The sequence below is a fragment of the Meles meles genome, chromosome 7 (genome assembly GCF_922984935.1).
Source record: "Meles meles chromosome 7, mMelMel3.1 paternal haplotype, whole genome shotgun sequence".
Classification (NCBI taxonomy): domain Eukaryota; kingdom Metazoa; phylum Chordata; class Mammalia; order Carnivora; family Mustelidae; genus Meles; species Meles meles.
In genome coordinates, this window is record NC_060072.1 from 107,021,764 (window position 1) to 107,093,852 (window position 72,089).

The window sequence follows — 72,089 nt, forward strand, 5'->3', positions numbered from 1 at the left end:
CTCCCTCAGGCACTTTGGCAGCTTCCTTAAGAATCTCCCCTCCTTGCCTATTGGATGGAACTGGTCCTGACTGCTTTTATTTTTCCAAACCCCTCTGTGCATAAACAGGATGTTTGGAAAGGCTCAAGATGGCCAGGGGTCTGCCGAGTTGGCCCTTGATTCTCACTTGGAGAGCAGTGTTGGGCAAGATCGGTGGAATTGCTTCTGCCTGGATGCTGCCCAGAATAGCTAAATCCTCTCCTCCACCCTCTCTCTCCCTCTCTGTCTCTTTTTCTTTCACTGAGAGAACTTGGCGACAAGGAGTTCACACTGGTAGGGATGAGGTAGAAAAGATGCCTTCATTTTTTAAGGGTGTTTCTCGTGGGAGGACTTAAGAAGTCTCCCTACTCCCAAAGGGTTCAAGGAAGAAAAGTGGGTTCAGTAGGTGGGAACCCTAGTCCCTTTACAGAGCTCTTCTCAAGATCCTAAGGGCTAGGAAGATCCTAAAGAAAAATCTTCCATGGAAAACAGCTTGCCCATGATTAAAGTTCTGTTGGGCAAAATGTTTATGCATAAAGCCCCGCTACTGTCCTCTCCTGACTGAACAAAGAGATGCACAAGATCAGATTATCCCACTGATCAGTAGCAGCCAGTGTCTGCTTTCGTGGTGCTGAGTTAACCCTAAGTGCCAAAGTCTTAACATCCAAGAAAACCTCAGGCTCAGAGAGAAAGCCAAAGCCTTCCTGCAGGGAGGGAAATAAGACCAGCAACAACCACAAATAGAGGCCTTTTCTCAGGGCCCTTTCACTGCTTCCCTGCCTGGCCAATCCCCAGACTTAGCTATCAACATTTGTATACTAAGCCATTACTTGCCATTGCCAGAATTCCCTGAGAGCTACCCAGCACCATGTGGCCCCCTGTAGAAGCTACTGGAAGCAAATATAGTCCTTTGCCAACCCCCACTCCTTTCACCACCCTGCAGGATCTAGTGCCCTGCTGACTCTGTCCTAAAGCATGCAGATACCACTGCTGGTACCCACACAGTCTACACCCGCAGTTACACCTATCCTGAAGCATCCTCCGTCACCCAAACTGTTACCCTGGAGCCATGCTTCTCTGTCCCCTTCGTCCCTGTCCCCTGTTTCCTAAGCCATGCTGAGCAATTCAGGAGTGAAGTGTTCCAGCCCAGAAAAGCAAATCAGGGCTTGGCAGACAGCCCATCCCCAGGGTAACAGCCCTGCCTGGGATCCAGTGTCTGGTCAGGGTAGCAGGATTCAAGGCTTAGAAAGCAGAGCATGGGTGCCTAGAGCTTCTGCACTGCAAAATCTGTGTCCCCTGTCCCGCCCCCGGACCAATCTGTGGGGATGGATTTCAGCAGAGAGGGGAGTCCATGAAGGGGCTAGAAGGACAGAATTTGGAGGAAAGGAGTGTCATGGATTATGAAGCTAGAGCTTTGAGTTTGTCTTGGATTCTTTTTATTGTACCTGTAGTCCTAGATTTTTCCCTTCCCTCACAAGCAGAGGAAATGGAAAGTACATGTTACTCCACTCCATGTCAGGGAACTCCATCTTCAGCAGAACTGCCCTGGAGAAAAGCTCTTGAAAATCAAAAGGTCACTAGGAACTAATTGTTGAAGATTTTTGCAATCATGTGAACCACTGTGCTCCAGTAGGAGCCCATCAGACACTGTGGCTGGGCTGCTGTCCACCCAGCCATAGCTGGGATCTCATCGCCAAGCACAGCGCATGTGCACACACACATGAGGAGAAAAAAAAAAAAAAAAGAATCCCAGGAAACTGATTTTGTGGAAGACATTTAAAAACATTTGGCAAATTTTCAACAACATGGATGGACCTGGAGGACATTATTCTAAGGGAAATAAGCCAGACATAAAAAAGACAAATGTGGTCTCATTTATATGTGGAACTAAAAATAGACTCATAGAAAGAGAAAGTAGAATGGTGTTTGCCAGGGGTCAGGGAGTGGGAAATGGGGAGGTGGTGGTCAAAGTGTACAAAGTTTAAGTTTTTCAAGACAAATAAGTTCTGGGGCAATACAGCATAGTGCCTATAGCTAACAATACTATGTTATATACTTAAAATTTTTTAAGAGGGTAAATCTTTTTTTTAAATTAACATATAATGTATTATTTGCTTCAGGGGTACAGGTCTGTGAATCATCAGTCTTACATATTTCACAGCACTCACCACAGCACATACCCTCCTCAATGTCCATAACCCAGCTACCCCACTCCTCCCCATCCAGCAACCACAAAAGGATAAATCTTATGGTAAGTATGTATACCACAAATAGTAGTAGTAGTTATAATAATAATAACAATAGTAAAAGGGGCAAGAGGAAACTTTGGGAAGTGATGAATATGTCTATAGCCATGATAGTGGTGATGGTTTCATGGGGGTATACTTATCCCCAAACTCACTGAGTTTCTTTTTTTTTGATGAACATTTCATTATGCAATATCATGAATTTTTAGAAATGTAACATTGCCACCACTCACTGAGTTTCATATATGAAATATGTACATCTTTTTACATGTCAATCATACCTCAATGAAGTGGTTTAAAAAGAAACTGGCAGAAACAATACATAGACAAAATTTTTATTTATAAAACATGAAAGTTGGGGCACCTGTGTGCTCAGCTGTTAAACATCTGCCTTGGGCTCAGGTCATAATCCCAGGGTCCTGGGATCAAGTCCTGCATCCGGCTCCCTGCTCAGCGGGAGCCTGCTTCTCCCTCTCCCACTCGCCCTGCTTGTGTTCCATTTCATTCTGTCTCTCTCTCTCTGTCAAATAAATAAATAAAAGCATTAAAAAATAAATGAAAAATAAAAAACATGAAAGAAATCCCTTTGATTGATTGTTTAATGGAGAACCCAGAGCAATAAATTGACAGAGACCACCCACAGTAGGTTTCAATAATGTTAGGGTAGTATTCCCAACAATTTCCCAACAGATATCATCTTGGGGATTCAGGAAAAAAATCAGAATTGTCAGGAATTTTCATAAATTCCTCAAATTGTAAGTTATTCTTTAGTATTTTTTAAATTTATTATACTCTTTACTTGTTATTGTGGATTTCTCAAAGTTGTTCAGTACATGAGAGATATTAAGCTTAGTAATATTTACAATTCTATAGGCTATAGCAAATATTCAAACCCTATGAAGTGCCAGCCAACATCACATGACATTTGTAATACTCAAGTAATGTAACATTTGGGACTCCTGGTGAGAGGTTAACTAGGTTAACAGCACTTGTCAGAATTATATGTTGAAATTGCCAATTTAAGAACATATTTTCCTCCCCAAACTTCTTATTCTTCAGAATGCCATAATATTTGTATGAAGTACACTATGCATAAAATTTAACATGTATTTTTATTTGTAAGAATTCCTTACCAGTAGAAGCAAATAGGTCACACACACACTTAATCATGGCTATTGCTATATGCGTGACCAACTGATTAGACTGTGGCGCTTTTTATTCTGCTCACTCCTGTCCTGATTTCCGAAAATATACCCTTAACCTTGGACTCTGTCAGTGTTTCCTGTTCCTGCATTACACTGGATGTCAGTGGCTTCTTTCAAACCAGTAACATCTCTATGTTACTTGCAAAGCTTTAATTCTTGGAGGAGAATTATAGACCTCTTTCTTGTCTTTCCAATTTTTCAACCGATTTTTCTTGAAACTTAAAATTTGCAAAAATGCAAAAATGCAGAACTTTCCCAAACACTTCTGCGAAGGAATTCTTATATAGAACACTAACCAAAACGTGAAGTGGGCCCAATGGGAAAGCCTACCAGCAAGCTGTCTGGAAGCGGACATAGAGGGCTTGGTGAGGGGAGATTAACTAGGACTTGGGGGCTGCTACCAGCCCCAGGACAAAGCACCTGTAAAAATAGGAAAGCACAACCCACCTTCTTCAATTTTGTCTCAGTTATGAAATGTATTAGAAGCAAAAGCCACCAGTCTCATTTAGTAGCTAATGATGAGCCTTTAAAGAATGGAAGGAGATTGACAAGGTGCTTGGAAAAGATAAACCATCATAACTTGTTAGAGAAAGAAGGAAAATAATCTATAATAATATATACCCAATAATATATACCCATAACTATACCCATTTCTTAACTTGTCATAAAGTTGACTTTTTGCCTAGGTCTCTTTGCTAAGGAGGTTATATATAGTACAGTACATTTAATCTCAAAGATAATGCCCCTCCCCCCAATCCATCCATAGAGTACTTTGTAAAATCAAGGACAGCCTCTTATATACTTATATAAACAGAGAACAGTGATCAAAATCAGGAAAATAACATTGATACCTTACTGTTGTCTAATCAATAACATGAAATATATTTATTTAAATTTCATCAGTTATCTACTGCTGTTCTTTATAACCAAAGGAAAACTAATTTCCCCTCAGGCCCAGATTCCTGTCCAGGACCACATGTTACATATAGCTGTCGAGACTCTTTGTCTCCTTTAGTCTGGGGAAGTTTCTCCGTCTTTCTTTATCTTTCATAACTTTGACACTTTGAAGCACACAGACCATTTATTTTGGAGGAGATTTATTTGGGCTTAATTGTTTCCTCAAAATTGTAGATTCAGGTTCTGTACTGGGGGCAAGAACCCCATTGGAAATGATGCTATCTTCTGTGTGCATCTTATCAGAAGGCATGTGACACTCATTTGTCCTGTAACTGGTGATATTAGCATTGATTACTCAGCTAAGATGGTGTCTGTCAGATTTCTCCACCATGAAATCACAGTTTTCTCTTTGTAGTTAACAAATATCTTCTGGAGTGTTACTTTGATACTATATATGTATTCTGTTTCTCATCACCCATTAATTTTTACACCCATTTAAGATTATTACTTGAAACAATTTTAACTATAGGTTGTCAAATAATTTTCTTTTTTTTTTCCATTTTATTTATTTTTTCAGTGTAACAGTATTCCTTCTTTTTGCACAACACCCAGTGCTCCATACAAAACGTGCCCTCCCCATTACCCACCACCTGTTCCCCCAACCTCCCACCCCTGACCCTTCAAAACCCTCAGGTTGCCCCAACCTCCCACCCCTGACCCTTCAAAATCCTCAGGTTGTTTTTCAGAGTACATAGTCTCTTATGGTTCGCCTCCCCTCCCCAATGTTCATAGCCCGCTCCCCCTCTCCCAATCCCACCTCCCCCCAGCAACCCCCAGTTTGTTTTGTGAGATTAAGAGTCATTTATGGTTTGTCTCCCTCCCAATCCCATCTTGTTTCATTTACTCTTCTCCTATCCCCCTACCCCCCCATGTTGCTTCTCCATGTCCTCATATCAGGGAGATCATATGATAGTTGTCTTTCTCCGATTGACTTATTTCACTAAGCATGATACGCTCTAGTTCCATCCACGTCGTCGCAAATGGCATGATTTCATTTCTTTTGACGGCTGCATAGTATTCCATTGTTTATATATACCACATCTTCTTTATCCATTCATCTATTGATGGACATCTAGGTTCTTTCCATAATCTGGCTATTGTAGACATTGCTGCTATAAACATTCGGGTACACGTGCCCCTTCGGATCACTATGTTTGTATCTTTAGGGTAAATACCCAGTAGTGCAATTGCTGGGTCATAGGGTAGTTCTATTTTCAACATTTTGAGGAACCTCCATGCTGTTTTCCAGAGTGGTTGCACCAGCTTGCATTCCCACCAACAGTGGAGGAGGGTTCCCCTTTCTCCACATCCTCGCCAGCATCTGTCATTTCCTGACTTGTTAATTTTAGCCATTCTGACTGCTGTGAGGTGGTATCTCATTGTGGTTTTGATTTGTATTTCCCTGATGCCGAGTGATGTGGAGCACTTTTTCATGTGTCTGTTGGCCATCTGGATGTCTTCTTTGCAGAAATGTCTGTTCATGTCCTCTGCCCATTTCTTGATTGGATTGTTTGTTCTTTGGGTGTTGAGTTTGCTAAGTTCCTTATAGATTTTGGATACTAGCCCTTTATCTGATATGTCGTTTGCAAATATCTTCTCCCATTCTGTCAGTTGTCTTTTGGTTTTGTTAACTGTTTCCTTTGCTGTGCAAAAGCTTTTGATCTTGATGAAATCCCAATAGTTCATTTTTGCCCTTGTTTCCCTTGCCTTTGCCGTTGTTCCTAGGAAGATGTTGCTACGGCTGAGGTCGAAGAGGTTGCTGCCTGCATTCTCCTCAAGGATTTTGATGGATTCCTTTCTCACATTGAGGTCCTTCATCCATTTGGAGTCTATTTTCGTGTGTGGTGTAAGGAAGTGGTCCAATTTCATTTTTCTGCATGTGGCTGTCCAATTTTTCCAGCACCATTTATTGAAGAGGCTGTCTTTTTTCCATTGGACATTCTTTCCTGCTTTGTCGAAGATTAGTTGACCATAGAGTTGAGGGTCGATTTCTGGGCTCTCTATTCTGTTCCACTGATCTATGTGTCTGTTTTTGTGCCAGTACCATGCTGTCTTGATGATGACAGCTTTGTAATAGAGCTTGAAGTCCAGAATTGTGATGCCACCAACTTTGGCTTTGTTCTTCAATATTCCTTTGGCTATTCGAGGTCTTTTCTGGTTCCATATAAATTTTAGGATTATTTGTTCCATTTCTTTGAAAAAAATGGATGGTATTTTGATAGGGATTGCATTAAATGTGTAGATTGCTTTAGGTAGCATAGACATTTTCACAATATTTATTCTTCCAATCCAGGAGCATGGAACATTTTTCCATTTTTTTGTGTCTTCCTCAATTTCTTTCATGAGTACTTTATAATTTTCTGTGTATAGATTCTTAGTCTCTTTGGTTAGGTTTATTCCTAGGTATCTTATAGTTTTGGGTACAATTGTAAATGGGATTGACTCCTTAATTTCTCTTTCTTCAGTCTTGTTGTTGGTGTACAGAAATGCAACTGATTTCTGTGCATTGATTTTATATCCTGACACTTTACTGAATTCCTGTACAAGTTCTAGCAGTTTTGGAGTGGAGTCTTTTGGGTTTTCCACATATAGTATCATATCATCTGCGAAGAGTGATAGTTTGACTTCTTCTTTGCCAATTTGGATGCCTTTAATTTCTTTTTGTTGTCTGATTGCTGAGGCTAGGACTTCTAGTACTATGTTGAATAGCAGTGGTGATAATGGACATCCCTGCCGTGTTCCTGACCTTAACGGAAAAGCTTTCAGTTTTTCTCCATTGAGAATGATATTTGCGGTGGGTTTTTCATAGATGGCTTTGATAATATTGAGGTATGTGCCCTCTATCCCTACACTTTGAAGAGTTTTGATCAGGAAGGGATGCTGTACTTTGTCAAATGCTTTTTCAGCATCTATTGAGAGTATCATATGGTTCTTGTTCTTTCTTTTATTAATGTGTTCTATCACATTGATTGATTTGCGGATGTTGAACCAATCCTGCAGCCCTGGAATAAATCCCATTTGATCGTGGTGAATAATCCTTTTAATGTACTGTTGAATTCTATTGGCTAGTATTTTGGTGAGAATTTTTGCATCTGTGTTCATCAAGGATATTGGTCTGTAGTTCTCTTTTTTGGTGGGATCCTTGTCTGGTTTTGGGATCAAGGTGATGCTGGCCTCATAAAATGAGTTTGGAAGTTTTCCTTCCATTTCTATTTTTTGGAACAGTTTCAGGAGAATAGGAATTAGTTCTTCTTGAAATGTTTGGTAGAATTCCCCTGGGAAACCGTCTGGCCCTGGGCTTTTGTTTGTTTGGAGATTTTTGATGACTGTTTCAATCTCCTTACTGGTTATGGGCCTGTTCAGGTTTTCTATTTCTTCCTGGTTCAGTTGTGGTAGTTTATATGTCTCTAGGAATGCATCCATTTCTTCCAGATTGGCCAATTTGTTGGCGTAGAGTTGCTCATAGTATGTTCTTATAATTGTCTGTATTTCTTTGGTGTTAGTTGTGATCTCTCCTCTTTCATTCATGATTTTATTGATTTGGGTCCTTTCTCTTTTCTTTTTGATGAGTCTGGCCAGGGGTTTATCAATCTTATTGATTCTTTCAAAGAACCAGCTCCTAGTTTCATTGATTTGTTCTATTGTTTTTTTGGTTTCTATTTCATTGATTTCTGCTCTGATCTTTATGATTTCTCTTCTCCTGCTGGGTTTAGGGTTTCTTTCTTGTTCTTTCTCCAGCTCCTTTACGTGTAGGGTTAGGTTGTGTACTTGAGACCTTTCTTGTTTCTTGAGAAAGGCTTGTACTGCTATATATTTTCCTCTCAGGACTGCCTTTGCTGTGTCCCACAGGTTTTGAACTGTTGTGTTTTCATTATCATTTGTTTCCATGAATTTTTTCAATTCTTCTTTAATTTCCTGGTTAACCCCTTCATTCTTTAGAAGGATGCTGTTTAGTCTCCATGTATTTGGGTTCTTTCCAGCTTTCCTCTTGTGATTGAGTTCTAGCTTCAGAGCATTGTGGTCTGAAAATATGCAGGGAATAATCCTAATCTTTTGATACCGGTTGAGACCTGATTTGTGACCCAGGATGTGATCTATTCTGGAGAAGGTTCCATGTGCACTAGAGAAGAATGTGTATTCTGTTGCTTTGGGATGAAATGTTCTGAATATATCTGTGATGTCCATCTGGTCCAGTGTGTCATTTAAGGCCTTTATTTCCTTGTTGATCTTTTGCTTGGATGATCTGTCCATTTCAGTGAGGGGAGTGTTAAAGTCCCCTACTATTATTGTATTATTATTGATGTGTTTCTTTGATTTTGTTATTAATTGGTTGATATAGTTGGCTGCTCCCACGTTAGGGGCATAGATATTTAAAATTGTTAGATCTTCTTGTTGGACAGACCCTTTGAGTAGGATATAGTGTCCTTCGTCATCTCTTATTATAGTCTTTGGCTTAAAATCTAATTGATCTAAGGATTGCCACCCCAGCTTTCTTCTGATGCCCATTAGCATGGTAAATTGTTTTCCACCCCTTCTCGTTAAATCTGGAGGTGTCTTCGCGTCTAAAATGAGTTTCTTGTAGGCAACATACTGATGGGTTTTGTTTTTTTATCCATTCTGATACCCTGTGTCTTTTGATTGGGGCATTTAGCCCATTAACATTCAGGGTAACTATTGAGAGATATGAATTTAGTGCCATTATTAGCCTGTAAGGTGACTGTTACTGTATATTGTCTCTGTACCTTTCTGATCTACTACTTTTAGGCTCTCTCTTTGCTTAGAGGACCCCTTTCAATATTTCCTGTAGAGCTGGTTTGGTGTTTGCAAATTCTTTCAGTTTTTGTTTGTCCTGGAAGCTTTTGATCTCTCCTTCTATTTTCAATGATAGCCTAGCTGGATAGAGTATTCTTGGCTGCATGTTTTTCTCGTTGAGTGCTCTGAATATATCATGCCAGCTCTTTCTGGCCTGCCAGGTCTCTGTGGATAAGTCTGCCGCCAATCTAATATTTTTACCATTGTATGTTACAGACTTCTTTTCTCGGGCTGCTTTCAGGATTTTCTCTTTGTCACTAAGACTTGTAAATTTTACTATTAGGTGACGGGGTGTGGACCTATTCTTGTTGACTTTGAGGGGGGTTCTCTGCATCTCCTGGATTTTGATGCTTGTTCCCTTTGCCATATTAGGGAAATTCTCTCCAATGATTCTCTCCAATAGACCTTCTGCTCCCCTCTCTGTTTCTTCTTCTTCTGGAATCCCAATTATTCTAATGTTGTTTCGTCTTATGGTGTCACTTATCTCTCGAATTCTCCCCTCATGGTCCAGTAGCTGTTTGTCCCTCTTTTGCTCAGCTTCCTTATTCTCTGTCATTTGGTCTTCTATATCACTAATTCTTTCTTCTGCCTCATTTATCCTAGCAGTGAGAGCCTCCATTTTTGATTGCACCTCATTAATAGCTTTTTTGATTTCAACTTGGTTAGATTTTAGTTCTTTAATTTCTCCAGAACGGGCTTTTATATCTCCAGAGAGGGTTTCTCTAATATCTTCCATGCCTTTTTCGAGCCCGGCTAGAATGTTCAGAATCATCATTCTGAACTCTTGATCTGACATATTACCCATGTCTGTGTTGATTAGGTCCCTAGCCTTCGGTACTGTCTCTTGTTCTTTTGTTTGTGGTGATTTTTTCCGCCTTGTCATTTTGTCCAGATAAGAGGATATGAAGGAGCAAATAAACTACTAAAAGGGTGGCAAAGACCCCGGAAAAATGTGCTGTAACCAAATCAGAAGAGACCCCAAATTGTGGGGGGGAGAAAGGGGATAAAAACAGCTTCTGAAAAAAAAAGAAAAAAAAAAAAAGAAAGAGAAAAATTTAAAAAATAAAACAAATAAAAAATATATAAAAAAGAAAGAAAAAATATATATATTTAGATGAACTAGTCAAAAAATGTTAAAAAAGAAAAGGGTAAAAGTTTTAAAAAATTTAGCAGAAGAAGAAAAAAGAAAAAAGAAAAAAAAATTGAAAAAAGAAAAAAAAATTGAAGTAGCCGCAAGACTAAAGAATCATGGGGAGAAAGCCATGAGTTCCGTGCTTTGCTTTCTCCTCCTCTGGAATTGCTCTGCTGTCTTAGGAATTGAATCTGCTTTCTCCTTGATAGATGAACTTCGTCCTGGCTGGATATTTTGTTGATCTTCTGGGGGAGGGGCCTGTTGTAGTGACTCTCAAGTGTCTTTGCCCGAGGCGGGATTGCACCGCCCTTACCGGCGGCCGGACTAAGTAATCGGCTCGGGTTCGCTTTTGGGAGCTTCTGTTCCCTGAACGCTTTCCGTAGAGTTCCGGAGGACGGGAATGAAAATGGCGGCCTCCCAGTCTCGGGCCCGGAGGAGCCGAGAGCCTGGGGCCCCACTCCTCAGTGCGCCCCCAGAGGACAGCACCCAATCACTCCCGTATCCCCAGCCTCTAGCCGCGCTCCGAGCTCACCCAGCCCGCGACCAGTTCAAGGTAACCCCGAGCTGAGAGTTCAGTCCTCGGCTCTGTCTCTCCAGCCAGCTTCTCCGTTCTAATACCTGCGAGCTCTCCGACACTCCGACACCCCCGATCCTTCTGTGACCCTGCGGGGCCTGGGGCCACGCTGGCCCCGCGTGGGCTTCACCCCGGTTTAGCCCCTGGAGCAATGTCCCTCAGTGGAACAGACTTTTAAAAGTCCTGATTTTGTGCTCCGTTCCTCCGCCGCTTGCCGGGAGCCGGCCCCTCCCCCCGCGGTCTATCTTCCCGTCGTTTTAGATTCACTTCTCCGCCAGTCCTACCTTTCAGAAAGTGGTTGATTTTCTGTTTCTAGAGTTGCTGTTCTTCTTCTCTTCGCTCTCCCGTTGGATTTGTAGGTGTTTGCAATGTTTAGATAAGCTATCGAGCTGATCTCCTGCTACCTGATGTAGTCTCAGGCTGCTACTTCTCCGCCATCTTGACTCCTCCCGTCAAATAATTTTCTAATTCAAGATTTTTCCTACATTTTTTAACTGGCAGTTTACTTTAAGGAAGAGCTTTTCCTTCTCCCTATGCAATCATTCATCTATCTGTCCATCCATTCCTTCATGGGTATGAACTCATGGATTCTTATTTTATTCTATGACTTTTAATCTATATAATAAAAGCATTATTTATTTTAATGCTCAAATTTCCCTAGATTTGGCCAGTGAGAACCCCTTGGATCTGGCTGCTATAGATTGTGACATCACTCTTGGAGCATTTCCTTATTTTCTAGCACAGGAAAATGTTTAAGACCCAAACCCCAAAATCAGCCATTTCTCTAAGGAGCCCTAATTCTTTTACTGGAAAATATTCAGAAACCAAGATCTGCATGCTGGATTCTGAGTATGCTCAGAATGAATGAAAATATAGAATAAAAGTACAGAAATGTAAGTAGGTTCACTTGTTTATGTTTGCACTCCATTTTGGGTTTCCCTTTATCCTTTTGGGTTTGTGTATTTATGTTTTGAATATAACATGAAACATAACATGATTTTAAAAGTCTAAATTACAGAAAAATGTGTATTTTGAGAAATGTCACTCTCCCCACATCCGCTCTATCCTGTTTTATTCCTCAATCATTTCCATCCTATTTCCAATCAATACCACCCATAAGTAAATGCTCTCACTACTTTCTGGTTTATTCTTATGCTTCATTTTGTATAAACGAACAGATATATGTATATTTTCCCTTTATCTCTTACCTTAAAAGTAAAAACTATAAATATGATTTTCCTTTTTGTCCACACTGGAAATCATTCCATATCAGTTCAAAGAAATGTTCCTTGTTCATTTCCAGAGCTGCATAGTACTCCATTGTATGGGTGTATTCAACCACTCGCCAATGTTTGAACATTATAGTTCATTTCCAACATTGTACAATTAAATTCAATACTGCAAATAATTCATTTACACATAAGCATTTTCTTATTCTTTGGAGGTTGAATTTCTCAAGGTAGAATTGCACCAGAAAGAAAATGTGTGTATAGTTTTTTTAAGATTTATGTATTTATTTGGGAGAGAGAGAGAACACACACATGTGCATGAGTGGGGTGCAGGGGCAAAAAGAGAGAAAGAGAATCTCAAGCAGATCCCCTACTAAGAGTGGAGTCTGACCTGAGGTTTGATCTCAGCAAACTGAGATCATGACCTGAGCAGAAATCAAGTCAGACACTTAACTGACTGAGCCACCCAGGTACCCTTATAGTATTTTTAAATACTGCCAAATATCCCTCCAAAATGACTGTACCAGTTTGCATCCCTATCATCAAAATATGAGATTACCTGTTTCCCACAACCTTGCTAACAGAATGTGCTGTCATACTCTTTAATTTTCACATATTTAAGTGAAAAATTATCTCAGTATCATTTTAATTTGCATTTCTCTGAGTGAAATTAAATATCTTTTCATATGTTTAAGGATATTGCCCATTTTTTACCCATCTTTCTATTGGGTACAAGCTTTTAAAAAAAGAAAGCTTTGCTATGAATTGCATTTTCCCTTCAATTTGCTATGAAGAAACTAGAAGTTATACATTTGCTTACCATTTATCCCATTCCTTAATTTTTTCATCATAAGACCTTACCTATGATAATGTTTTAGTTCTTGATATGGATTTGGTCACTGTGAAGGTTTTATCAAGCCCTACACTTATGAATTATGCACTTTTTAAAAATTAGCTGATTTAATTCTGTACTAAATTATCAGTGTCTTGTCTACCTAATGCCTAAAGGAAGCCTAATCATTCCCAGAATCATACCCCAGTAGAACTGACATAAAACTAAAAGGAAAATGTGACCCTCTTAAGGAAGGGACCAGTTTGTACATCCTTGAAAGGTGAGCCCACAAAACAACATACACATATAACATCCTACCTCCTCTTCTATCATGGTGCCCAGCCACTGGGACCTTACCAAAATATGCATCCCAAGACATATTTACCAACTAGGGGAAAAGGACTTATCCAGCAGACAGCAGTAAGGACTCCTGGTTTTAAGTTTGTGCCTAAAATTCCTTCTTGGTGTCCCAGTAAGTGATGCCCCTCTGTTTCAAGCCTCAATTTCTCCATAATAGGCAGGGAGAATAGAAGGAATAGGTAGTAAAGTCTATTAAGTGTTTTAAGCTCCTTAAAGACTCAGATGGACTTGGACTTTTCTACCATTCTCTATGCACTGTGCAGAGCTGGGATTAGTGGAGACATGTTCTCTCCTACCCTCAGCCTTCAGAATCTCTTTGGTATGGGAGAGATTGAGTAATCCAAATAAAACTGCTGTGGGGGGATGCTGGAGGAATTTTTAAAGATTGTTTGTCTATTTGCTGCATCTTTCAGGACACTTCAGGAAAGGGGAACAGCAGGGGCCACACACCTTCAGAGAGCTGGTGCCACCCGAATCATTGTCATGCTGCCAGCCTGAGGATGACCCAGCATCTCCCATTGAGCAGCCCCCAGGATGTCTGGGGAGTCTCTGAGCAGATGGGTTGGGGGAGGATGTGTGGGGCAGATGGCAATAGTAGTTGTCAGGCATGAAGACTAAATAGTGTTGGCAGAAGTCAACGATAGACTTCCACCCTCCTAATTCCATCCCCACATAGCAGCCAGATGATGGTGCTTATTTCGAGGAGTTTCCAATAATGGCATTTGATATATATCATGACTTTCCAAGGGAAGTTGGGGGGAGAGTTTCCTCACCCATCTCCAGCCTGGACATTTTGACACATGCATGGACCTTACCTCCCCACAGCCTGTGTGTTGCAGGCCTAAGACACAGTAAACATATACACCTACTTTCCTGTTCTCACCCTCTCCCACTTTGAGCAGCATTAGGAGTAGAAGCCATTCCAGGGGCAAGAACTGGTATCCCAAATCAAGGCTCTCTGAGGATCACTGGATGTTAGTTTGACCCCCAGTTTCACATGGTATACTGTATTGTCCACGCTTGTGTGGTGCAGTTCTGAAGTACAAGCACATAGATGCCCGAAGTGTCTTTCTTCATCTCCAGACATCGCTTGGTGGCTTTGTTCATGACAGCTCTTCCCTGGATGGGAGAAGAGACAAAGTCAAGGTATTGAAATGCCCTCATCTCCCCTGCTCCTGCTCTGCCTGCTGTGGTCAGTGACACTCTTGAAGGGTCCCTCAATCTTCTGCCAGTCATCCAGAGGAGAAATGAAGCAAAGGGTAGAGTTAGACCACCTGGTGTTTTCTTTGTTAGTACCATAGCAGACTAACCACAGACCTAGGAGTAAGCAAGGCAGTGCTGGGTTTCTGTTATCATCCACCTCTCATGAGGTTGAAACATCAGGGAAGTGTGACTGTCTAGGCATGACACATCGTAGAGAGTCATGGTCCTTCTCTACTTGGCCTTCCTTTCCACATCTTCACCCCTGAGCCCATGAAAGATATCAGGATTCTTCCTCCCTCTTCAGTAAGGCTCAGTGGCCAGAGGAGCAGAAGATACATTCAGGCATCTCAGCCTGTTTTTTCTACCACTGTTGATTGGGGAGGGGGCGTGGAGAGAAGGGCAGTTCCTACCTATTCTGTCCTGGGGATTTCACCACGGTTACTACCGGAAACACTATGGGCTTAAGAGCCAAAAAGTTTGGGCTAAATCTCTACTCCGCCACATACAACAGAGGGCCCTAGGCAAATTATCTAGCCTAAAATGGGTTTATAGTTAATATTGGGGTTAAAATTAATATTAACTGAATAAAATTAATTGGCTGATATTTTTTGAGCCTCTTGTGCCTGACATGAAAGATGTGCAGTAGATTAGTATATCTCTGCCTCCTCCCATTCTAATGGGGGAAGGAAAGGAAGGGTCATCCTTTCTCTTTGTTCTTATGTTTCACCTAGACCCTATGGCTCAACAACTGTCCTCGTGCCATCTGTCCTGGTGCTGTCCTCATCTCCTAGCCCTCCCATTCCCTACACCCCTCTCCACCATTTTGAAGGAATCTCTCACAGAATCTGTTTTAGTGCCTCCACGAAGTTGTTTTCCCTTTATGCCCCCTGCCCTCTGCTGTCATCCTGAGTTGACAGCCTCCCTTTAAATGACTAGAGAGACCCTGATCTCACAGTCCCACTTTGGAACTTATACTATGGAGCTTTTCAACACCAAGCAAGGCTGCAGCAGTATGTCCAAAACCCTGCCTCCTCTGATTTCTTTCCATCACAAAATGCACTCTCCACCCCGGCCAACACTGCTCCCTTAAACTTGCCTGCCCTGGCCACACTGGACTCCCCCAGGTGCACCTCCGCAGTGTCGGCAGTCACACAGGCTCCCCTGGTTCTTGAACTCTTCCTCTGACCTCCACTTCTCCTCTCTGTAGGCCCTGCTTGTAGCCCATTGGGTGCTCCTGGAGAGGGTCCACCAACCAAGCAGGACTGGCCCAAATGTGCCTACAGCAGTCCGACTTAAAATGTGGCTTACTCCTTAGGGTTACTCTTCCAGATCTCCTCAGCCCTCTTTACCCCTTGTCCCCACCCGTTGATGTTCACTTTCACTAAATGTCCCCCCCCCTTTTTTTTTCACTTTGTTGAGCCAATCACACTGTCAGCCAGCCTAGCCCCTCCCCCAAGTGCCTGGAGTGACCCTCTGGACACTGCTTGTGGGTGGTCTCAAAGGAGCTGCCCTGCCTCTGTCTCTGAAGTGGATGCCAGAGAAACACGTCCTGTTTAACATCAGTCTTTCATTTCTCCCTCTGGATAGATTCTTTTTCTACTGACTTCTTTTTTTCCCAGTATTAGAGGGGGAAAAAACTCTAACTCTACCATCCTTTTTTCCCCCCTACCATCTTTTTAACCAAAATTCAGTGTTTTCTTCCCTTTCAGGATCAGACTTCCCAAGCAATGAGGTGATAACAACAGTGGGTAAGATTCTGTGTTTGAATCTGGACATTTAATCTGTGTGACCTTGGTTATAGTATTTGACTTCTCTGTGGTTTAGTAACTTCATAAGCAAAGTAGAGCTAATGATAATATTTTTCTTATAAGATTTATGTAAGGATTAAATTAGATAATGCCTGGTACATTATATGTACTCAATAAATCTTGGCTATTTTAATGTATTGTGCTTTTTTTAGATAAAGTCAGTGACTTTTTTTTTTCTTCTATTTTCTTTCCACTTCCATGTGACATGTCCTTTGGAAGTATTCTTTAAGCCTTCTTCAGACTATTCTCTAGTTTCTTTTACATTGTGTTCATCTGGATCTTATACATTTTTGGTTTGGTTTTTATTTGGGGGGTGTTGTCCTTCAGTTTTTAAGGAATTTTTGGTTTTGTTTATTTTCCACTTTAATGGAAGGAGTATGTGCTCCTTCTTTTATTTTATTTTTAGATTTATCTATTTTATTTTGTTAATTTTGTTTTATTTTTTCAGTGTTCCAAGATTCGTTGTTGATGAACCACACCCAGTGCTCCATACAATAAGTGCCCTCCTTAATACCCACCACCAGGCTCACCTAAGCCCCCACTCCCCTCCCCTCCAACACCTTCAGTTTGTTTCTCAGAGTCCACAATCTCTCATGGTTCATCTCCCTCTCTGATTTCAACTGGGGGTGTTCCTTCTTTTAATTTGGAAAACATATTTCAAAAATTGGAAGCACATGTAATAGGATAACATTATATATATAGTTTGTATATCCTGCTTTTTAAGTTTAATACCATGGTTTAATATCTCATGTGCATTTTCCAATTAATATTTGAAAACATACTTTTTGAGGATATAATTCGAATGACTATGTCATATTCAGTTCAGTATTTAGGGGATGCATAGAAATTTCCCTTACTGTTGGGCATTTAATTTTTCCTAATATTTTGTTATGATAAATATAAGATATTTTCTATATTAATTTTGACTCACATTTTATATTATGCTTTAAATATTGTCTTAAAAGAAAATGAGAAGACTATACTTTCAGGGATCATTTCTACAGTTTGTTAAAAGAAAATGAGCACCGTAAAAGGGTCATAATTAATTTGGGAGCTCTGATTAGTGGCACGGTTTTTCATACAGAAAGCTAAACTGCCTTCTGTACCTGTGCCCACTAGCATGACAGCATCCCCACAGGTATCTCTTCCTTTTTATTTCTTGAACACTGACTGTGTCTGGTCTCCTTATTCTCACTGCCTCTCCCAGAGCTCTTCTTTGTGTCACTCCCTGCAGAAGACTTCTGGATGATGACCTCTACCCCAACTCTCCATTATTTCAGCTCCCTCTCTACTCGCAACTCTGCTCCTCATTTCAAAGTCCAGATGTTCAAACTGGGTCCCTTCTCAGTCACTGATGTCATCTCCTTTGTGGCTTTCAGAAGTCATACCTCCTCTGGTTGACTCAAACCCTGAATCACGGAATTGGAAGACAAAAGCATTATCTAATCTTATCTCCCTCTCAATTCCGAAAAGTATCTTTCGTAGCTTTTTAGCAGATGAATGTGTAAGTCGTGCCTACAACTTTCTTACCTGAAAGAACTGTGATCCCAAGGTAACGTGGATAGGAAAGGCTAATACAGAGTGAATTGACTCACTCTGAAATAATACAGAGTGAAATTGACTCATGAGCTACATGATCCCCTCCCTTTTCAACTTCTGGGCTTCTTGACACAGTGACCTGAAAAGGGACCTGGGTGGAGAAGTGGACAAAATTCCCCTGCATGTCCTGCAGCCCCAGACCTCACACCCAGCCAGAAGCTATATTCTGTCAGCAACTTCCCCCAGCTGAGAAAGTGATCTTTCCAAAATTCTCTTGGAAAGGCAAACCTGAAAATGTTTGGGATGTTATAATTGTTTCTTTAACATAACTACTATGTTGAATTCCCGGGAGATTTAGGATCAAGTGAAGATGTTAAAGGAATCAAACAAATAGTATTTGTTAAAGATTCTGAGTAGAGTTACTATTTTTAAGTACCTGCTAAGTTTTAAAAACATTGTCTTACAGATGAACCTTGTGATGCCAATTTTAAAATGTGTAATTGGATAGAGTTTGTGAAATCTTACCAAATTGCGAACACTTTTGAAACATATAATAGAATTTAAGAATCATTAATTTAAAATCAGATAATTGACATTCTTAAGAAAGAAAATTTAATGTAATAAATTTATAAATACAGTATGTAATGTTTAAGGGGATTTATTAAATTGTAAAGTCCCCTTTAAGTTGCTAAGAGAGTAGATTTTAAAAGTTCTCATCACAAGAAAAAAATGTTTTTGTAACTATGTGTGGTGGTGGATGTTAACTCGACTTATTGTGATGATCATTTTGCAATATATGCATACATTAGGTACATTACGTTATATGCGTGAAACTAATATAATGTCACTTATATAAATTAATTCACTATTGCAAATAATTTTATTCTCATAAATTTGAAGAGATGGACCAATTCCTCAAAAACCACAAACCAAAACTCAATCAACGTGAAATGAATGATCTGAATAACCCTGAACCATTAAAAAAATGTTCAGTTTGAGCTCCAAGAAGATGGCCTGCCAGGCCAGCACATCCCCTGTGCACACAGGCCTAGAAAGCTGTCAGGTAGGTCTGAATGCAGGAAGTGTGCAAGGAACAAAGTGTCCATGCTTGGGTGTTCCAAAGCAGAAACCAGGCTCACTGAACTTGGCTTCAGGCTCAGGGGATTGTGCTGATAGTTTTGAATAGAGGCGGGAAACTTGTGGGGTACACACAAGACCAAAGGGTTTTAAAATATTTAAATTCATGGTTTAAAAGCCCTTGGAAAAGAAACTTTCAGGCCCATATGTTTCCACTGGAGAATTATACCAAGCATTTAAAGAAAGATTAACACCGATTTAAGACAATCTCTTCCAAAAAATCTCTTCCAGAAATGCCTCTTTCAGAAACTGATCTATTCTAAATTTTTGTCAACAGGACAAATTTTATCAATTAGAAAGAGGAAACACCTCCTAACTCACTTTATGAGGCCAGTATTACCTTGATACTAAAACCAAAGACAGTACCACAGAGAAAAAAAGAAAAGAAAAAAGCTGCAGGTCATTATCTCTCATGAACTTAGACATGAAAATCTTCAACAACATACAAGCAAACCAAATACAATAAATGAAAAGAAGTGTACACCATGAGTAAGTGTGATTTATTCCTGGCACATAAGGCTGTTTCAACATTAGAAAATTAATCAGTGTAATCCATCATATCAACAAACTAAAGAAGAAAAAAACATGATCGTATCAATTGACAAAGGAAAAGCATTTGACAAAATCCAACTCACATTCACAATAAAAATATTTTTTTTAAAGATTTTATTTATTTATTTTACAGACAGAGATCACAAGTAGGCAGAGAGGCAGGCAGAGAGAGAGGGAGCAGGGTAGAAGCAGGCTCCCCGCTGAGCAGAGAGCCCGATGCGGGACTCGATCCCAGGACCCTGGGATCATGACCTGAGCCGAAGGCAGCGGCTTAACCCATTGAGCCACCCAGGCGCCCACAATAAAAATATTTTTTAGCAAGTTAGAAATTCAGATAAATTATATCAATTTGATAAGGAGGATCTACAAAAAATCTACTGCTGATGTATATGCAAAAATGGAAGACTCAATGCTTTCCCCCTGCATTTGGAAACAAAGTAAGGATATCCATTCTCACCACTCTTATTCAACATAGTATTTGAAATTCTAGCTAATGTAATATGGCAAGAAAAACAAAAGTCATGCAGATTGGGTATGAAAAAAAAGTGATTGTTAAAACCTGATAGGTTTAAATAAAATAATAAGACTTCTAAGCTGAATGTAAAAGCTTAAAGAAAAATCATAGGTCTTTAATTTAGAACTTAAATAAATTTATATTAATTTTTAAAACAAAAGTAAACCTGTGATAGTATTTTCTAAACAAAAAAAGATACTGCTAAGGATATTGAAAACTCATATTTAGCACACTCAGCCTGCCTATCAAACATGCTCTGCTTGGTGACTGCCATTGACAGAAAACTCACCATCTTGCTAGGCAGTCCATTATTCTGTAGAAGAGCTTAAGCTGTCAGGCTATGAGAAAGCCTTACCCTGCCCTTACGTTAAGTTGAACTCTGCCTCCTTGATCTAAAGTCACTGGTCTCAGTTCTACCCTCCTGTAGACACTGAACAAATCTAATTCCTCTTCCTCATGCAATCAGCATCATCTTTTCTCTAGGCTCATGTCTCTAAGCTAGTACCTCCAGATTTGCCAATCTTTCTTTTGTTCTGCAATTATTTATTGAGTGTGTGCTATGCTCTAGGCATTTTGCTAGATGCCAGAGAGAAAACAACAAAACCCAGGCCCTGTCCTCCACCTCACAGTCTAGTGATGAAAAGATGCAAGTGAGGAGATACTTAGAAGTAATCATGAGATAAAACCCATGGGAATGCCCTGAGAGCCCAAATTACTCATCCTCATCCTCTGGAGTCACAGATGGCTTCTTAAAGAAGTCAGTGTCTAAGGCCAGAGGAACATTTTGTAGTTAGCCCAGTAAAGAGGTGGGAGGAGAGGGAGCAATATGTACACAAAAGCCTAAGATAAGAGGGAGTATAGCCTTTCAGAGAACTACATGTAGGTCCATGTAGAGTAGGAAGTGAAGAGCAGAAACACAACTTACCACCTTCCTCCTTCTCACTGATATTGCCTAATTCAAAAAGACTTAATCTAGGATCCAAAACCCCTCTGAAATTGTAAGCAAAATTGTGCACATATGTGTATATATATGTTTTCCTGGAAAGTAGATTTTCAAAAGAGTTGTTAGATTTAAGTTAGGAGCAAAAGAGTTAGATTGATCCTTGTCTATCAAAATGTATCCCCTGAACCTAACACAATACCAGAATGTTCAGAAATGTCATCACAGACAGAGCATTGCCTCCCTTCATCAGGACATCACATCTCTGACAATGTGAATAATGCAGCCCCATCCCACTGCAATTTCACACATAGGCTATAATCAGTCAAGTCCCTTTTGTCATTGTCTTGTGAATTCTGCCAGATTCCCTCCACCCTGTTCTTAGTCAATTGATACTGAAATTAAAGTCAGGCCTTTACACTAGTCCCTATCAATTTCAGCCCAGGGCTCCAGATTCTCTGATTATCATTAATAATAAAACTAATCAAAACCACAATAAGATACCACCTCACATCAGTCGAAATGGCTAAAATTAACAAATCAGGAAATGACAGATGCTGGCAAGGATGTGGAGAAAAGGGAACCCTCCTACACTGTTGGTGGGAATGCAAGCTGGTGCAACCACTCTGGAAAACAGCATGGAGGTTCCTCAAAAAGTTGAAAATAGAGCTACCCTATGACCCAGCAATTGCACTACTGGGTATTTACCCTAAAGATACAAATGTAGTGATCCAAAGGGGTACATGCACCCGAATGTTTATAGCAGTAATGCCCACAATAGCCAAACTATGGAAAGAACCTAGATGTCCATCAACAGATGAATGGATAAAGATGAGGTGGTATATATACACCATGGAATACTATGCAGCCATCAAAAGAAATGAAATTTTGCCATTTGCGACAGCGTGGATGGAACTAGAGGGTATTATGCTTAGCAAAATAAGTCAATCGGAGAAAGACAACTATCCTATGATCTCCCTGATATGAGGAAGTGGAGATGCAATGAGGGGGGTTGGGGGTAGGAAAAGAATTGATGAAATAAGATAGGATCAGGAGGGAGATAAACCATAAAAGACCCTTAATCTCACAAAACAAACTGCCAGGGGTGGGGGGTATAGGGAGAGGGTGGTGGGGTTATGGACATTGAGGAGATGTGTGCTATGGTGAGTGCTGTGAAGTGTGTAAACCTGGCAATTCACAGACCTGTACCCCTGGGGCTAATAATACATTATATGTTTATAAAAAAATCATCATAATGGCTGATATTTATTAAATACTTTCTATGTGCAGGCACCATGCTAAATTCTGTATACACACTATCTCATTTAATCCTCCCAAAAGGCTCGTAAAGTAGATATTCTGATCTTCATTTTATAAATGAGGAAACTAAGTATCACAGAGGGTAAGAAATTTGCTAAGGACTGAACCCAAACTCTTCACTGTTAAGCTAACCAGATTCCAATATTGCTTCCCTTACCCACCCACCTCTGCCAACAGACTCAGCGTTCTATGCCCAGTTTCACTTTTCAGTCTTTTCCCTACACACTGTCACAAAGCCAATCCTTCTAAAACACTATCAAATCAGATATGAACCTTGTAGACTGTATTTGAATATGCTTATCCTTTAAAAACATGTGACTCACCGGTCACATAAAATCCCAATATATGTGCGGTCTGTTTTGAGCTGCCTTGGAACATGGCTCTAAAGTGGGCTTCTCCCCATTGACAGGGTCTGTCAGGCAGTGATCATCAGTGTGTGCCTCTGCAATCAGTGTTCCCACGTAGAACTCCCCAGTTAGGTGATAGTAGACATTCTAAAAGAGAGCAAAGGAGTCTGTAATGGATACAGTCAGTGGGGCAGTCTTCGACCTTAATAAAGGGCATGAAGACTGTTCTTGGGTTCCCAAGACACTCGATCACCATGGAGAACTGAACTTTCCTAGGTAGCAATGAGTCACTCCCCTTTCTTTCTCCCCAACCCCCAGTTATCTCTAAGAAGAACACCAGGCTTGAGAAGGGGGCACTAGCCTGCCTGCTTCTGTACAAGGGCTCCAACACAATCATGACTTGCCTAGACAAGGGAGATTATCTTTGAAACACACACACACACACACACACACACACACATCCCTGAACTTCAGAAGTTATCATCATAAGCTCCAGCTATGGGCTTGTCAAGAAACCTTTCCAGTTCTTAATCTGATAATGTCTTGCTTGGTGAGCTTGGACAAGTGGGTTGTTTTTGTGCCTCAGGGTTTTCATCTGTCAGGTGGAAATGCTTATCTATTCTATATATCACCAAATGTTCCCTGTGAGGGTAACATGCAAAGTAACAAGAAAGAAATGAATATTCTGAAGAAGAAAAGTTCCTGGGCTGCATCACTTTTTGATTCTTCTATTCTATGGAGCAACTTCCATTCAGCCTCTCTCTTCTTTAGCCCCTATTTCCTTCTCCACAGAAGAAGCCACAGGTAGCATCACCTGCCTACCTTTCAGGGCATACCTGGAGTGGTGAGAGGATGGTAGACACAGTGAGGGGAAGGGGAAAAAATGGGGTAGCTGTCAATGAAAATAATACCATTATTATTGGTATTATTACTATTGGTATTACCTGAGGTAACTGTCAATGAAAATAATACCATTGTGAATGAATGTGACATGGCATGCTTTCTACCTATCCTCTCTGTACCTGAAGTGGAACTGTCTAGCTCTGATCTCTTGAATGGACTTGGAAGTGCTTAGTTAAAAGGACAGGTTTGACATTGAGATACCACCTTACACCAGTTAGAATGGCCAAAATTAGCAAGACAGGAAACAATGTGTGTTGGAGAGGTTGTGGAGAAAGGGGAACCCTCTTACACTGTTGGTGGGAATGCAAGTTGGTGAAGCCACTTTGGAGAACAGTGTGAAGATTCCTCAAGAAATTAAAAATAGAGCTTCCCTATGACCCTGCAATTGCACTACTGGGTATTTACCCCAAAGATACAGATGGAGTGAAAAGAAAGGCCATCTGTACCCCAATGTTTATAGCAGCAATGGACACAGTCGCCAAACTGTGGAAAGAACCAAGATGCCCTTCAACAGATGAATGGATAAGGAAGATGTGGTCCATATACACTATGGAGTATTATGCCTCCATCAGAAAGGATGTATCAACATGGACAGGACTGGAAGAGATTTTGCTGAGTGAAATAAGTCAAGCAGAGAGACTCAATTATCATATGGTTTCACTTATTTGTGGAGCATGACAAATAACATGGAGGACATAGGGATATGGAGAGGAGAAGGGAGTTGAGGGGAATTGGAAAGGGACATGAACCATGAGAGACTATGGACTCTGAAAAACAATCTGAGGGTTTTGAAGGGGTGGGGGGTAGTAGGTTGGGGGAGCCAGGTGGTGGGTATTATGGAGGGCATGTATTGCATGGAGCACTGGGTGTGGTGCATAAACAATGAATTCTATTATGCTGAAAAGAAATAATAAAAAAAAGGACAGGTTTGGATTTCACCCTTACCCATTGCTCAGGATGCTCTGATCCTGCCTTCCCATCATCTAACACTTGTCTGAATCTGACAAGGTTTGCCAGGAGCCAAGCCACAACAGACTCACCCTGGGGCAGGGGAGATTGTGGAAGATACCTGCAGACTGTATTTGTAACAGTAATACAAGACCGGGGTTTTACTTGAAATAAGACCCTGATTCAAGCAGATGTCTTCATCCAACGTGTTTTTTCATCTGAAAGGCCGAAACAAACAGAAACACCATTGGAAAGAGACAGAGAAACAGGGTCCTCAAGTCTCCCCAGATCATGGATTTTCCCCACTACTCCAAGGGTGCCAGAAATTACCAACCAAAAGGAAGCAAGGGTTTGGGATCTTGGGAGCCATTTTCTTTGCACTAGAGAAATGGTCCTGCTGTGATGCTCCTTCCTAGGATCACCCACCCATCAGATAGTCACAGTGTATATAGAGAAGGGGGCCAGACCAGATACCCTGGTTGGCTGAGAAACCAAGAGGTCAGATCTAGGACTGCAGTTTGAAAAGTAAAGAACCAGAAGCAGAGTCAAGAAAAAGAAATGGGTTCTGGGGAGCAAGAGATAAAAGGACACTGAGAGGGCCCAAGGGCAAAAACCTGAGAAAGGAGTTAAGGGATAGAAGGATGAACCTGAGCAGGATGGATTTTGGAAATGCTTTTCTGAGCTGTCATGTAATTCAGGTCCCATTGTCTTTTATAGTCAAATATTTAAAATCTGAGATGCAATTTCATGATACATACTCTTCCATAGCCCACAATGTTGTGGATTGGCTTCAGGTTTGGATAAACATTTTTCAGATACCAGTCAAAAGTTTTACATTTCAGTTTCTTCCGGAGTGCCATTCTAGAAGAAATGTCTCCAAAATCAATTCCAGAGTTCTATAAATAAAACATGGAATATTTCTATGCCTTGTAACATCCTTGACTCCACCAAAGGGTATGAATGACGCATGAGGGAATGAAACATTTTTCTGGTAGCCTGGAAGGTAACCTTGATAATTATAGTTTTTCAGGGAAAGTGGGAAGAGCTTGAACGTTAGTAATCTCTGCGGGCTTCAAAGGCACTTGCAAGTCCTGCATAGTACGGCCACTCGGGTTTATTTCCCTTCATGAGCAAGCTAATGGAGACTGCTCCCATTTGAGATAATATTTACATCAGTAAGACACAAAATATTCCTCATGATAGCCAGAAAAGACTTCCAAAAGGAATATTTTGGTAGCAAGATTTAAAGGTTGAAGGAGATTTTCTACAAATGTTATCTGTGGGGATAACTTGATTATTATAACAAGATAACTTGTTATCTGTGGGGAATGCTTGAGCTCAGAGCTGTAGCTCAAGGGCAGAAGACAGAATACCATGCCAGCCTTTGGAGGTTAGCCTTAGCCAAGAAGGTCATCCTCATTTGTGCGCATCCAGCTGTGGTACAGTCCCTACTCCCACCATCCCACATCCCACCTGCCATGTCCCATGAAATCCTGTTGTCTAGCCCTGCCCCACAAGGAATCTCCCAGTATAGATGATGCATGAAGAACACAGACTCTAAAAGATTCCTTGGTTTGAATCGTATTTCTGCTCCTTATTACTTTATCACCTAAAACAAATTCCTTTCAACTCTCTGTGCCTCCGTCTGTAAACATGGAAGAATAAAAGCAAACCCTACCTCATAGATACATCTCAATGATTAATGGCTGCCTGGAGCATAGCATTACTGCATTAATGTTTGGTGCCATTATCATTGTGCCAGCAAGACTTTATGCTAATTTTTTAGAGCAGGGATGGCACTTTCACTTTATCTCTCCCATTTCCTACTCTTACCACCCCCCTCCTCCTTCATTCTTCCCTGCTTCTGTTCAGTTCCATGACAAACCTGGAAAGGGATGTTCCAGGCCAAATAGACCATGTGTTTGTATTCATCCATCCAGATTTCAGCCACTCACACAGCATTACGCTTCAAGGCAAGACTCAGATCCAAGGCACAGGGCTTGTGTTGTCTCTCTATGTGAGCAATCCTGGAGCAGGGTAAGATCTCAATTCTTCCTCCACACTGCCACACCTGTAAAAGAAGAAAAGAAAGTCACCTGGGAAGGCTAGGCCCATGACCAAGAAGCATCATAGCTTATGGACTCACGGAGGCCATATTTTGGAATCATTTTTAAAGAATGTAAATTCAGTACTCTCACTCCCATTTCAATGAGGCTTCTCAACCTACCTACCTACATAAGACAACCTTTATTAGAAGTCTACCAAAATGCTTCTCTCCCATTGTTCACATAGCTCCCAAAATCCTATGTCTTTCAGGAAATCTTCTGAACAGACCAAGGAATGATTGCCTCTGCTCTGTTATCCTTAAGAAAGTATGAAAGTCCTAAGAGGCACCACACACTAAGCCAGTCTCACTAGACTTCATCTCCCAAGATCCCCTCTGTCCTGCATGCCAGGTATAAACCAATGTGGCAGATAGACTCTCAGGGGCTCCCATGATCCTTGCCTCCTGTTGTTCACTCCCCTCCCTAACCCCCTCCCTTTGAGTATGGGCTTGTGTTCTCCTTCTGGCCAATCGAATATGTCAAAGGATGTCCATGACACATGACTGCATGTGTGTGATTACATTATATAAGACTGCAGTGTCGGGGCACCTGGGTGGCTCAGTGGGTAAAAGCCTCTGCCTTCGGCTCAGGTCATGATCCCAAGGTCCTGGGATTGAGCCCTGCATCAGGCTCTCTGCTCAGCGGGGAGCCTGCTTCCCCCTCTCTCTCTGCCTGCCTCTCTGCCTACTTGTGATCTCTGTCTGTCAAATAAATGAATAAAATCTTTTAAAAAAGACTGCAGTGTCATTCTGGTTAGAGACATGCTGTCATGTTGATTTAGAAGAAGCAAGCCACATGTTGTGAGCCACCATGATGAAGAGGCCACAGGGCAAGAAACTAAGGGTGGCTTCCAATTGATAGCCAGCAAAGAACTGAATGTTTTTTCAGTCTGGAAGGCTTCAAGGAACGAGTGTCGCCAACAACCCCATGAGCTTGGAATCAGATCTTTCCCCAGTCAATCCTAAATGAGAACCTAGCCATGCCCAACACCTTGACTGCACCTTTGTAGATGACCCTGTGAAGCCATGCATGGACTCTTAATCCACAGAAATTGTGAGATGGTAAATGCACCTTGCTTTGAATCACCAACTTTGTGATAATCCTGCTACATAGCAATAGATAACTAATATGAGTAATTCTTGACTAAAAGATATCATGACTTATTATAAAATGATATAACTATAAATACTCTTCTTTGCCATCCTGACAGGTACAAACTTACTTTTCAGGCCACACATTCTAATATTTGGCTTAAAAATATGATCTTCATCCAGATAGATGATAGAATGATCTATTGGTATTAGATTGACATAATGGCTCCAGTGTCTTCTCTTCATGGTTTCCCAAGAAACGTGAGGTGTCTGGGACTTAATTGGCTTATCTAATAGTGGTTAGAAACCAACTACCTTCATGCCCAAGGAAGCCTCTGAGATAAGAGTGAGCAACTTAGGTCATGCTGGTTCTGTTAACCACCTGAAGGGTCAGTCTCTTTATCTGACTTTCAAAATTTTTCATCCCTTCTTCTACTTCTGAACCCACAGAGTTTCTTCCTTCATTCCCCAAAACCCAGAATAGCACAATGACGAAAAGTCAGACTTTGAAGCCATACTGACCTAGGGGCAAAACACTCCCCATCCTGAGTCTCAGATGGCTTATCCACAAAAAGGCACAAAACTGTCAGGAGCATGAAATGGCATAACAAGTATTCATAAATGTCTATGATTTTTAACTTGAAACAGCTCTTTTCTCCCATTATCTTCCTAAGTTTCTCTTCATTAGTTTCCAAAATCATGTGGAAGTTACAACTGATTTGTTTTCAGATTTTATTTTCTGAAGCCAAACATCTAAAATTTCAAATACAAATTCACTGCAATTTCTTTAGTTGCTGGTTGTTTCCAATCCACAGGAATTCAGAGGAGAAAAAAAAGTGGCACAAAAAATCTTAAATTCAAGTGAAAAGATAAGTCATGATTGCCATTTATGAAGTAACATTAACTATTATCCTTAACGAAAAGTTTTCAAATTTTACTCTTTCAATTTATTCCCACTTGCTAAACATTCCTCCATTCTTATTCTCTGTGTGTGTGTGTGTGTGTGTGTCTAACACAAAGAGAGACATGAAGCTTCTGTTTATAATAACAATGACTTGCTCTGTGGCAAATGTTACCCTAATTTTTTCATGAATTTAATCCTTACCACGTAGGTATTATTATTATTCTCATTGAAGTAAGTTGCCCACATTTACCAGCAAGTAAATGACAAAACTGGATTCTGAATCCAGGCAGTGAGCCTGTTAAGCTCCGACAAGGAGTCGGGAATACACAAGGTGCCCGATAAATGCTGGTTTTTCTTTCTTGAGCATCAGCCCCAACAGTCCATCTCCATTTATACCGTTCCATGTGCACTATCGCTGCCATGCCTCTAGATGTCAGAATAAAACATCCCATGCAGTTCTACTATTCCCCATGATCTGTCATTGGAGAAAGGGAAGTCTAACATGTGCTAAGAGGTTTTAAAAGGCAAATAGTCACACACACAAACTAAGGAAACTAGATATGGGTAGAACTGTTTTATCCAAGAAAAATAAAAGAATGGCATTTCCCTGACACTTCCTACATCTCCAGTAAAATCTATGAAAAAAGCACAGAATGTTAAAAGAACGAGGATTTCTTGTGGAAACTAAAATATCGGAGTTCAATACAGAGTAAGGGAATGGAAACAGAGAGGCGGCAGCAGAAGAAAGAGGAAAAACAAAACAAAACATGGGGAACTCAGAAATGGTAAGAAGGGCTTGGGGCCCTACCTTGGGGAACTGGAGTTCCAAATTCATGGAAGCAGTGGTAGGTAGGAAAACCCCAGCGATAATGTTGCTAGGGTCATCCTAGGACTTTGCTAAGTACCATGCATAAAATAATTATTTCTGCATTTATATTTTTGTGCTAGAGACTAATTGTACACTCAATGCCTATTCCTTTCTACATCTATTGTTGTAGAAGAAATAACTGCACACATAAGCAACTAGCTGAAATCTACATTTCCCAGACTCTTTTGCTCACCAGTGGCCATATGACCAGCAGTGGCCAGTGGGATTTGAGGAAAATAACACATACAACTTTCAAGTAGTGGCCTTAAAAAGAAAGCATGCTCTGTCTCACCCCCACCCCTTCCTCATTCTAATGAATAGAATACAGGTGTGGTGTGGAGTATAGCAGAACCACAAGGTGGAAGAGTCTTGGTTGCCATGACCCTGAAGATGCCATCTCAATCCTGAACTGCTCATGTCCAAACTGTTGTGGAAAAAAGAAATCAATTTCTATCTTGTTTAAACCTGTTATTTTAGCCTTTCTCACAGAAGCCAAACAAGAATTCTAATTAATGTCTTTATAAATCATTTAAAAATATTGGGAGATGGAGAGGAGAAGTTAGTTGGGGAAATCAGAGAGGGAGACAAACCATGAGAGACTGTGGACTCAGAAACAAACTAAGGGTTTTGGAGCAGAGTGGGGTGGAGGATGGGTGAGCCTGGTGGTGGGTATTAGGAAGGGCATGGATTGGATGGAGCACGGTGTGTGGTGCATAAACAATTTATGGATCATGAAAAAAATTTAATTTAATTTAAAAATTTTTTATTACATTTTAACAGTGCCATTATCCTTATGAAGTAGATGAAATAAGGATGCTTCTATTCATTTCATGAAAGGGAAAATTGGTCAAGATAGCCAGGCAGAACAATAGTTTTCTCTGTCCAACTATTACTGTGGCTTAAGGTATAACCCAGATAGAGGCTCAAACTGTATTGATTAACACAAAAATGTGAGGTCCTGTTTAGGTCTTAATTGGGTATAATATGGTCATCAATTCCAAGTAGAAAGGAATTGAAGGGAGTAGGTCTGAATAAACTTTAGAAAATATCTCATGCTTCCAGATACTCTAATGGACTAGAGATCACCTGGTCTCAGGCATAGAATTTCAGGGCTGCAAAAGGAATACTATAGGAGGGATATTTTAAGCATGAGATCTAGAAGATGCTTAGAAAAATGCTTGGATAAGGAAGATGTGGTCCATATACACGGTGGAGTATTATGCCTCCATCAGAAAGGATGAATACCCAACTTTTGTAGCAACATGGACGGGACTGGAAGAGATTATGCTGAGCGAAATAAGTCAAGCCGAGAGAATCAAGTATCATATGGTTTCACTTATTTGCGGAGCATAACAAATAACATGGAGGACATGGGGAGATGAAGAGGAGAAGGGAGTTGAGGGAAATTGGAAGGGAAGATGAACCATGAGAGAATATGGACTCTGAAAAACAACCTGAAGATTTTGAAGGGGTGGGGTGGGAGGCTGGGGAACCAGGTGGTAGTTAATAGGGAGGGCACATATTGTATGGAGCACTGGGTGTGGTGCAAAAACAATGAATACTGTTATGCTGAAAAGAAATTTAAAAAAAAAAAGAAAAAAGAAAAGAAAAATGCTTGGAATGCTTATTCCCCTTAAGGTAAATAAGAATACCATCTACTGAGTCTCAATTCTATCTCTTTCCATCCATATCTCCCAGATTATATAAACCTCTACCAGAAAGCTCCACTCCAGAAGTTTTACTGCCTATTCCTAGTGACTCAGAAGCATGAGAGTTATCCATCTCTTGAGCCAATGACATTCAGCCTTCTTCCAGAATTCCAAAGACCATTCAACTCTCCAGTTATTTCCCCCTCTGATTTTTCTCATAATGAGAAGGAAATGTACCCACCCTCAAGCCGAGTTCCACATTCTCTCCTCCATAGACCAGCATCCCACCATCCAGAGATCCGATCTTTTCCAGAAAGATCCTGTTGGCAGCCAGGATGCCCATGATGGAAGGACTCCTATAGAACACACAGTAAGAGAGTTACTAACCTCTTGATGAGGAATGAGTCAAGATGGCAGTGAGGGATAGGAAGCCAATAATGATCTAGCTTCCAAAGGTCTACTCAAGCCCCTTCTTATCCTGAAGGCTTTTCCTAAACCTTCAGGCTGAACTAAGTACATGTAGCATTCCTTCACCCTTATGCTGCTATAGCCCTTCCTGAATTATAATGAAATTAAACCTTTTTCATCTTCATATCCCTACTTCATAGCCTGATAAATGCTTAAAATGTCTCAAACTTTTTTAAAAACAGCATATATTTTGCTTTTTGTTTGAAAGCCCTTAGATAGTCTGAAGTGCCTTTATTTTTTTTTCTCTATCCTCTTTCACCCCATCTCCTCCATTTCTTCCACCCACTCCCAGCAGTACCATAAAAGATAAACAAAACCCACACCATCCATTCCTGATTTCCCATGTTCTAATCAAGTTCCCTAAAGCTCAGACTTATTTTACTGGAGCGGTGGCATCATGCAGATCAAACCAGGCCTTTGGCAGTGGAGCATAGTGGCACCATAGTTCCCAGTTAAACCCATCAACTGCCAATGCATACTTTTTCAGCTCAAAGGTATCAAAATGAATATTATCAAACACAGGAGACACAATCACAGTGTGGTCTTCCTGAATCCGAGCCAAAATGGACTCTGCCCTAGAAGAAGAGTGTGTAACAAATCCAGGTTGGATATGAAAGGAAGTAGAAGAAGCAAGGAAACAAAACTTCTTCAAGCACCTTGCCCTGACATTGAGCACCTTTTTCACTTATGCTGTGCTGGGCTGTGAGTAGGATACTCCACAGTGCAGAGAATCTTTGCAGTTTTCAGGATACTTGAAGCTGCTAGCAGCAGACCTATGTCAATAACAGATTTGGGATTGGTACCCAAATATCACTCTCAAGTCATTATGAACAGGACTATTGGTATCTGCCTAAATTTATATTAACTCTTTGGATCTCCCTGTTTCCAAAATGATGTCTATTTACTATTTGATTCTCCAAAGAACACAACTTTCTCTGTATTATGTAATTTCAGGACTGAGAAAAACCTGAGGAATTATCAAAAGATAATTTCTTCATTTGTATAGTTAAGGACATAAAAGTCTAGTTAGGTGTGACTTATTTAGTCACAGTTATTTGGAAAAGTCAGCACTCCAAGTTTGTCAACTCCAAGGTTGTCAACACTCCAAGCCCATGGTGTTTTTTTTTCTTCTTTTTTTTCTTTTTTTTTTCTTCCATAACACTAAAACACTTCCTGAGTCAACAAATTCCCTGAGTAAAAACACCCTGTCTTTGGATATTTTCTTTGTTTGAGGTCTGGTGCTATCTTTCCCTATTTCCATAATACCGTCTTTTGTGTAGTACATTTTCAATATCTCCCTTCTCCCCTTTCTTAGGAGAAGAAATCTCTTGGAACCTTACCACCCAACATTCACTTCAACATGAGCATCCAAGATGGCAATCACATCAGCTGTGGCCACTTTCCTGTCAGTGTTGCGTGCTTGAGCAAGACCCTCTCTCTTCCTATGTCGAATTATTTTTAGTAATCCTGGATACTTCCAGTTGTAAAGCTTAATCTTCTCGTCCAAGTGTGTCTTTAGTTCTCCTGCCAACCAAATGCACACCTATAGACATTCTGAGTGCAATAATCAATGTGCTGTCAAATTTTCACACTATTATATAGTAGTGGTTGAACTACCTCAGTTAAGGATGAGCAATTCACCATCTTAGGTGAGAAATAAGTAGTGTTTCCCCTGTACCTACTCCTCTCCCTTCTATCCTCAGTCTTAATACTCCATTCCTGATCTCCTTTCCCTTGAAGTTAAACTACCTTAGAATAATCATACTGCTTACCATGTAACAAGGATTGTTATTTATGCTTTATGTGTGTTGAGCATTCTCACAGGTCTACCTACCTGACCTAACTAAGGTAGAGGTGCTGGTGAACAGACATTGGGAGACTGCCTGGAATGTCTTTCTCATGGTTAAAGATTTTCTGAAGAAGAAACAAACAACTGAAACTGTTTTGTCTTGTTTTACATATTTCTACTCAAGGACCAGTTTTGGACAGAACACCCAAGTTAATCGCTTTTCTAGCTTCTAGCTAACGAATTTATCCCCAAATTGTGCAAACGAGATACACTGTTCCCAGATCATGGCCACTTTTTTCTTCCCTCTTACCCTCTCTTTATAAAGGCTGTCTATAAGTTTGTTCTTTGACTCAGCCTACCAGTTGACTTCCTCATATGTATGAGAACAAGTTGCATGCAAATCACTAAGCAGTGTTTAAAATATCTAACCAAGAGACTGAGTTTTCCATTGACAATATTAATTAATTAATTAATTAATTAATTAGTTATTTTCAGCGTAACAGTATTCATTGTTTTTGCACCACACCCAGTGCTCCATGCAACACGTGCCCTCTCTATTACCCTCCACCTGGTTCCCCAACCTCCCACCCCCCGCCCCTTCAAAACCCTCAGGTTGTTTTTCAGAGTTCATAGTCTCTCATGGTTCACCTCCCCTTCCAGTTTCCCTCAACTCCCTTCTCCTCTCCATCTCTCCATGTCCTCCATGTTATTTGTTATGCTCCTCAGATAAGTGAAACCATATGATACTTGTCTCTCTCTGCTTGACTTATTTCACTCAGTATAATCTCTTCCAGAATGACTAGCTTCTTTCACTTAGCATAATGTTTTCAAGGTTCTTCCACATTGTGGCATGCATCAGACCTTCATCCTTTTTTATTGTCAAATAATATTCCATTGCATGGATACACCACATGTTTGTCCATTCATCAGTTGTTGGACACTTAAAATGTTTTCCATTTTTTGGCTATTGTTAATGCCACTGTGAACATTCTTGAACAAGTTTTGTGTTGGCATATGTTTTCATTTCACTTATATATACACCTTAGAGTACAATTGCTAAGTCAAAGGACAACTCTGTTTAACGATTTGATGAACTGCTGTAGTGTTTTTCAAAGTAGCTGTACCATTTTACATTACCACCAGTAATGAATGAGGGTTCTAATTTCTCTACATCCTGGACAACACTTGTCATTATTTGTCATTTTGCTGATAGTCATCCCAGTGAGTGTGAAGTATTACCTCCCTGTGACTTTGATTTCCATTTCCCCAATAAGTAATGATGCTGAGAACTTTTTTTCTATTAATTTATTTTATTTAAATTCAATTAGTTAATGTACAGTTAATAAATCATTAGTTTCAGGTGTGCTTTTTGGCCATGTGTGTATTTTTTTTGGAGCAATGCATGTCTTTTGTTTATTTTTTTTCTTTTGTTTATTTTTAATTTGGTTATTTGTCTTTTTATTATTGAGTTTTAAGAGTTACTAATGTATTCTAGATTCAAGTACTTTATCAGATATATGGTTTGCAAACATTTTCTCCTAGTCTGTGAGCTGTTTTTAACCTTCTTGATGATATTATTTGCAGCAAAAAATTTTCAGTTTTGGTGAAGTCTAATTTTTCAGTTACTTATGCTTTTCATGCTGTATCTAAAAACCATTGACTAACCCATGATGTCTAATTTACTCTTGTGTTTTCTCTTAAGAGCTTTAGTTTTATTTACATCTATGATCATTTGAGTTGATATTTATGTATGGTATGACATAAGAGCCTAGTTTCATCTGTTTGCATATAACTAGCCAGTTGTCTCAGTGCCATCTGTTGAAGAGATATTTCTTGCCCTCATTCCGTTGTCTTAGCACCTATAAAGAGGAAAAACTCTCCTGTGTATCTCTTTCTCTCTACTCACAGCGCTACTCATAATGAAAACCTTGATGACCAGATAGTGCATTTTTTCCCTCCACATCAAATAATTCTGTGACACTCTATAATTTAGCTGAATTCTGATACTACCTACCTGAAGTTGATGTCAGATCACACAGGTTAAGAGTTCACACCCACAAGACTCCCCCCGCCCCCACCACACACACCACTCTGGATGCCAATCACAAGTTCAGGTTGTTATCAGTGCTTCTGACTCACTAGCTATAGATCAGAAGTTTCCAAGCCCCCCTCCTTGGGTTAATTTGCTAGAACAGCTCACAGAACTCAGGAAAACAGTTTACTTTCTAGATTACCAGTTTATTAAGAAGAATACTAAAAGATATGAGTGAATTGCCATGTGGAGAGATATACAGGATAAGGTTCCAAAAGGTCCAGAGCATAGGGTCTTCTGTCCCAAGTGGAGTTTTGGGGTACAGCACAGCCCTGGCATGCTTCGTGCTTCAAAAGTCATAACTAATAAGATCATTGTCTGTTAGTTGTCAAGTCTATCTCCATCCCCACTCCCCTGTCAGAAGATATAGAGGAACTGAATATCCCAACCTTATAATTACAGAGTTCTTTACTCTGGTAACCAGTTCACATACTTAGAAGGTTTCCAAGAGTCACCTCATTAACTCAGGGCTGAAAGGAGCTTGTTAAAGATACCAAAAGACACTTTCATCTCTCTTCTAACTTAGGAAATTACAAGAATTTTAGATACTCTATTTCAGGAAAGGGATGAAGACCAAATATATATTTCTTAGTATAAGTCACAATATAATGACACCCTTGTCAAGAATCAATTGACCATAAATGTAAGAGCTTATTTCTGGGTATCAATTCTATTCCACAGATTTATATATGTATCCTTAACCAGTTAAAACATGTCTTGATTATTATAGCTTTGTAGTAAGTTTTGAAATAGAGAAAATCTGAATCCTGTGACTTCATTCTTCTTTTCTCTATTCTCTATTCTTTTTCAAGGTGTTTTGGCTATTGAGACCATTTATGTTTTCATTTTTTTTTGGAAATTTCTTTTTTTAAAATTTCTTTTCAGCGTAACAGTATTCATTGTTTTTTGCACCACACCCAGTGCTCCATGCAATACGTGCCCTCCATAATACCCACCACCTGGTTCCACCTACCTCCCAACCCCCCCCCCCCGCCCCTTCAAAACCCTCAAGTTGTTTTTCAGAGTCCATAGTCTCTCATGGTTCATCTCCCCTTCCAGTTTCCCTCAACTCCCTTCTCCTCTCGATCTCCCCATGTCCTCCATGTTATTTGTTATGCTCCACAGATAAGTGAAACCATATGATACTTGACTCTCTCTGCTTGACTTATTTCACTCAGCATAATCTCTTCCAGTCCCGTCCATGTTGCTACAAAAGTTGGGTATTCATCCTTTCTGATGGAGGCACAATACTCCATAGTGTATATGGACCATATCTTCCTTATCCATTCTTCTGTTGAAGGGCATCTTGGTTCTTTCCACAGTTTGGTGACAGTGGCCATTGCTGCTATAAACATTGGGGTACAGATGGCCCTTCTTTTCACTCCATCTGTATCTTTGGGGTAAATACCCAGTAGTGCAATTGCAGGGTCATAGGGAAGCTCTATTTTTAATTTCTTGAGGAATCTCCACACTGGTCTCCAAAGTGGCTGCACCAACTTGCATTCCCACCAACAGTGTGAGAGGGTTCCCCTTTCTCCACATCCTCTCCAACATATGTTGTTGCCTGTATTGCTAATTTTGGCCATTCGAACTGGTGTGAAGTGTTATCTCAAGGTGGTTTTAATTTGAATCTCCCTGATGGCTAGTGATGATGAACTTTTTTTCATGTGTCTGATAGTCATTTGTATGTCTTCATTGGAGAAGTGTCTGTTCATATCTTCTGCCCATTTTTTGATATGATTCTCTGTTTTGTGTGTGTTGAGTTTGAGGAGTTCATTATAGATCCTGGATATCAACCTTTTGTCTGCACTGTCATTTGCAAATATCTTCTCCCATTCCGTGGGTTGCCTCTTTGTTTTGTTGACTGTTTCCTTTGCTGTGCAGAAGTTTTGATCTTTCTTATACACTAACAATGAAAATACAGAAAGGGAAATTAGAGAATCAATTCCATTTACTATAGCACCAAGAACCATAAGATACCTGGGAATAAACCTAACTGAAGAGGTAAAGGATCTGTACTCGAGGAACTACAAAACACTCATGAAAGAAATTGAAGAAGATACAAAAAGATGGAAGACCATTCCATGCTCATGGATCAGAAGAATAAGCATTGTTAAAATGTCTATACTGCCTAGAGCAATCTATATTTTTAATGCCATTCCGATCAAAATTCCACCGGTATTTTTCAAAGAGCTGGAGCAAATAATCCTAAAATTTGTATGGAATCAGAAGAGACCCCGAATTGCTAAGGAAATGTTGAAAAACAAAAACAAAACTGGGGCATCACGTTACCTGATTTCAAGTTTTACTACAAAGCTGTGATCACTAAGACAGCATGGTACTGGCATAAAAACAGACACATAGACCAGTAGAACAGAGTAGAGAGCCCAGATATGGACCCTCAACTCTATGGCCAAATAATCTTTGACAAAGCAGGAAAAGATATACAGTGAAAAAAGACAGTCTCTTCAATAAATGGTGCTGGGAAAACTAGACAGCTATATGTAGAAGAATGAAAGTCGACCATTCTCTTACACCATACACTAAGATAAACTCGAAATGGATAAAAGACCTCAACATGAGACAGGAATCCATCAGAATCCTAGAGGAGAACATAGGCAGTAACCTCTTTGATATCAGCCACAGCAACTTCTTTCAAGATATGTCTCCAAGGGGCGCCTGGGTGGCTCAGTGGGTTAAGCCGCTGCCTTCGGCTCAGGTCATGATCTCGGGGTCCTGGGATCGAGTCCCGCATCGGGCTCTCTGCTCGGCGGGGGGCCTGCTTCCCTCTCTCTCTCTCTCTCTGCCTGCCTCTCTATCTACTTGTGATCTCTCTGTGTCAAATAAATAAATAAAATCTTTAAAAAAAAAAAAAAAAAAAAAAAGATATGTCTCCAAAGGCAAAGGAAACAAAAGCTAAAATGAACTTTTGGGACTTCATCAAGATCAAAAGCTTATGTTTTCACTTTAATTTTGGAATCAACTTGTCAATTTCTACCCAAAATTCAGTTGTAGGACAAACTGGAGATTATGGCTATTTTAACACATTAAATGTTCCAACAATGAATATGGGATGTTTTTCATTTATTTAAATCTTTAATTACTTAACTCATGTCTCATAGTTGTCCATCTACAAGCTTTCACTTCATTGTTAAATTTATTCCCAAGTATTTTTGATGCTAAATGACAGTTTTCTTAATTTTATTTTTGAATTGTTGATTACAAATCTGTAGAAACATGATGAAATTTTGTGTATTGATCTTGCATTTTGCAATTCTGCTGTATTCATTTATTAGTTCTAATGGTTTTTAATGGATTTTTATGATTTCCTATATAAAAGATTATGCCACCTGTGAATAGAAATAGTTTTACTTTTCCCATCCTAAAATGGATGCCTTTATTTCTTTTTCTTGCCTGACTAAAATATTGAATACAAGTGTTGATGTCCAACATACTTCTTTTGTTTCATCATATGGGAAATGCTTTTCATCTTTCACCGTTAGAATGATATGGGCTTTTCATAGGTGCCCTTTCTAGGTTGAGGAAGTTCCCATCTAGTCCTTCCTTGTTGAGTGTTTTTAATCATGAAAGGGTTGGATTTTGTCAGGTGCTTTTTTCTGTGTCTCTTGAGATGATAGTGAGGCTTTGTCTTTTATTCTATTAAGATGATATATTGCATTGATTTTCAGAGTTTGAATCAACTTTATATTGTTGGCTTAAATCCCAGCTTGGTTGTGGTGTGTAATCCTGTTTCTATTCTGTTAGATTCAGTTTGCTCGTGTTTTGCTGAGGATTTTGCCATCTATAATCATAAGGGATGCTGCTCTGCAGTTTTCTTTTCTTGCAAGGTATTTATCTGGCTTTGGTATCTGGGTAAAACTGACCTCATATAATGAGTTGTGGAGTGTCCCCTTCTCTTCTATTGTTAGGAAGAGTTTAAGAAGAGTTGAAGCTAACTCGTGTTTAAACTTTGGTTGAATTCACCAGTGAAGTTTCTGGACCTGAGTAGTATTACAGTTACTAATTCAATCTCCTGTGAGAGCTCTACTCAGATTTTCTAGTTCCCCTTCTGCCAGTTTTGTACACTTCTTCTAGATTATCTAGTTTGTTGGGAGAAAGCTGTTACAGTACTCCTTAATAGTCCTTTATTTCTATAAGGCTGATAGTGATGAATTTCTTCCAATCATGATTTTTGTCTTTTCTGTTTTTTTCTTGGTCAGTCTAGCTAAAGTTTTATTAATTCTGTTACTCTTTTAAAACACAACTCTGTTGGATTTCTCTACTGTTTTTCTTTTTTTTTTTTCAAAGATTTTATTTATTTATTTGACAGACAGAGATCACAAGTAGGCAGATAGGCAGGCAGAGAGAGAGCGGGAAGCAGGCTCCCTGCTGAGCAGAGAGCTCAATGAGGGGCTCAATGTGGGGCTTGATCCCAGGGCCCTGAGATCATGACCTGAGCCAAAGGCAGAGGCTTAACCCTCTGAGCCACCCAGGCGCCCCAGTTTTTCTATTTTTAGTATGTGTTTCCACTCCAGAAACTTTAAATGATTCTTTTTATGAATTCCTCTAGCCATCTAGTTATTCCGTGGGAGAGAAGACATGTTACACTTAACATTCTGCCATTCTGAAGGAAGACTCAATCCATATATTTTTTTAAATGTAAAGTAATTGCCAACATTTATTTTTTTTCTTTAAGTATTTTTTTAAAATATTTTAAGTACTTTATTTATATTACAGGAAGGCCATACTTGGGAATACAACATAGGGTTAAATTTCTTTTTTTCTCTTTTTAAAAAAATTTTTATTTTTAAATTTCATTTCAGTGTTCTTTTTTTAATTGTGCTGTTAGTCATCATACAGTATATCATTAGTTTTTTTTAAGATTTATTTATTTATTTATTTGACAGACAGCGATCACAAGCAGGCAGAGAAGCAGGCAGAGAGAGAAGATGGGAAGCAAGCTCCCTGCTGAGCAGAGAGCCCAATGCAGGGCTTGATCCCAAGACCCTGGGATCATGACCTGAGACAAATGCAGAGGCTTTAACCCTCTGAGTCACCCAGGCATCCCCATCTTTAGTTTTTGATATAATGTCCCATGATTTATTGTTAATTGCCAACATTTAAAAAAAAATCTAGGCTTTTGTTCTCTCTGAAAAACTGAACATCTCTAACTACCTTCCCTGCTGATAGCACCTCCTCCGACCAGAGTTCAAGTTGCTACAGTTACTCACAACATATGTTTCCCTGTTTACCACACCCCTCATATAGTAGATCTATATAGACATTTGAGCTGCAGTCCCTGAGAGTACAAGAAATTTTAGGCAAAGGCTGCAGTTCACATGAATCTGCAGGGACACAAAAGACCACACATTGTTTGAAGAACTGCACTGCTCAGCAATAGAGGCAAAAAATAAGGCTGGACATGCCAGTAGGACAAAACAATGAAGACTAACAAAAATAGATAGGTTCTGAAAAGTTCTAAGCAAAGGACAGGTATGGTAAGTATGAAGACCTCATCTAAGATAAGCCCTGAAGATTGAAAGGAAGGATGGTCTCAGTTTGATTTCCTTGTCACTTGACTGTGGTGAGCAGGTAGTCCCAAAATACATGAAACAAAACCTGACAGAACTGAAGGAAGTAATAGACAATTGAACAACAATCATTAGAGACTTCAATATCCCACTTCTGATAATAGATACAGCTAGGCAAAAGATAAAAAAAGAAAGATGAGGCAGAAGATTAAACTACACTACAAACAGAATAGATCTAACAGACATCTAGAGAACACTCTATCCAATAACAGCATAATACTTTCAAACTACACATACAACATTCTCCAGAAGAGACCATTTTGCTAGCATACAAAATAAGCCTCAATAATTTTTTTAAGATTAAGTTAATACAAAATATGATTCTCTCATTACAATGGAGTGACATTAGAGATAAAAACCAAAAAAAAGAAAAATTCACAAATATGTGGAAATTAAACAATACATTCTTAAGTAACCACTGAGTCAAAAAAAATTACAAAAGAAACTAGAAAATACATTGAGATGACTGAAAAAACAAAGCACAATATACCAAAACTTTTGGAATAGAGCTAAAGAGGAGCTAGGAAACAAGCTTATAGCTATCAATAAGTATGTTTTTAAAAACGAATGATCTCAAATTCAATAATCTAGCCTTATACCTGGAGAAAATAGAAAGTGCAAACTAAATCGAAAGCAAGGAGAAGGAAGGAAATAATAAAGATGAGAGTAAAAATACATAAAATGGAGAACAGATATGAAAATTGAGAAAATCAGTGAAAAACTGGTTCTTTGAAAACATCAACAAATTTTAAAAATGTTCAGCTAGACTGACCAAGAAAATAATAAAGAATATTCAAATTATCAGGGTGCCTGGGTGGCTCAGTAGGTTAAAGCCTCTGCCTTTGCTCAGGTCATGGTCTCAGGGTCCTGGGATCGAGCCCCTGGGATCGGGCTCTCTGCTCTGTGGGGAGCCTGCTTCCTCCTCTCTCTCTACCTGCCTCTCTGCCTAGTTGTGATTTCTCTCTGTCAAATAAATAAAATATTTTTTAAAAAAAGAATATTCAAATTATCAAAATCAGGAATAAAACTGGGACATCACTATCCTGAAATTTAAAAAAATTATAAAGGAACACTATAACAAACAATCTTCTGAAAAATTAAAAAATTTAATGAGATGGACAAATTCCTAAAGAGGCATAAATTATCAGAAGAAACTAAATGCCTAGCCTCAGCAATCAGACAACAAAAAGAAATTAAAGGCATCCAAATCAGCCAAGAATAATTCAAACTATCACCCTTTGCAGATGATATGATACTTTATGTGGAAAACTCAAAAGACTCCACTCCAAATCTGCTAGAACTTGTACAGGAATTCAGTAAAGTGTCAGGATATAAAATCAATGCACAGAAATCAGTTGCATTTCTATACACCAACAGTAAGACAGAAGAAATAGAAATTAAGGAGTCATTCCCATTTACAATTGCACCCCAAACCATAAGATACCTAGGAATAAACCTAACCAAAGAGGCAAAGAATATATACTCAGAAAACTATAAAGTACTCATGAAAGAAATTGAGGAAGACACAAAGAAATGGGAAAAGTTTCCATGCTCATGGATTGCAAGAACAAATATTGTGAAAATGTCTATGCTACCTAAAGCAATCTGCACATTTAATGCAATCCCTATCAAAATCCCATCCATTTTTTTATTCAAAGAAATGGGACAAGTAATCTTAAAATTTATATGGAACCAGAAAAGACCTCAAATAGCCAGAGGAATGTTGAAAAAGAAAGCCAAAGTTGGTGGCATCACAATTCCAGACTTCAAGCTCTATTACAGGATGTGAGGGCGATCTGGCTGCGACATCTGTCACCCCATTGATCGCCAGGGTTGATTCGGCTGATCTGGCTGGCTAGGCGGGTGTCCCCTTCCTCCCTCACCGCTCCATGTGCGTCCCTCCCGAAGCTGCGCGCTCGGTCGAAGAGGACGACCTTCCCCGATAGAGGAGAGGACCGTTCTTCGGTCAAGGGTATACGAGTAGCTGCGCTCCCCTGCTAGAACCTCCAAACAAGCTCTCAAGCTCTATTACAAGTCTATCATCATCAAGACAGTATGGTGCTGGCACAAAAACAGACACATAGATCGATGGAACAGAATAGAAATCCCAGAAACAGACCCTCAACTCTATGGTCAACTAATCTTTGACAAAGCAGGAAAGAATGTACAATGGAAAAACACAGTCTCTTCAACAAATAGTGTTGGGGAAATCGGAGAGCCACGTGCAGAAAAATGAAACTGGACCATTTCCTTACACCACACATGAAAATAGACTCAACATGGATGAATGACTTCAATGTGAGAAAGGAATCCATCAAAATCCTTGAGGAGAACACAGGCAGCAAACTCTTCGACCTCAGCTGCAGCAGCTTCTTCCTAGAAACATCGCCAAAGGCAAGGGAAGCAAGGGCAAAAATGAACTATTGGGACTTCATAAGATCAAAAGCTTCTGCACAGCAAAGGAAACAGTTAACAAAACCAAAAAACAACTGACAGAACAGGAGAAGATATTTGCAAATGACATATCAGATAAAGGGCTAGTATCCAAAATTTACAAAGAACTTATCAAACTCAACACCCAAAGAACAAACAATCCAATCAAGAAATGGGCAGAGGACATGAACAGACATTTCTGCAAAGAAGACATCCAGATGGCCAACAGACACATGGAAAAGTGCTCCACATCACTCAGCATCAGGGAAATACAAATCAAAACCACAATGAGATATCACCTCACACCAGTTGGAAAGGCTAAAATTAACAAGTCAGGAAATGACAGATGCTGGCCAGGATGCGAAGAAAAGGGAACATTCTACACTGTTGGTGGGAATGTAAGCTGGCACAACCACTCTGGAAAACAGCATGGAGGTTCCTCAAAAAGTTGAAAATAGAGCTTTGGGGAAGGTATGTGCTATGGTGAGAGCTGTGAATTGTGTAAACCTGGCGATTCACAGACCTATACCCCTGGGACTAATAATACATTATATGTTAATAAAAAGATAAAAAATTAAAAAAGAAAGAAACTGAGGAATAAAATAAATCTATTATGGATAGTGTCACTATAAACATTGGGGTGCACGAGCCTCTTCAAATCACTATTTTTGAATCCTTGAGATAAATTCCTAAAAGTGCAACTGCTGGGTCATAGGGTACTTCTATTTTTAACTCTTTGAGGAACCTCCATACTATTTTCCAGAATGGCTGTAGCAGTTTGCATTCCCACCAACAGTGTAAGAGGGTTTCCCTTTCTCTGCATCTTTGCCAGTATCTGTTGTTTCCTGAGTTGTTAATTTTAGCCATTCCGACTGGTATGAGGTGATATCTCATAGTGTTGTTTTGTTTTGTTTTGGTTTTTTCTATAGTGGTTTTGATTTGTATTTCCCTGATGCCAAATGATGTTGAACGTTTTTTCTTGTGTCTGTTAGCCAAAACATGGAAAGAGCCCAAATGTCCATCAACTGATGAGTGGATAAAGAAGATGTGGAATGCATGCGCATGCGTGCACTCATGTGCATGTGTATAGTGGAATATTACTCAGCCATCAAAAAGAATGAAAATTTGCCATTTGCAATGACATGGATGGAACTAGAGTATATTGTGTTAAGCAAAACCAGTCAGTCAGAGAATGACAAATACCACGTGATTTCATTCATATGTGGAATCTGAGAAACAAAACAGGTGAAAGGGAAAGGAAGGAAAACTAAAATAAGAAGAAAACAGAGAGGAAAGAAAATCATAAGAGGCTCTTAGCTCAAGGGAACAAACTGAGGGTTGCTGAAGGGGAGGTGGATGGGGAATGGCATAACTGGGTGATGGGCACTCAGGGTCATGAACACTGGGTATTATATCAACTGATGAATCATTAAATTCTACCTCTGAAACTAATACTACATTATATGTGAGCTAACTTGAATTTAAATAAAATCTTGAAAAAAGAAATAGAAATCTGCATAGACCTAAATCAAGTAAAGAGATTTAATTACTAATCACTAATTATTCATGAAAATAGATCCAGACCCAGATGGCTTTACTTGTGAATTCTATCAAATATTTTAAAAGAATTAGTACCAATCGTTCACAAATGTCTCCAAAATATAGAAGAAGAGGAAACATTTCTCAAGTCCACTCTATGAGGCCAATATTACTTAGTTCAGAACCAAACAAAAAGGAGCACCTGGGTGGCTCAGTTGATTAAGTGTCTGCCTTCGGCTCAAGTCATGGTCCCAGGATCCTGGATCAAGCCCTGAGTCAGGCTCTCTGCTCAGCAGGGAGCCAACTTCTCCCTCTCCCTCTGCCTGCCACTCCCCCTACTTGTGATCTCTCTCTCAATCGCTCTCTGTCAAATAAATAATTACAACCTTTAAAAAAACAAACAAAAAAAACCCCAAACAAACAAAAACAAAAATGTCACAAGGAAAGAAAACTACAAACCAATCCTTCTTATGAATAGAAACAAAAAAATCTTCAAAATGTTAACAAACGAAATCCAGTAACAAATAGAAACAATTATATACTATGGTCAGGTAGAATTTATGCCATGAATTTAAGATTTGTTTGGCAGCCTATCATAAATTTATGTAACACACTACATTAATAGATAATGAACAAAACCACATGATCAATTTGATAGACACAGAAAAAACATCTGATGCCTTCATAACAAGAAAAAAAAAGAAAGAAAAAACACTAAACAAACTAGAAATAGAAGGAGATTTCTGATAAAGGGTATGTACAAAAAGCCATGGCTAACATAATTATTTCACCATAATTAATGGTGAAATATTAAATGTTCCCCTCTATAATGAGGAACAAAACACAGTACACTCTCTCACCACTTCCATGCGACATTTTACTGATGATTCTAGCCAGGCAATTAAGCAAGAAAATTAAATAAAAATCATCATATTACAAAAAAAATTCATCATATTGGAAAGGAAGAAGAACAACTTTCTCTATGTACAGATGATATAGTCTAATATAGAGAAAATTCTAAACTACCCACTAAAAAAAACTAAAAAAATTAATAAATGAATATGGGAAGATTGCAGGATGTAAGTTCAATATACAAAAAAATTGTTTCTATAAACTTAAAATGAACAATTTGAAAATGAAACTAAGAAAAAAATTTCACTTCTAAGAGCATCAAAAAGATAAACATATCTAAGAAAAGAAGTGCAAAACTTATACTCTCAAACCCAAAACACTGTTGAAAGAAATTAAAGAAAACCTAAATAAATGCAAAGATTTTCTATGTTCATGGATTGAAAGATTTAATTGTTAATATGACAATACTCCTTAAATTGATCTACAGATTCAATCCAGTCCCTATCAAAATCCTGCTACTTTGTTTGCAGAAATTGACCAGCTAATCCTAATATTCATATGGAAATTCAAGGTCCCAGAATAGCTAAAACAGTCTTGGACAAGAAGGAAGTTGGAAGACCCATACTTCTGGATCTCAAAACTTACTACAGAAGCTACAGTTGTCAAGCCAGTGAGTTACTGGCATACGAAACAGACCTATAAAACAATGAAATAGTATTGATATCTGGAAATAAATTCTTACATTTATGACCAATTGATTTTGACAAGGGTGCCAAGACAATCCAGTGTGAAAAAGTAGTCTCTTCAACAAAGTGTGGTAGGACAGTTGGATAGTCATAAGCAAGAAAATTGAGTTGGACCTCTATGTCACACCATGCCCAAAAATTAATTTTAAATGGACCAAAAACCTAAATGTAAGACTAACACCACAAAACTTTTAGAAAAAAAGGGCATAAATCTTCATGACTTTGCATTAAGCATTAGTTTCTTAGATATGACATCCAAAGCAAAAGCAACCAAAGAAAAATATTAGATAAACTGGGCAAAATCATATTAATAACCTTCATGTAACAAAGAAAACCATAAAGAAAGTGAAAAGACAATTCACAAGGGAGAAAACATTTTCAAATCATATGTCTGATTGGAACTTGTATCTAGAATATATAAAGAGCACTTGTAGCTCAGTAATAAAAAGAGAAACTAATTTTAAAAAGGAGAAAGTCTCTGAATAGACAATTCTCCAAAGAAGATATACAAATAGCCAATATGCACATGAAAGAATGTTCAGCATCATTAGACATTAGGAAAATTTAAATGAAGACCACAATGATATACCACTTCACATCACTAGAATGTTAGTGAGGATGTGGAAAAATCAGCACTCTCATATACGCTAGAGAGAAAGTACAATGATGCAGTCACTTTAGAAAACTGCCTGGCAGTTCCTTGAAATGTTAAATATTGGATTATCATATAACCCAGAAATTATACTTCTAGGCTATAACCAAGAAAACTGAAGACATATGTCTGCACAAAAACTTATATATATATATATATATATATATATATATATATATATATATATATTCAGAGCATATATATATATTCAGAGCAGTATTATTCTTAATAGTCAAAAAGTAGAAACAACCAAAATGTTCACTAACTGGCAAATAGATAAACAAAATGTGGTGTACCAGTACAAAGACTATTATTTGATAATAAAAGGAGTGAAGTTTTGACACCTGCTATAACATGAATGTAACTTGAAAACACTATTCTAGGTACACATATACAATGGAATAGTACTCAGCCATCAGGAAGGATGAACACCCATCATTTGCATCAACATGGATGGAACTGGAGGGGATTATGTTAAATGAAACAAGTCAAGTAGAGAAAGACAATTACATGGTTTCAATCATATGTGGAATATAAGGAATAGTGTGGAGGACCACAGGGGAAGGGAGGGAAAACTGAATGGGAAGAAATCAGAGAGGGAGACCAGCCATGAGAGACCCTGGATTCTGGAAAACAAACTGAGGGTTTCAGAATAGCAGTAGAGGGTTGGGGCAGCCAGGTGATGGATATTAAGGAGGGCACATGTTGTGATGAGCACTGGGTATTATATGCAAATAGTGAGTGGTTGAACACTACATCAAAAACTAATGATGTACTATATGTTGGCTAACTGAACATAATAAAAATAACAATACTAATTAAAAAAAGAAAACATTGTTTGAAGTGAAAAAAGGCAGTCACAAAAGACCCATATATAATATTATTCCATTTATATGAAATGTTGAGAATAGGTAAATCCATAGGGACAGAAGGTAGCTTAATGTTTGCCTAGGGATGAGGAATTATTGGTAAATAGGGAGGGGTTATTAATGGGTATGGAATTTTTTTCAAGGTGATGAAAATGTTTAAAAATTGATTATGGTAATGATTCGCCACTCTGTGAATATACTAAAAACCATAAAATCATACACTCTAAATTGATTAATTATATATGAATTATATCTCAACAAAGTTGTTATGTTTAAAACTTATGAAGGATGGTGGGAGAAGCAAAGAGGGAAGAAGAAACTGATGGAGAAAGAGATGGAAATCTCTTTATTTTTTTTTTAAGATTTTATTTATTTATTTGACAGACAGAGACACAGCAAGAGAGGGAGCACAAGCTGGGGGAGTGAGACAGAGAGATGCAGGCTTCCCGCTGAGCAGGGACCCTAATGCAGGGCTCAATCCCAGGACCCTGGGATCATGACTTGAGCCAAAAGCAGACATTTAACTGGCTGAGTCACTGAGGCATCCCAGGGAAGGCTCTTTAAATTAGAATTAATAACAGAGAGGAATTCACACAGAGAATTTGAGGAAAACACCAGGGAAGCAAGTAGAGCTGTTAACTTCAGTGTGACTTGCACAAGTCTTTCCCCAGTTTCCTCATCTGTACAATTATGAGTTAGAGTCATCATCAGAATTCTCAAGCATCTGTTTCTCTGACATCTCTGCCCCTCTCCAAGGAGCTGTAAACATTTGGAACAGTCACTTGTCCTCTCTGAGCTGCCATTATAAAATGGATTAAACGCAAGAACTCTGCTCAGTCAGCCTGCCAGAACTCCTTCCCCATCAATTCTCCACTCCTCAACCCTCTTTCAACCCTTGACTTTTGCTGCTCCCAAAGCCCATCCCCAATTAAACCAAAGTCCCTTGGCAATCCAAACTTGGTCCACCCTACCTGGAATCCCGGGTGTCTGGGATGCTGCGGTTGAAAAGCAACAGGTTACTGAGGTAAACGTTGTAACCAAACTTCTGGAAAAGGTCCTCAGCCTTTTTCTGCTGGATCTCAGAAAGATCCTTACCCCACTGCCTGAAAAGCTGTGAGTTTGGGAAGAGTATCTCTTTGGGTTTGTGCTTCCTGGTCTTCCTTTCTTTGACTTTCAATGCCTTTTCAATAGGATGTTCATATTTCACCCTCACTGCTGCCTGGTCCACGTTTTCTTCTTGCTTCATGGCCGATTTCATACTGTCTTCTGCAAATGAAGGGTGGGGAAGAAAATATTCCAGGTGATCCTGGGCATTGTTTTCTATCCATATTTTCTTGAAATGTTTTCCTCTTCAAATTCTAAAATGTGCAACCTGGAATGTGCATCCCCTGGGACAGGGGATGCAATATGTCAAGGGAATTTGTCAGAGCTATGCAAGGCTGTCCTGGCCAGGTGTGCACTAGAATATACCTCTCCTAACCCTTTATCAGAACGTATCTATCCTGAGCTCCGCACCATTTAGGTTTCCTTAGAAACTGTGACCTGAGAAATAGATTGAAAATGAGCTAACATTTTTTCAGAATGAGGCTCAAAAACACATATCAGAATTTTAAAATGGAGGTATTCAGGTTTATCCCTAAATCAAATAAATCAGAATCATAGAGTCAGGTAGAGTTAGGGGAAAGAGAAGTTACAGAATCTGCATTTTTAACAAAATCAGGGAATAATTCCTTAGTACAAGGAAATTTGAGAAACATCATACTACACTGTCAGTGGCCAACAAAGGCAGATCTATTCCAACCTCCACCATTACCCACCATTCCCTTCACTTATATATTTGATTTGCCAAGAACTTTTAAATTGGCCTTGAACCCTTCTTCCCTTCATCCTTGTTTGCCTGTCTTCTGTTTATTTATATATTCTGTATATCTGTATGTTTGTATATTCAGTCATTTGTTTATTTATTCATTATTAATAATTTCTACATGCCAGGTACAGGAGATAGAGTGATAAGGTACGCTATACTAAACACTCACTAAACCAGCCTTTGTGAAACTTGACTTCCAGAAATTTGGACCACAAAAAAATATAACGAATCTTATGAAGTAGGATGTAGACAGTGCTATGGAGCTTTTTCTCTCTCCCTTCATCTTGTTTTGCCTTTTTCCTCCAGTCTCCATATAAACTCTTCCTTTTGTTTCTACTGTCTGTCCTTCTATCTATCCCTTGGCCTCACTCTGAACCCTGACAATGCTCAGTTCACACTACAGAAGAGATTTTGCCCATCTCCAACTCCCATGTGCACACACCCTCATGTCTGTGCGGTCACTTCCCTGATCACACTTTCAACACTTCCCTTCAGGGGCACACGCATTAGATCCCTGTCACTTGGGAGCAGAGGAAACACAGCTGCTTCCCCTCATGGGAGTCAGATCCTGAAACACATAAAGTTCAGAGCAATTAGAGTTTCATGGTGAGCCAGAATCAAAAACCCCAGAAAAAAAAATTTAAAACCCCCAGAATTCATGTGAAGAAGTTTTTGGTAAATCTGGATGGCATCCTGCCATGTTGAATATGTCATACAGAGAAAGACAATTACTGTATGATCCCATTTATATGTGGGATCTTAAAAAAGGGGGGTGGAGAATGAGCTCATAGATACAGAGCACAGGTTGGTGATTGAGAGAGGCAAGGGATAGTGGTATGGGTGAAATGGGTAAAGGGCATCAAAGGTTACAATCCTCCAGTTATAAAATAAATAAGTTATGGGATATAATGTACAACATGGTGACTATAGTTAATCCTGTATTTACATATAAAATTTTCTAACTATGTGATGATGCACGTTAACTAGATTTATTATGGTGATCATTTTACAATATATGCAAATATTGAACCATTATGTTGTACACCTGAAGTTAACATAATGTTAGATGTCAGTAATACCTCAACTTAGATGAGAGGTTAAAATGTGATACATATCAGTTTATAGAATATTTTCTGCATATATTTTACAACAGTATGAGATTCAGCAGGTAACCTCTCATCTCCATTTACAAGCCCAGAGTCCGTGGCTGAGAGAGATAAGCACTTGTTGATCACTGCCATATCAGGGTTTAATCTTAGGTCCTCTAACAAGTCTCCATTAATTCTTCATAGGAGGTCACAGCAACATGGAAAGGAGGCCATTGCCCCAGAGGTTGTCACCTTTGTTTAATAGCTCCTGCCACACAAAGGCCTAAGGACAGGCTGTGCCTAGTTATTCCTGAGCCTCCCAGGGATTTTTTTATATGGAGACTCAATCTCCTTGCCTACATACACATACCTGTGATCTTGTGTGTGTGCAAGTCAATGTACATTTACTTCTCTGGCAAATAAACAAATGTAGCAGGAAAAAAATGTAAATGTACATTGACTTGCACACACACATACACTTCTCACATAGATACATCCTACTCCACTCCCCTCAACTACTTGCTCTGATTCCCACGAATTCTCACTTACCTACCATTTGGAGGGGTAGAATTCGATGTCAGATGCTTAATTGAGCAATTGAGAAGTAAGAATTGATCTCTCATCCATTATTTCTTCCATGCGCCCTTTTTCTAAATGTCCCTAAACACACACACACACACACACACACACACACATCATCCCTCCAAGTTAATGTTATAAACTTACTCAGATGCTGTAAATCCACCTCAATGTGAGTCTCTTTATCCCTGTCCTGTTCCATTTAGGCAAAAGTAAATGAAGCTGTTTTTGGAGATTTCCCCCAACTGACATCTGTAATGTCCTCTTGGTATAAAACACCAGGAGAACATCGACGGTAATAATCAGAGCCAGACCAATGCAGAACATTTTTAGGACATTTCTCCTGGGTATCATGTCCTGCCTCTGAAACTGTCACTTCCTGAGGGTCTGAATGTGTCACTGCCCAGGTTAGCTAAGGATCACAATCAGCGGAGCTCTGTCTCTGCCGGTTGCTGCCTGCTAAGTCAGATGTTCTTAGACTGGAAAAGCTGTCACAAGCTGACTGGCTTCTCCCTGAGTAGTGTCAGGTGTGTGGAGTGTGCCCAGGGCACCCACCCAGTGACTGGGAGGGTACCTACCTGGGCACACCTTGCACTGTCTTAGAAGTCGGGTTAATGTTTGCCCCTGGAGCTACCTCAGGCTGTGGTGGGGGAGGCTTTTCCTTCCCTGTTTTGTTCCATTTTATTTTATTTTTAAATTTCTTTTCAGTGTTCCAGAATTCATTGTTTATTCACCACACCCATTGCTCCACGTAATACGTGCCCTACATAATAACCACCACCAGGCTCACCCAACATCCCACCCTCCTCCCCTTCAAAATCCTCAGTTTGTTACTCAGAGTCTACAGTCTCTCATGGTTCATCTCCCCCTCCAATTTCCCCCAACTCACTTCTCCTCTCCATCTCCCCATGTCCTCCGTGTTATTCCTTATGCTCCAAAAATTAGTGAAACCATATGATAATTGACTCTCTCTGCTTGACTTATTTCACTCAGCATAATCTCTTCCAGTCCCATCCATGTTGATACAAAAGTTGGTTATTCATCCTTTCTGATGGAGGCATAATACTCCACAGTATATATGGACCATATCTTCTTTATCCATTCATCCATTGAAGGGCATCTTGGTTCTTTCCACAGTTTGGTGATTGTGGACATTGCTGCTATTAACATTGGAGTACAGATGGCCCTTCTTTTCACTCCATCTGTATCTTTGGGGTAAATACCCAGCAGTGCAATTGCAGGGTCATAGGGAAGCTCTATTTTAATTTCTTAAGAAATCTCCACACTTTTCCAAACTGCACCAACTTGCATTCCCACCAACAGTGTAAGAGGGTTCCCCTTTCTCCACACCCTCTCCAACACATATTGTTTACTGTCTTGTTAATTTTGGCCATTCTAACTGGTGTAAGGTGATATCTCAATGTGGTTTTAATTTGAATCTCCCTGATGGCTAGTGATGATGAACATTTTTTCATGTGTCTGATAGCCATTTGTATGTCTTCTTTGGAAAAGTGTCTGTTCATGTCTTCTGCCCATTTTTTGATGTGATTATCTGTTTTGTGTGTGTTGAGTTTGAGGCGTTCTTTATAGATCTTGGATATCAGCCCTTTGCCTGTACTGCCATTTGTGAATATCTCCTCCCATTTGTGGGTTGCCTCTTTGTTTTGTTGACTGTTTCCTTTGCCTTTCAGAAGCTTTTGATCTTGATGAAGTCCCAAAAGTTCATTTTTAATTTTGTTTCCTTTGCCTTTGGAGACATATCTTTTTTTTTTAAAAGATTTTTATTTATTTATTTGACAGACAGAGATCCCAAGCAGGCAGAGAGGCAGGCAGAGAGAGAGGGGAAGCAGGCTCCCCGCTGAGCAGAGAGCCCGATGCGGGGCTCAATCCCAGGACCCTGAGATCATGACCTGAGCCAAAGGCAGAGGCTTAAACCACTGAGCCACCCAGGTGCCCCTGGAGACATATCTTGAAAGAAGTTGCTGTGGCCGATGTTGAAGAGGTTACTGCCTATGTTCTCCTCTAGGATTTTGATAGATTCCTGACTCATGTTGAGGTCTTTCATCCATTTAGAGTTTATCTTCGTGTATGGTATAAGAGAATGGTTGAGTTTCATTCTTCTACACATAGCTGTCCAATTTTCCCAGAGTCATTTATTGAAGAGACTGTGTTTTTCCCACTGTTTATTTTTCCTGCTTGGTTGAAGATTATTTGACCATAAAATTGAAGGTCCATATCTGGGCTCTCTATTCTGTTCCACTGGTCTGTGTGTCTCATTAGTCTCTGCATATTCTCAGACCACAATGCTTTGAAACTGGAACTCAACCACAAGAAAAAGTTTGGAAGGAATTAAAGCACCTGGAAGCTAAAGACCACCTTGCTTAAGAAATGCTTGGATCAACCAGGAAATCAATGAAGAACTTAAACAATTCATGGAAACCAATGAGAATGGAGACACTTCAGTCCAAAACCTATGGGATACAGCAAAGGCGGTCCTAAGGGGGAAATACATAGCCATCCAAGTGTCCCTCAAAAAAAAAAAAAAAAAATGGAAAAATCCAGAATACACCAGCTCTCTTTACACCTTAAAGAACTGGTGAATCAACAACAAATTAAGCCAACCTGACACACAAGAAGGGAAATCATCAAGATTAGAGCAGAGATCAATGAGATAGAAACTAGAGATATAGTAGAACACATCAACAAAATCTAGAAGCCATTTTTTTGAAAGAATCAATAAGATCAATAAATCATTGGTCAAATTAATCCAAAAGAAAAGAGAGAGGACCCAAATTAATAAAATTATGAATGAAAAGGGAGAGATCATGACTAACACCAAGGAAATAGAAGCAACCATCAGAAATTATTATTAACAGTTATATGCCAACAAGTTAAGCAACCTAGACAAAAATGGGTGCATTCCTGGAAACTTATAAACTTCCAAAACTGAATTAGGAAGAAACTGACAACCTGAAAAAACTAATATATAGTAATGAGATTAAAGCAGTGATCAAAAACCTCCCCCAAAACAAGAATTCTACCGAACATTCTTGGAATTCTATAAAACATTCAAAGAAGAAATAATACCTATTCTCCTGAAGCTGTTTCAAAAAGTTGAAGCAGAAGGAAAACTTCCAGATTCTTTTTATGAAGCCAGCATTACCCTGATCCCCAAGCCAGTCAAAGACCCCACCAAAAATGAGAATTTCAGACAAATATCACTGATGAATATGGATGTTAAGATTCTCAACAAGATCCTAGCTAATAGGATCCAACAGCACATTAAAAAGATTATCCACCATGACCAGGTGGGATTCATCCCTGTGTTGCCAGTGTGGTTCGACATTCACAAATCAATCATTGTGATAGAACAAATCAATAAGAAAAGAGAGAAGAACTACATGGTCCTCTCAATTGATGCAGAAAAAGCATTTGACAAAATCCAGCATCCATTCCTGATTAAAACGCTTCAAAGTATAGGGATAGAGGGAACATTCCTCAACTTCATAAAATCTATCTATGAAAAACCCGCAGCAAATATTATCCTCAATGGGAAAAAGCTCACAGTCTTCCCTTTGAGATCAGGAACACGACAAGGATGTCCACTCTTGCCACTCTTGTTCAACATAGTATTAGAAGTCCTAGCAACAGCAATCAGACAACAAAGAGAAATAAAAGGTATTCAAATTGGCAATGAAGAAGTCAAAGTCTTGCTTCGCAGATGACATGATACTTTATATGGAAAACCCAAAAGACTGCACCCCCAAACTACTAGAGTTCATACAGCAATTCAGTAATGTGGCAGGATACAAAATCAATGTACAGAACAATTGCTTTATTATATACTAACAATGAAAATACAGAAAAGGAAATGAGAGTATTGATTCCATTTACTGTAGCACCAAGAACCATAAGATATCTGGGAATAAACCTAATGAAAGAGGTAAAGGATCTGTACTCAAGGAACTACAGAACACTCATGAAAGAAATTGAAGAAGACACAAAAAGATTCCATGCTCATGGATCAGAAGAATAAACATTGTTAAAATGTCTATAGTGCCTAGAGCAATCTATACTTTCAATGCCATTCTGTTCAAAATTCCACTGGCATTTTTCAAAGAGCTGGAGCAAACAATCCTAAAATTTGAACCAGAAGAGACCCCGAATTGCTAAGAAAATGTTGAAAAAGAAAAAAACAAAACTGGGAGCATCATGTTGCCCGATTTAAGCTTTACTACAAAGCTGTGATCCCCAAGACAGCATGGTACTGGCACAAAAACAGATACATAGACCAGTGGAACAGACTAGAGAGCCCAGATATGGACCCTCAACTTTATGGTCATTTCATTTTGTTTTTTAATGCTCCCTCTCTCTCTGGTAAAATTACTCTCTGAAAGGGCATAAAGTATAGGAGATAAATACTATGAAAAAAGAATCCACACAATGGGAAGCTTCCTTACTATATGTTTTTTGAGAACAAGAATCACATCTCAGATGTCTTTTAATCTAACACTACAGGGTCTTGAACATATTAGATGTGCAGCAAATGCTAGTTCAACAAACTTGAGGAAAGACTGTCCTGCTGGAGCTACCTAGAAACAGGTGGATGAGTTGGAAGCAGCCCCTGGGGGTGAGCCCCAAGGGATGGTCATGCTTCATTGGTGCCACCCTCCTCTTGTCATCTGCACAACTCCATACAACATGGTTCTACTCTGTCCCAGATCCCAATAACTCTTCTGCTTCCACACCTCACATTCACTCTATGTTTGGACAAATCACCTAATAATAATCATCACTGTTAATTAAATACTTCATATTGTTCCCCAGGGCCAAAAATTCAAAGTTGTTATTCTGCTGTTTGGTCCCTCCATAATCATATCTCCCACCCCATTCCAGTCCCTTGAACTCTTCACTAGATCCCCAAACATGGTATATGCAGACAAAAGCTGAAGTAGACATGTGGATTAAAGTAAAGAAGTGTGGATTTTGGAAAATTAAGTAAAATGAAAAAGAACAAAATGTAAAGGAATCAGATGGAGTTTTTTGTTTGTTTGTTTGTTATCATCAAAATCTTTTCCATGCTCTCACCTGAAAATTGGAGTAAAAAATAAATTCAAAATGCATGATCATTTCAATTTCTGGCATGAAATAGGGTAGATCCACTAATCTCTATTCCACCCCACAAAGAGCAGCTAAAAACTCTGGACATTAACATACAAGGTAGAGAAAAGCGGTCAGAATGGCTGGAGATCTTGGAGCTAATGAACAACAGCAGTGAGTTCCCTGTGTTTTCTTTCTCCTAATGTATCTTACCCTGGATGCTGGAGAAGTTGTTAAACTCTAAATGTCAATAAGAGAAGACAATAAAAGCCCCCAAGAAAAACCTACTCTCTCTAGCCAAAGGAACAAGAAAGGGACAGCCCAGTAAGAAAAGAAAAAAAAAATGTTTAGTTAATAACTGACCTACCACAGTCAACAGCCAGGACTGAGAAACCTGCTCTTGCCATGGCCATCCCATCAACAAAGACCATATGAAAAGCTTGGGTTTCCACTCTGCCTATCCCCCTCCAAAATGATGTCATAGAAAGCCAAGTAGGGAAGCCATAATTTTTATCCCTGTTCTCTGGGATGCCAGTAAGGGAATAGTAACAAAATGCCTCTCTCTCATCCTAGTGGCATCAGCAGAGGCCTAATGGGTAACCTGAACTTTCTCCCTCAGCAGTATAATGAAGTACCCCTGCCCCACCAGGTTTTGAAGGAGGCCAAGTAGTAAACCTAGACTTCTGTTCCCACATGGCGTAACAAGGTAGCATCTTCCTTTCCCCAGCAAGGCAGTGTCAGAAAGCTTGCTAAAACAGAAGATTTAAATACAATTGAGTCTAATAACATAGTACCCCAAATGTCCAGGATGCAATGAAAGATTACTCGTCATATCAAATCTCAACTTGAATGGAAAAAGGCAATCAACTGACACCAACACCTATATGACATGGATGTTAGAATTGTCTGAAAAAAAAATTAAAGCAGCCATCATATAATAAATATACTTCAGTGAGCATTATAAACATACTTCAAATGAATGAAAAAAAAGAGTAAGTCTCATTAAAGAAATAGCAGATCTCAGGAAAGAAATAGAAGGCATAAAGAAAAACCAATTGGTGGGACACCTGGGTGGCTCAGTGAGTTAAGCCTCTGCCTTCCGCTCAGGTCATGATCCCAGGGTCCTGGGATCGAGCCCCACATCGGGCTTTCTGCTCAGCGGGGAGCTTGCTTCCTCCTCTCTCTCTCTCTGCCTATCTCTGCCTACTTGTGATCTCTCTCTGTCAAATAAATAAATAAATCTTTTTAAAAAAAAGAAAGAAAAACCAATTGGAAATTTTAGAACTGAAAAATACAATAAATAAAAACTGTAAATCCAGGAATATCCTTAACAGCATAATGAAGAAAACAGAAAAAAGAATCAGGGAATGTGATTAAAAGATAGAATAGAAATTACTCAATCTGAACAACAGTGAGACAGACGTAAAAAATAATAAAGAGGGATGCCTGGGTTGCTCAGTCAGTTAAGTATGCCTTTGGCTCAGTCTCGTAAGGACCTGAGATAGAATCCCACATGGGGATCCTTGCTCAGTAGGGAGACTGCTTCTCCCTCTGCCTGCTGTTCCCCCTGCTTGTGCTCTCTCTTCTTCTCTCTGACAAATAAATAAAATCTTAAAAATAATAATAATAAAAATAATAGTAACAGAGCCTCAAGAACATTATACTCTAAGAAAATATCTAATATTTCATCTGTGTCCTAAAAGGAGAGGAGAGAATGTGTGGCTAAACAAGAATTTAAAGAAATAAGGGCTGGAAATTAACCAAAGTTGGCAAAAAAGACATAAATTTACAAACTTAAAAAGCTGGGTGAACTGCAAATAGGATAAACTCAAAGAAATCTACACCAAATCACATAATAACCAAACTTCTAAAAAACAAAAAAGAAAAAAGGAAAGAAAAAATTCTTAAAAGCAGCAACGGAGAAATGACAGCTCATACAGGGAAAAAAACAATGTAAATGACAGCAAATTTCTCATCAGAAATCACAGAAACCAAATGTGTCATAACATTTCTCAAGTAGGTAAAGAAAAAAATATTCAATCCAACATCTTTTATCCAACAAAAATATTCCTCAAGAATGGCAGAGAGGGCACATGGGTGGCTCAGTGGGTTAAGCCTTGGCCTTCAGCTCAGGTCATGATCTCAGGGTCCTGGGATTGAGCCCCATCGGGCTCTCTGCTCAGTGGGGAGTCTGCTTCCCCCTCCCTCTCTGCCTGCCTCTCTGCTTACTTGTGATCTCTCTCTCTCTGTCAAATAAAAAATAAAATCTTTAAAAAAAGAAGAAGAAGAACAGCAGAGAAATCAACATATTCTCAGACAAAATAAAAGAAAGCAAGAAAAAGAAAAATTTTTCTATCTGTGGCTATTAGGTCTTACTCCAAAACAAAGCTTACAGGAAATTTTCAAAATGAAAAAACAAAACAAAACAAAACAAAACAAAACAACAACAAAAAAAAAAACAAAAAAACCAACCAAACAAAAAAACCCAAAAAAACAAAAGAAAGAATCCTGGGGGTGTCTGGTGGCTCAATTGGTTGAGCCTCAGATCTCTTCAGCTCTGGTCATGATCTCATGGGTCCTGAGATCAAGCCCCAAGGTGGGCTCCATGCTTAGCAGGGCATCTGCTTGAGGATTCTCTCCCTCTGCACCTCCCCCCACTTGCATGTGCATGCAAGCATGCTCTCTCTAAAAGAAATAAATAAAGCTTAAAGGAAGGAAGGGAGGAAGGGAGAGAGGGAGGGAAGGAGGAAGGGAAAGAGGAAGGAAGGAATGTGGAAGAAATACTTAGGACAATCATATTATAAATGCAAGAGGGTAAAGAAACTTAAAATAAGGTAAGATTTTTACGATTCATTTGAACTAGTAAAGTGACGATAGTAGTAGACTATTATAAGTTATGTGAAGTGTAGTGGTGATGGACCAGTTCTAAAATAATTGTAGTGGTTGTTGCATGAATCTATACATCTGATCAAATAGCATAGAAGTAGACACACAAATTAACAATGTCAAATGTCTGGTTTTGCTATTGCACTATAGTTATTCAAAATACATCCCTTGGGGGAATCTGGATGAAGGGTACACAGGAGTGTTCTGTACTATTTTTGCAAAATTTTGTGAGTCTATAGTTATTTCAAAATTAAAAGTTTTTCTTTTAAAGAGGTGTGATTCTTACTCTAAACAAACTTACTACTAAAGTACATCACTTTCTGAAATTATAAGTCCTTTATTAAAAACATACAGAAGAATAGTAGTTACCTCTGGGGGTGGCAGGGACTAAAGCATTGAGGGATACAGGTTGGAAGAAGAATGAATTTTTGCTGTACAATTTTTTATGTATTTTAAATTCTTTATTATATTGTGTAAATTATCTATTAAAAAACAAAATAATCTAATAAAAATTTGCATCGTAATCTTTGTCACTTTATTGTTTTCTAGAATAGGATAGATGTTCACCCAGCTGGAGAGACCAAAAAGTATTTCTCTCCTTCTACTCTTCATCTACCACAAAAGGACCACGTGAATGTCTTTGTGGGAATACTGGCTGTCTCTTCTGCATCTAGGCGCTACTCAGAACAGTGGGCAGTGATCCTCAAATGCTCAAGTCCATAAAAATCACCTACATAGATTGGTAAAAATACAGATGTCCAGATCCCAAATTTACAGATTGCAATTCACCAGGTCTACTATGGGACCTAGTCATCAACATTTTAACAAAAGAATTAAATAAATATTGCATTTTAGCCCCTGGAAGCTCACAAATGCCTGGAGGGAATGGACTGTTTTACAATGAGGGTCACTGTGATTAGAACCCTGTGGGAGGGACCATCATGGGCTAACGGCCCAACATGGGCTAAAGGCCAAGTGACAGTTCTGCCTGGGTATGAAGCATCTTGAAAAGTATGTAAGTTTCAGTCCCTCCAAAAGAAGGAGCAAATAGGAAGAAGGTTATAGGAAAAATAAAGTACCAATCATTTTAATTAGGACAAATAGTTCAGGTGTTCAGAATGTAGAGGTGGGTACTTGATAAAAATAGTAAGAGCTATCTACCCCATTTTTGTTTATAACAGCAAAAATAATAATAATAAGCTGACCTAAATGTCCAAGCACAGGGGAATAATTAAATGATTTGATACATTAATGACTAAGTGAATTATGGTACCTCCACTCCATAGAATATTAAAATGCTATGGTCAACAAGGAGAGACTGTCGGAGAAAGTACAGGTGTTAGAGTAAGGTGATTCTGTATTCACCAGCTAAGTAAACTTGGGCAAGTTATTTCACCTCCTTCAACCTCATTTTTCTCATCTTCAAAATGAGGATATATAGCACTCTCCTTTGCAGAGTTGTGACACTTAAAAGAGATAAACTTTGCAAAGGGTCTGGTATATTCAGAAACATTATATATTATCATTGCTGTTATCTTTAAAAAAAAAAAAAGATTTTGAAAGCCATACTGCAACAAAAAACTTCTTAGAAGAGAATGCTAAGTGAAAAACAGGCTAGTATGTCATTGAGGTAGCCTGAGCTTCCTAGATGAGATTTTATAAGACTCTTAAATAGTGCCACAGGGCCACCAAGAGCACAAATTAACTTGACCCTTACTATGTCTGCTGTTAATGGATTCCATGCCTCTGCAAAGGCTCAAGTATTTCTGAAAGTCCCCTGAGGGATCTCAGAAGTAGTGCAGCCAGGCTTCATGTAACATCTTATCCTTTTCCTCCTAAATCCTAAGTGGGAGGTCTCTCCACCAAACACAGCAGACTCTTACAGCCCACATGCTCCTTCTGAGGAGTACTCAGCCCCCACTGCTTCAGCAAATGTATTCACAGGCACCTTAGAGGTGCCAAAAACTATGAGACATCCTGTGCCAATACTGGAGGGAAAGTTATTCCTACTTTTTTTTGTTCCCTCTAGTTGGGAGTAGGGGGCATCAAAGCCCAGCTATCTTGTTTCCACTGCCTTATGAATTTTGGTAGTGAAAATGGCTTTGCATTTTTAGCCATTGACAACCATTTTTCTCCCCAGGACACAAATCTGATGAGCAATGGGAGTAAAGTTGAGTCAGAGACAAATTCAAACATCATCTACCATACCTAGTCAGAACTACTTCCCACGAGATGATGAAGATTTTGCATTTGTCCACACCTGTCTGTTTGATTCCTCTCCTTACCATACATTCTTTTCCTGGAGGCACCTAGACTTTAGTAGAGTCTTGCTTGCCTACCCTACCACTCTGCCAGATCTGCTCAGAGATGGCTAAACTTGAGCAATAAACATAGCTTAGAATCAAGATAGGAACCACATCCTGGCCCAGTGTGTGACTGCAATCAGAGCAATATTTGAAAGAAAATAATGCTCATAGTCCAGATTCTCCAATACTAGGAACCTGTGTACCTTAGAGAAATGATTAATTCTGGGGCACAAAAAAGCACAAGATAAACCTGAAGCATCTTGTAGTACAGAAAGTATTCAAATGCTCAAAAAAAGCAAAGAAGAAGACTAAAACAGGAAAATCAAACAGAAGTATAAGGAAAAAGATGGGAAGGAAATACCCTGAAATAATAATTGTATTAATAAATGTAATAAATAATAAAAACTATTGTATGAAGGTAGTATAGGCACTTCGTTTTCTTTTTCTATTTTTAAATTATTCTCTAATATGGTCTTATAAACTTCATAATGGAAAAAATTATAAATGATATTTTAAAGTAAAATCACTAGACATGGTAGCCATCTGAAAATAGAAACTGAGGGGAGAGAAGTAGTGGAAGAAGATTCTGAAGTTTCTAACTTCAGCAATCAAGTGCCTGGTGGTGCCCATAGTGGAGAGTCTACAAAGGAGGAGAGTAAATATGAGGGAAAATAATTGGGTCAACTAGGCACATTTGAAAGTCCTCTGCAAGATCAGGTATGTCCAGTGAAAAAATGGAAATCTGGCCTTTAAAGCTCTAGAAAGAGATCAGGGCATTAATTTTGCTCAGAGGAAATGAATAAAGCTTTTCAAAGTAGAAGTGTATTGGAATTAAACATAACAGTGGAACATTCAAGTATGGACAACTTTATGTTTATATTTTCTTGGGGTGCCTGGGTGGCTCAGTGGGTTAAGCCTCTGCCTTCGGCTCAGGTCAGGATCTCAGGGTCCTGGGATTGAGCCCCACATTGGGCTCTCTGCTCGGTGGGGAGCCTGCTTCCTCCTCTCTCTCTGCCTTCCTCCCTGCTTTCTTGTGATCTCTCTCTGTCAAATAAATAAAATCTTTAAAAATAAATAAATAAATATATATATTATCTTAATACTATTAAGGAAAAAATGTGATTCAATCATTAATAATGTTTATCTTCTCTCTTCCTCTAAAGCCTCTAGCCAGAAAATAAATATTTCATAATTGATTGATTTTGTTGCTCATAATGCTGACATTTTAAAAGGGAACTCCTCCCTCTCTCATATTTCCTCACTGAAATTTCTGTTCATTCTATACTCATTTGGGGATAATGTATTCTCAAGGGATTAAACTGTACCCTTACTTAGCTACAAATACCTATGTAATTTCAGAAGATTCATTTATTTCACAAAGACTAAGTTTTATAATAGTGGCTGAAGAAGCTTATCTGTAGATTGTGAACATGAATTGGAGGACAAAAAAGAAATAAATATTTTGTAAGCACCTTCCATGGGCAGCCAAGGTTAGGCATTTCATACATGCGACCTCATTTTATCTTCTTAACCACCTGTGATACAGGGATTGTTACCCCATTTCATAGATAAGGAAACTAAGGATCAGAAGGGTAATTTTCACTCTGGACCAGGTTGTATTCTTTCCTTTTCAGTGTTTTAATCATACTTCTTTATGCTACAATTTTAAGGGTTAGTACAGTTAACCTGCAAATAGTTTTTCTTTTGCATATATTTCCTCATTTCCTGAATTGGTTGTCTATATATTTATCATTGTGCTAAAATCTATATATGACACAGAACAAGTATTCCAAAGCAAGTTTTTCACTCCATCTGTTCAGCCAGGAGTGGGAATATGAATAGTATGACTCAAGAAGAAATAATAATATAAGCAAGATTGTTGAGTTAAAAAAAAAACAACCTTTCCCATAAAACTCACTTTTAAGATAATTCTTATCAATAGTCAAGAGGCTTAGACAAATCTCCTTCACCATAGCAACAGGGGAAAAGGGGAAAAGAATCATACTGTAGAATTAGGGAGCATAATAAAACCTAATTCATTTGATAGAATTAAGAGTGTAAATTAGGAAGAGCCAATGGCATATTCAATATAATTGATAAACATTTAACTTGAGAAATGGCAGGGTAACAGAACTCTTTGCATAATTCATCATCCCTAAGTACCTATAAAAGAACAGAATTGGCCTAAGGTGGGGGAGGGGGAATAGCCTAGGAAATAGAGCAATATAGAAAGCTTAACAAGGTAGCAGAAGAAGAGAAGAACTGGGGCCCCAACCAAAACACGTGAGTTTTTTGTTTGTGTTTTTTGTTTGTGTTTTCCAAACCTGGTTGTGAGCTTTATCAGTGATCTAGCAAGGATGTCTTGGCTATTACCATCAGAACTAGAGTAGACACAATTTTTGTAAAATCCATACTTACCCATGAAATTTACTTTAATAAGCCTTTATATTCAGTTCTTCAAATGTTATCTGGTGGATAATGATTTGAAGTGCTACCTTACTTACCAGCTGCCACCTGCCAGCCAGCAGCTCCATTTCTATGTCATTTAAGCATTACAGGGAGACTTTAAATACATTCAGTTACATTTAAATAATTCAAGGTGAAATTATCAGCTTGAAAGAAAATTGAAAGAAGCACTTAGGAAAAGATACTCTGAAATTGCAGGCAAGTGAAAGTGAGTTTGATAGGTTTCAAAGAAGGATATTTTCTATCTTACCTTAAATTTTCCCTCCTGCCAAAAGCAACTACAAAACTGAGCACAATATATGAAAACAACTGTTTTTCAGAAAATAGGAAGCAAAAGACTAATCCTAAAAGAGGAAAACATGAATTGAGCCCTCCAGTTATCCCATCTTTTTACCTGGGAACAATTTTATAACCACTGGTTGATAAACTCCAAGCAGAGCATGATAGTCCTCTGAGCTGAGGAGTCAGAAGATAGAGTATAGGAGGTATTAAAGCATTTGAAAATTTCAGTACAGAGTACCAAAATTCAAGGAGCTGCACAGAAAGAGGGAGCTGTCTGAGTATTCCCTCTGGTTTTCAGATAAGAGATAGGCTGAGTGGGTAAGAAAGAAATTCCACAAAGTCTAACCTATTGCAACAGGGTTGAGAGCATAACAGACACTAAAGACACAATCTTTTGGGGATGCAGGAGTTCTGGCTGAGTCATAATGGAGAGATCTTACTGAACATCCTGGGTATTCTGCTAAGGACCACGGTACTTACAAGTAAGGACCATGCCCTAGGGTAAGGAACTCTAAAACTGCTCTAACAAGTCAAAAAGTAAGCCTCAGGGGCACCTGGGTGGCTCAGTGGGTTAAAGCCTCTGCCTTCATTTAAGGTCATGATCCCAGGGTCCTGGGATCGAGTCCCACATTGGGCTATCTGCTCAGCAGGAAGCTTGTTTCCATTCCTCTCTCTTTGCCTGCCTCTCTGCCTACTTGTGATCTCTGTCAAATAAATAAAATCTTTAAAAAAAAAAGCAAGTCTCAACAGCATCAAAATAAGTTACCAGTATATTAATATGCAAAAAAAAATTTCAACATTTTTTAAAGAAAGAAAATATAAGCCAGATGCTTTGCAAGGATTTATTCACAATGTTAAAGATACAATCACAAATTACTGGACATGTGAGGAAGTAGAAAAACGTAACTCATTAAAAAAGAAAAGTAGTCAATAGGAATTCACCAGATCATCCAGATGTGGTCATTAAAACAAGTCTTTAAAAAGGCTACTATTCAGGGCGCCTGGGTGGCTCAGTGGTTTAAGCTGCTGCCTTCAGCTCAGGTCATGATCTCAGGGTCCTGGGATCGAGTCCCGCATCGGGCTCTCTGCTTGGCAGGGAGCCTGCTTCCTCCTCTCTCTCTCTCTCTCTCTCTCTCTGCCTGCCTCTCTCTCTACTTGTGATCTCTATCTGTCAAATAAATAAATAAAATCTTTAAAAAAAAAAAAGGCTACTATTCAGATTTTCAAGGATATAAAGAAAAAGATGGACATAATGATTGGTGAGATGGAGAAATCCCAAAGAAAAACTAGAAACTCTAATAAAGAACCAAATGGGAGGGGAGGAGCAAGATGGCAGAGGATTAAGAGACTGAAATATCAACAGGTCCCAGAAGCTCAGCTACATAGTTATCAAACCACTTTGAACACCTACAAACTCAACAGGAGATTGAAGAGAAGAGGAGCAACAATTCTAGGAACAGAAAATTGACCATTTTCTGGAAGGTAAGATTTTCAGAGAAGTGAATCCAAAGCAACAGGAAGATACACTGCAGAGGGAGGGGCCAGCTCGCAGCAAGGATTGAGCAAGGATTGGAGCACAAAATCAGAACTTTTAGAAGTCTTCTCCACTGAGAGACATTGCTCCAGATGCTAAGCAGAGGTGGAGCCCTCGTTCTCAAACTGAACATACACAAAACAGAGAATCATGTCAAAAAATGGGCAGAAGATATGAACAGACTCTTCTCCAATGAAGACATACAAATGGCTATCAGACACATGAAAAAATGTTCATCATCACTAGCCATCAGGAGGATTCAAATTAAAACTACATTGAGATACCACCTTACACCAGTTAGAATGACCAAAATTAGCAAGACAGGCAACAACATGTGTTGGAGAGGATGTGGAGACAAGGGAACCCTCTTACACTGATGGTGGGAATGCAAGTTGGTGCAGCCACTTTGGAGACCAGTGTGGAGATTCCTCAAGAAATTAAAAATAGAGCTTCCCTATGACCCTGCAATTGCACTACTGGGTATTTACCCCAAAGATACAGATGGAGTGAAAAGAAGGGCCATCTACCCCAATGTTTATTGCAGCAATGGCCAGGGTCGCCAAACTGTGGAAAGAACCAAGATGCCCTTCCACGGACGAATGGATAAGGAAGATGTGGTCCATATACACGATGGAGTATTATGCCTCCATCAGAAAGGATGAATACCCAACTTTTGTAGCAACATGGATGGGACTGGAAGAGATTATGCTGAGTGAAATAAGTCAAGCAGAGAGAGTCAAGTATCATATGGTTTCACTTATTTGTGGAGCATAACAAATAACATGGAGGACATGGGGAGATGGAGAGGAGAAGGGAGTTGAAGGAAATTGGAAGGGGAGGTGAACCATGAGAGACTATGGACTCTGAAAAACAACCTGAGGGTTTTGAAGGGGCAGGGGGTGGGAGGCTGGGGGAGCCAGGTGGTGGGTATTATGGAGGGCACATATTGCATGGAGCACTGGGTGTGGTGCATAAACAATGAATTCTGTTACACTGAAAATAAATTAAAAAAAAATATCAGTGCCATGTAGAAGACAATGAAATGACATCTTTAAAGAAGTGAAAGAGTGTGTATATTAACATAGTATCATACATCAGGCAAAAATATTTTTCCAAAAAAAACCATATTTTTGTATAAATGAAAGCTTAATCTGTACAATTGCACTACAATAAACACTAAAGAAAATTCTTCACACCTAAGCTAAAGTAACATTGTGTGTCAACTATACTTTAATAATATACTGCACTAGAAGGAAACTCTGATCTACAGGAAGGAACGAGGAACACTTGAAATAGAAAATATGTGGCTAAATATAAAAGACTATATTTTTTTCTTCCTTTAATATTCAAAAACAAATGACCATTTAGAGTAGAAATAGTGACATAGTAATGTGGAATTACAATGTATGTAGAAATAATAGCACAAAGCATGAGGAGGTAATGGAATTATACTTATGTGAGGTTTCTACATTTTAAAAATATTAAACTTAAAATTATATAATACCTAAAAATTATATAGTAGTAACTTGAGGCAGATAATTTAAGAATGCATATTATAATATCTAGAGTTATCAAGACAACATAATGAAAAAAATAGAGAAATTAAAACAAAGTAATAAAAAATTAATCAAGCCAAAGAAAGATGGGAAAGGAATAACAGAGGGAAAAAACCAGATGTGATAAATTGAAAACAAATAGCCAAGTAGTAGATTCAAACTCAACCATATCAATAATTATGTTTTAAAAGGGGGGGACTAAACATAAACACACCAACTAAAGGCAAAGACTTTTAGACTAAATCAGGCATTGCCAAACTATGATCCCACAGGCCAAATCCAGCCTGCCCCCTAATTTTTTAAATAAATTTAGTTTTTTAGAGCAGTTTAAAGTTTGCAACAGAAGTGGGAGGTGTACAGAGAATTCCCATACACTCATCATCCCTGCACACACATAGCGTCCTCCACTATCAACATCCTGTACCAGTTTAAAATTTGTTTAAATCAATGAATGTATATTCACACATCATTATCATTAAAATCAATGGTTTACAGTAGAGTTCACTGTCGATATTATACATTCTATGGATTTTGGCAAACATATAATGGCATGTTTCCACCATGATAGCATCATTTATAATAATTTCACTGCCCTAAAAACCCTCTGTGCTATGCCTGTTTATCCCTTCCTCCAAACTCGGGCAATCTCTGATCTTTTTACTGTCTCTGTGTTTTTGCCTTTTCCAGAACATCATACACCTGGAGTCATATACTATGAAGCATATTCAAATTGACTTCTTTCACTTAGTAAATGCATTTAAGTTTCCTCCTTGTCTTTTCACAGCTTGATAGTGCATTTATTCTTAGAGCTGAATAATATTACATTGTTGGGGGTGCCTGGGTGGCCCAGTCAGTTAAGCATCTGCATTCAACTCAGGTCATGATCTCAGGATGCTGGGATCCAGCCCCACATCGGGCTCCCTGCTTGTGTTCCCTCTCTCTGTGTCTCTCTCTGTCAATAAATAAATAAAATCTTTAAAAAATATATTACATTGTTGGATATATCACATTTTATTTATCCATTCATCTTTTGAAGGACATCTTTGTTGCTTCCAAGTTTTTGCAACTGTGAATAAAGCTGCTATAAACATCTATGTGCAGGTTTTTGTGTGGACATAAATTTAAACTTAAGTATCTTGTTTAGGAGTGAATACGGAATAGTGTGTAAAGAGCATATTTAGTTTTCCAAGAAACTGCCCACTGTCTTCCATAGTGTCTATACCACTTTATATTCCACTAGCACTGAATGAGAGTTCCTGTTGTTCCAACATTCTCACTAGCATTTGATGTTGACAGTGTTTCAGATCTTAACATTCTAATAGGTGTGTGGTGGTATTTTGTTGTTTTAATTTGCAACTCCCTAATGCATATGAATGTGGAGTATATTTTCATATGCTTATTTGCCATCTGTATATCTTCTCTGAATTATCTATTCAGTTGTTTTGTCCAGTTTTTTTTTTAAGGTTTTATTTATTTATTTCAGAGGGAGAAAAGAGAGAAAGAGAAAGTATGAGCAGGGTAGGGGCAGAGGGACAAGCAGAGTCCCCACTGAACAAGGAGCCCAACCTGGGGCTTGATCGCAGGACGCTGAGATCATGACCTGAGCTGAAGTCAGATGCTTAACTGACTGAGCCACCCAGGTGCCGCTGTCCATTCTTTAATAGGATTGTTAATTTTCTTATTGTTGAGTTTTAAGTGTATTTGTATATTTTGGATAATACTTCTTTATCAGATGTGTCTTTTGCAAGTATTTCTCCCAGTCTGTGGCCTATCTTCTCATTCTCTTGACATTGTTCTTTGCAGAACTTTTTAATTTTAATAAAGTCCGGCTTATCAATTATTTCTTTCTTGTATTGTGCTTTGGTGTTGTATTTAAAGATTCATCACCCAACCCAGGATCATCTAGATTTTCTCATATCTTCTAGAAGTTTCATAGGTTTGTATTTTATATTTAGAACCAAAATTCATTTTGAGTTAATTTTTGTGGTGAGTGTAAGCTCTATAAATACACTTGTTTTCTCTTTCTTTTTCTTTTAAATGTGGATGGCCAGTTGTTCTAGTGCCATTTGTTGAAAAGATTATTGTTTTTTAAAAACATTTTATTTATTTATTTGACAGAGATCACAAGTAGGTAGAGAGGCAGGCGGGGGTGGGGGAAGCAGGCTCCCTGCTAAGCAGAGAGCCCAATGTGGGGCTCAATCCCAGGACCCTGAGATCATGACCTGAGTGGAAGGCAGAAGCATAACCCACTGAGCCACCCAGGTGCCCTGAAAAGATTATTACTTCTTCATTGTATTGCCTTTGTTCATTTCTCAAATATCAGTTGATTTTATTCATGTGGGTCTATTTCTGAGCTCTCCATTCTGTTCCATCAATCTATTTGTCCGTTTATTTTGCAAATATCACATTGTCTTGATTATGGTAGCTTTATATTAAGTCTTCAAGTCAGGTAGTATCAATTCTCCAACTTTCTTCTTACCGTATTGGCTAATCGGAGTGTTTTGTCTCTCCATAAACGCCTCAGAATCGGTTTGTTGATATCCACAAAATAACTTGGTGTTTTGACTGACATGCACTGAATCTATACATAAAGTTGAGAGGAATTGACATCTTGAAAATATTAAGTCTTTTAATCCATGAACATGAAATCTCTCTCCCTTTATTTAGTTCTTTGATTTTGTCCATCTGAGTTCTGTAGTTTCCTCATATAGGTTGTGTACATATTTTGTTAGCTTTATACTGAAGTATTTAATTTGGGTGGGTTCTAATGTAAATGGTGTTCTGTTTTTTTTTATTTCAAATTCCAGTTGTTCATTGCTGGTATATAGGAAAGCCATTAACTTTTGTATACATTAGCCTTGTATATTGCAACCTTATTAGAACTTCTTAGTTCCAGGAAGTTATTTTGTTGATTTTCTACCTAGATAATCACATCATCTGTGACCAAATAGTTTTATTTCTTCTTTCCAAAACTGTTCTTTTGTATTTCCTTTTCTTGTCTTATGCCTTAAATGCACTTCCATTGCTATGTTAAAAAAGAAGTAGTGAGAGGGGACATTCTTGTCTTGTTCCTGATCTTAGCAGGAAAGCTTCTAGATTCTCACCATTAAGTGTGATGTTAGCTTCAGAGTTTTTGTAAATGTACTTCATCAAATTGAGGAAAATCCTCTCTGTTCCTAGTTTAATTATGTATGGATATTGGATTTAGTCAAATGTATTATCTGTATCTATTGATATAATTATGTGATTTTTCTTCTTAACTTGTTGATGTGAAGGATTACATTAAATAATTTTTGAATGTTGAGCCAGGCTTACATACCCAAGGTAAATCCAAGTTGGTCATGGTGTATAATTCTTTCTATACAATGCTGAATTCAATTTGTGAATATTTCATTGAGAATTTTTACGTCAATGTTCATTGGTCTTCAGTTTTCTTATAGTGTCTTTGTCTGGTTTGGGTATTAGTGTATTAACCTCAAAGAATAAGTTAGGGAAGTATTTCCTCTCCCTGTATCTTCTGGAAGAGATTATAAAGACTTGTTATGACTTGTTTTTCAAATGTTTGGTGGGATTCACAAGTGAACCTGTCCAGACTTTGTGCTTTCTATTTTGAAGGGTTATAACTATTAATTCAATTTCTTTAATAGATATAGGCCCAGTTTAATTGTGTACTTCTTGTGTGAGTTTTGGCTGATCATATCTTTCAAAGAATTGGTCCTCAGCTAGTTTATTAATTTCTGGACCTAAAGTTACTCATAGTATCCCCTTATTATCCTTTTAATATTTATGGGAACTACGGGGATGTCACCACCTTCATATTTTATATTATTAATTTCTGACTTCTCTTTTTTTCTAACTTAGCCTGGATAGAGGCTTAACAATTTTGTTAATCTAAAGCTAAGCATTAGCTTTTGATCTTACTGATTTCCTCTATTGATTTCCTGTTTGTAATTTTACTGATTTCTGCTCTAACTTTATTTCTTTCCTTCTACTTCTTTTGGATCTAATTTGCTCTTCTTTTTCTAACTTTCTAAAGTATAAACTTAGATTACTGATTTTAGGTCTTTCTTTTTTCTAACATGTGCATTCAGTGCTGTACATTTCCCTCTAAGCACTGCTTTCATTGCACTTCACAACTTTGATAAATTGTATTTTCATTTTAATTTAGTTCAAAGTATTTTTAAATTGCACTTGAGATTTC

At 38.8% G+C, this 72,089-nt stretch overlaps 1 protein-coding gene across 1 annotated transcript; it reads right to left on the reverse strand.

Annotated features, from left to right (window-relative positions):
• Positions 1-14,340: 14,340 nt before the first annotated feature.
• On the reverse strand, positions 14,341-52,085 carry GALNT8 (polypeptide N-acetylgalactosaminyltransferase 8). The gene is given in 12 exon segments (XM_046011845.1): positions 14,341-14,484; positions 22,702-22,872; positions 24,698-24,791; positions 25,333-25,472; positions 26,462-26,647; positions 31,435-31,549; positions 32,039-32,236; positions 33,002-33,185; positions 33,496-33,575; positions 49,196-49,490; positions 51,906-51,935; positions 51,938-52,085. Coding segments are annotated over 12 exon segments (1,785 nt in total).
• Between the last annotated feature and the right edge of the window lie 20,004 nt (positions 52,086-72,089).